Source organism: Eschrichtius robustus, chromosome 19 (genome assembly GCF_028021215.1).
Source record: "Eschrichtius robustus isolate mEscRob2 chromosome 19, mEscRob2.pri, whole genome shotgun sequence".
NCBI lineage: Eukaryota > Metazoa > Chordata > Mammalia > Artiodactyla > Eschrichtiidae > Eschrichtius > Eschrichtius robustus.
Genome location: NC_090842.1, coordinates 68223047 through 68294802, shown reverse-complemented (window position 1 = coordinate 68294802; position 71756 = coordinate 68223047). Strand labels below are relative to the sequence as shown.

Here is a 71756-nt window from a genome sequence, read left to right as displayed (position 1 = left end):
ATCACCTACAAGCAGACCAACGAGAGATGAACCCCAGAAACATTTTGTTGTTTTTACAGATTTTTTTTTTTTTGGATGTGGACCATTTTTTTAAAGTCTTTTTTGAATGAGTTACAATATTGCTTCTGTTTTATGTTTTGGTTTTTCGGCTGCGAGGCATGTGGTATCTTAGCTCCCCGACCAGGGATCGAACCTGCACCCCCTGCATTGGAAGGCAAAGTCTTAACCACTGGACCGCTAGGAAAGTCCCTGGAAACATTTTAGAGTATTTTCACCCATTTTTTTCAATGCAGATATACTCGTGAAAACTACTTTTAATGAAATTGTGAGGTACCATTCATTCACTCATCCAACAGTTTTTAGCTGAGTGCCTATTACGTGCAAAACATCGTTGTAGGTGCCAGGGATACAAAAGCGAAAAAAACAGACGAAATTCCCTGCTTCTGTGGAGTTTACGTTCTGCTTTTTTTTCACCTAAGATTATCTCACAAGCCCTGTCCCTCCTCTCAGTAAACATTTTTTAGAGACATGACTTGTAATGACAGCTTACATCTTCATCCTATGGATATACTAAAATGCATTTGCCATTCAGAAATAATTGGACTTTCCAGCTCATTTCCATTTTTTCATAAATGTAAAAACAAAAAAAGGAATGAAAATCCTTGTACATGCATTGTTTTGTGCCCTGCCACTTCCTTTCTTACAGAGAATCCCCAGGAGTAGAATTATAATATTTGGTCAATGGGAAAATAGTTGAAGATTCTTGACAGAAGTTAAAAAAATTCTCCATCATCAGGCAACACAGAGATAATAATGACTCTTAAGGTTTGGGGATATTTATTCCATTAGTTTTTCTATGCATACCTGTCTATGTCTGTCTGTCTGTCTGTCTATCTGCCTATCTATCTGCCTATTTATCTACCTACGTACGTAGACCTTGCCATCATCGGAAACTGCATGTCTGAAATCTCCATATTAACTCATCTTTGCTCTCATCGCTGGCCTCGGTCCCTTTAGGTCTTCCCTCCTCCCACCCCCCACACAATTCTGTGACTTATGGCACATTCAGTTCACTACAGCCGACTTCAGCCCCTCCTGGTCTAATTTAAATTCCACGGTCCATTCTCACAATAACTGTTAGTGTTTTATTGCTCTGTAACAAACTACCGCAAACCTGGTGGCTGGAGAAGGTGCCCATTTATCACCTAACCATTCTGTAGGTCAGAAATCCAAGCAGTCTCAACTGGGTCTCTGTTTAGGGTCTCACGAGGCTGAAATAAAGCTGTGGGCTGGGCTGAGCTCTCCTCTGGAGGCTCTGGGGAAGAATCCACTTCTACATTCTTCCTTCACCGTTACTGGTCGTGGTAAGCCAGCCTCCACCCTGGAAGTGGCTCTCCACTAGTCAAGCCTTCAGATGACTGAAGCCTTGCCTGACATCTTTTTTTTTTTTCTTTAAAAAATTGGGACTTCCCTGGCGGTCCAGTGGTTAGGATTCTGCACTTTCACTGCTGAAGGCGCGGGTTCAATCCCTAGTCGGGGAACTAAGATCCTGCAAGCCGCGCAGCACAGCCAAAAAAGAAGAAAATTGTAGTAAAATACACATAACGTAAAACTAACCATGTTAATCATTTTTAAGCATACAGTTCAGCGGTATTGAATACACTCCTAACGTTGTGCAACCATCACTACCATCCATCTCCAGAGCTGTTTTCATCTTGCAAAACTGAAACTCTGTCCCCATTAAACACTAACTCCCCATCCTCCTCTCCCCCAGCCCCTGGCAACCACCATTCTACTTTGTCTCCAAGAATTTGACGACTCTAAGGACCTAATGTAAGTGGAATCGTGCAGTATCTGTACCCTCTACAAGGGCTCCAATTTCCCCACATCCTTGTCCATATTTGTTATTGCCTTTTCTTTTTCGGAGCGTAGCCATCCCGATGGTGTGAGGTGCTTGGGGCGGTAGTTTGCCGAGGAAGGGTTTTAAGCTAGGAGAGACACGACTTGTGTTTTCACGTTTGTCTGATGGCTGTTCGGAGAACGGTTGTGCGGGGGTGAGACAGGATGCCATGATAGAAATTTATTGCCCTCGTCGAGGGACAGATGGCAGCCGCTCCAGAGCAGTATGATGGGGATACAGAGAAGTGGAGAGATTTGAGATAGATTCTGATGGTGGGGATAGAAAAAAGACGGCAGTGAGGAGGGAAATTTATGCCTGGAAATCTCACTACAACACTCACACAAGGCCCAGTGTCCAGGTGAAAATTTCAGGCCAACAGCTTTCCATGGAATTTCCCCTGATTCGTGAGCTGAAAGCCCACCTAGAGTCCAAGCTACGAAGTTAGCCTAGGTACCCCACTAACACAATCGGCTCTATAGTACTGTACTATAATAGGTTTATAATACTTTTCACGCAAATAATACATAAAAAACAAACACAGGACTTCCCTGGTGGCACAGTGGTTAAGAATCCACCTGCCAATGCAGGCGACACAGTTTCAAGCCCTGGTCCAGGAAGATCCCACATGCCACGGAGCAACTAAGCCCATGTGCCACAACTACTGAGCCTGCGCTCTAGAGCCTGCAAGCCACAACTACTGAGCCCATGTGCCACAACTCCTGAAGCCCACGCACCTAGAGCCTGTGCTCCACAACAAGAGAAACCACTGCAATGAGAAGCCCGCGCACCGCAACGAAGAGTAGCCCCCGCTCACTGCAACTAGAGAAAGCCCACGCGCAGCAACAAAGACCCAATGCAGCTAAAAATAAATAAATAAATAAATATTTAAAAAACACAAAGAAATAAACATTTTTAATGTACAGTGCCTTGAAAAGTACAGTAGTACAGTACAACGGCTGGCATCCAGGGGCTGGCATCAAGTGAACAGGCAAGAAGAGTTACTGACTGGAGGAGGGAGAGGAGGTGGGAGATGGCAGAGCTGAAGGATCGATAGCAATAGAAGACGGAGGGCAAGCTGCAATTTCACTCACGCCTGACGTTGATGGCACAGGTTCTGGTTCCTTGCTGGGTTCAGTTCTATCTACCCTCTTGAAAAAACGATCCAGTGATGTCTGGGTAGTAGTTCTTTTTTTCTTGTCATAGATGACATGGAAGCACTGGATTGCATTCTGAACAGCCACTGCAACCTTCGTGTACTGTTCTACATTTGGGTCCTGTGCCTCAAAAACTAACATTGCCTCCTCAAATAAAGAAAACCCCCTTGCCATTTCCTGCGTTGTGAATCTCTTCTTAGCAGTACCAGCTACATCACCACTGCTTGCTTCGAACAACCTGGGCTTGAAATAAAGATACTGTACTACTGTACTCTATACAGTACTGTACAGTAAAGTACACAAGACCACAACCACTTGTAGAGGATGCATGCACATGACAATGTACGCCAGACACGTGAACTAACTTACGTGATTGGACACGCGAACGCACGTTCGCATCTTTGAAGGTTCGCAACTTGAAGGTTCGTATGCAGGGGACTTAATGTATATGGAGACTGTGGCCAGGAGAGGCTTGTGTTGACATTCATGCTTCTGCCTGTGATAGGTATTTCCCTTCCCCAAGAGATGTGTCGGTGGGGCTTGGATTCCCAGAGACTTTGGAGGTTACTGACCAGCCAAAGGCCTTGCTCCCTGAGAACGAGAGATCAATTCCTTCCAGGGGAGGAATGCCAGCTTGTCTAGGATAAGTCTGGGAGCAGCACGGGGGGCATTTCTGCTTCTCTCATTCTTCTAAGCTCCCCTCTTGAAAAAGGACTGGGGCCCCAGGAGGCAGATTTGGGCAGAAGATCGGAAAAGGGCAAGAACAAATCTCTCCTGTAAGTGTGGGCTGGGCTGCCACCCCGTTTGCTGGGTCACAGAGAGGCCAGGGTTCCTGCTGCTGCCCTACCCGGGCCTGAAATGCCTGGGAATCCCAGCGTGAATCGTTCATCATGGATTGTTTTGCAATCTAAAAAACATTGTATTAAAATATTGTATATCTTTAAAAAATTTTTTTTAATTTTTATTGGAGTATATAGTTGCTTTACAATGTTGTGTTAGTTTCTGCTGTACAGCAAAGTGAATCAGTTATACGTGTACATATATCCCCTCCTTTTTTAGGTTTCCTTCCCATTTAGGTCACCACAGAGCATTGAGTGGAGTTCCCTGTGCTATACAGCAGGTTCTCATTAGTTATCAATTTTATATATGTCATATTTTATGACATATATATAAAATATATGACATATTTTATATATGTCAAACCCAATCTCCCAGTTTGTCCCATCCACCCCTCCCCTTGGATACTTGGTATCCATAATTTTGTTCTCTACATCTGTGAGTCTATAATATTGCTTATATGTGGAATCTAAAATATTATACATGTTGATTACTGAGGTTTTTTTTGGTGCCTCCTTAAACTCTGGGAGACTCGCCTAACCCCAGCCTGGGCCCTTAACTGGTGCGAAGTGCAGGGTGCTGGTTCCAGCCCTGTGGAATTCGCCGCATGGGTCTTTACTTTCCAACTGGGAGGACAGGACACCTAGGGAGAAGTGACCCCAACCCTCTGGGGCTAATTAACACCTAGAGGCAGAGGCTAGAGTGTGATGGATCCATACCTTCACTATTCTCCACTCTACTTTTGCTCAAGATTAGATTCCCCAAGCTGAAGCTGACCCAGGTGGGAGGGGCAGACAGGCAACCAGTGCGCATTCCAAGAGAGAGAGAGAATTTATGGGAAACGCATTTGGCTCCTATGGAGAACTCATGGCATGCGTCCAAAAACCAGGGATAAGAAGGACTTTGTATCTCCCACTGGAGGAAAGAAACATGTCCCCGGAAAGCACAGAGAGCTTAGAAATGCAGAAATCACCTGTTACCATGTATGTAGTTGTGCGTCTACTCTGTCAAAATACAATGAGACTACTACTCTGTTATGGGCTGAATTCTAATCCCCCCAAATTCATACACTGAAGTTCTAACCCCCATCACCTCAGAATGTAACTGAATTTGGATTTAGGGCCTTTAAAGAGATAGTTAAGGTAAAATGAGGTCATTAGGGTGGGCCCTAATCCGTTGATCAATGTCCTTATAAGAAGAGTGAATAGGGACGCACAGGGGGAAGACCGTGTGAGGACACAGGGAGAAGGCGGCTGTCTACACACCAAGGAGAGAGGCCTCAGGAGAAACCAACCCTGCTGACACCTTGATCTCGGACTTCCAGTCTCCAGAATCATGAGACAATGCACTTCTGTTGTTTAAGCCCCCCTAGTCTGTGCTGCTTTGTTACAGCAGCCCTAGCAGACTAATACGACTTAACATCTGAAATGAAAGGACAGTGCTGAGTTTATTTTTCACCATAATAAGGGAGAGCTGTGATAGTCAGGCAGTCTCTCTGCACAGAATGGGCTGATTTCATGCAGGGTTTGGCTTTCGAAGGTTGCCGGGCCTTTGGAGGCATAAACAGCTTCACGTTGTCTGTAGGACTGTGGTCTCTCAAGTGAGACCCATGTTGATTGGTTGGCACCCAGAGGCGTGTTTATCAGAGTGAGTCCATCCTTGATAGGCTCTTTCCCTGGCTGACTTTCCAGAGCACGGTGGTGACACGTATTGTTTGGCTCGCAAAAGCACGTTCGCTGAGGCAAGTTGCCATGGATCAGTCGAATGGGTTTAAAACGGATTCTGATGGCGGCTTGCTCTTCCCTGGCTGGGGAACCAGTCTGTCTTTTTTTGAAGCTTGTGGGAACTTTCTTACACGCTGCTTGCTTGCTGGATGACGGTGGCCCACAAGGCTGTCAGCTCCCTGAAAACAGGAATGTGATCTGAATTGCTCATCTAAACGCATGCCGGTGACTGGCAAAGAGTAGGCACTCAGTACATGTTGGAAATTATGATCATTCCCTGGTCAGTGTGTCTTCCGGTGTGCATCTAGGCTCCCTGAGTGAGAGCGGCCTGGTGAAGACGTGCACATCTTGGGAATTCCCTGGCGGTCCAGTGGTTCAATCCCCCGTCGGGGAACTAAGATCCCACAAGCCGAGAGGTGTGGCCAAAAAAAAAAAAAAAAAAAGTGCACGTCTTCAGTTTCTATACCTAAAAGCAGAAGAGGAGGAGCTTGAAGGAGAAGGCAGGGCCAGGAAGCCAGGAGAACAGAGGTTCAAAGAAGGCAAGGGAAGAAAGTGTTTTTAAGGAGGAGGAAGAGGCCGACGGTGTTGACGGCTGTGGTGAAGCCACATTACCGAGGACAGACAGTGACAGCTGGATCTGACTACAATGGTGGATTTTGAGCAGAGCAGTTGCAGGGGCGTGGGGGTGGGTGGAAGCCTGTTTAGAAGGAACTGGTGAGAGAGTGTGTCCTAAAATATGGTGTATTAATAGAAAATCTGAGGTATGTGAAGGCCAACGGGTCAGAAGATGACTTGTCATTAATGAGAACCTACTGTAGAGCACAGGGAACTCTACCCGGTGCTCTGTGGTGACCTAAATGGGAAGGAAATCCAAAAAAGAGGGGATACATGTATACATATAGCTGATTCACTTTGCTGTACAGCAGAAACTAACACAAGATTGTAAAGCAACTATACCCCAATAAAAATTAATTAAAAAAAAAAGATAGTTTGTCAGAAACAGACTCACAGAAATAGAAAACAAACTTATGGTTACCAAAGGGGAAAGGGCGGGGGAAGGGATAAATTAGGAGTTTGGGATTAACAGGTACACACTACTATGTATAAAACAGATAAACAACAAAGTCCTACTGTATAGCAAAGGGGACTATATTCAATACCTTGTAATAAACTATAATGGAAAAGAATCTATAAAAGAATATATCTATATGTATATCTGAATCACTTTGCTGTACACCAGAAACTAATACAACATTGTAAATCAACTATACTTCAATTACAAAAAAAAAAAAAGATAGTTTGTGACTCACAGATCCCAAGAGGAGGGGGCACACCGGGCCATGGCAGGCCACACAGGGAAGCACCGAGGTCGCCCAGGAGGCGGAGGGAGCGAGGGGAGACCGTGAGCAAGAGCCTTTGCTGTGGTTTCCGAGGGCGGGCGGATGGTGGGGGGGGTAGTGGGCGACTAGAGGAAGCCAGCTTAGGAGTGGCTAGTTGGAATGACTTCAGCGGGTTCTGAGCCCCAGGGGACGTCCCCAGTCCTCTGGTACCTGGCTCTGGGGTGATGAGAGCAGAGGAAGGTAGCCCAGGGTGTGAGAGGCAGACAAGGGAGCAGTTAGGGGTGTGTGGACCCTGGATTGACCGGATTGTATTTGAAGAGCATGCCCCCAGGGAGAGGACTTCTCCTGGGGAGGGTGAGGGGGTGCAACGAAAGAGGGAGGAGCCCAGCAAGGGGACCCAGGTATATCACTGGGTCGTCCAGAGCAGTGTGTCTCACTGGTTATCCTTGGATCCTACTTTTCACCAGTTTTATTCCTATTTTCAGGGGCTGATAGTCTTTTCCCTTCATGTTCTAATAAAACAGCTCAGTGTCCTGAAGCTCTTTGACCGTGACCAGCACAGAGGAAGGGCCTGGTTATTGCCGTTTGGAACTAAATTCCAAAATATATCCTGAATGTAACCATAAGAGAATGGGAATATTTCCAGTGTTATTGTTTGTCAGCTCACTGTGTCTATACTCTCTCTCTCTCTCTCTCTCTCTGTGTCACACACGCATGCACACACACACCCCAAAACGTAAGTACGTATTGATGAACATTGTCTATTTTTTGGAATGGTAATAAGATGTAGTCATTCATAAGGGGATGCAAGTGTAGCTTCCAGTAGCATTCAGGCACACCCTGTGTTCACCTATTTTTAAGCCAGTTGCCACCCCATGGATCTTCCAAACAGAACTTGGAGTCTCTGCTCCATGCAAGCCTTGGTGAGGAGTTGAGTTTTCAGTTCAAGAACTATAGGAATCTTTTGGAGGATTTTAGGTAGAAGAAAACACAGTCAGATTTTCATTTTAAAAAGGCTATGGAGAACCTAGGCAAAACATTCTCTGACATAAATTGTAACAATATTTTCTTAGATCAGTCTCCCAAGGCAAAAGAAATAAAAGCAAAAATAAGCAAATGGGACCTAATCAAACTTATAAGCTTTTGCACAGCAAAGGAAACCATAAACAAAACAAAAAATAACCTACAAACTGGGAGAAAATATTTGCAAATGATGCCACTGACAAGGGCTTACTTTCCAAAATATACACTATCAAAAAACAAAAAACCCAATCGAAAAATGGGTGGAAGACTTAAATAGACATTTCTCCAAAGAAGACATACAGATTTCTCCAAAGAACACGTAACAAAAAGCACATGAAAAGATGTTCAACATCACTAATTATTAGAGAAATGCAAATCAAAACTACAGTGAGGTATCACCTCACACCAGTCAGAATGGCCATCATCAAAAAGTCTACAAATAATAAATGCTGGCGAGGATGTGGAGAAAAGGGCCCTCTCCTACACTGATGGTGGGAATGTAAATCGGTGTAGCCACTATGGAGAACAGTATGGAGGTTCCTTAAAAAACTAAAAATAGAGTTACCATATGATCCTGCAATCCCACTTCTGGGCATATATCTGGACAAAACTCTAATTCAAAAAGATACATGCACCCCAATGTTCACTGCAGCACTGTTTCCAAGACATGGAAGCAACCTAAATGCCCATCGACAGAGGAGTGGATAAAGAAGATGTGGTACATATATACAATGGAATACTACTCAACCATAAAAAAGAACACAATAATGCCATTTGCAGCAACATGGGTGAACCTAGAGATTACTATACTGAGTGAAGTAAGTCAGAAAAGACAAATATTATATAACTTATATGTGGAATCTAAACAACAATACAAATGAATTTATTTACAAAACAGAAACAGTCTCACAGACATAGAAAACAAACATATGGTTACCAAAGGGGAAAGGGGAGGGGTAAATGAGGAGTATGGGATTAACAGACACACACTACTATATATTAGTATAAAATAGATAAGCAACAAGGACCTACTATATAGCACAGGGAACTATATTCAATATCTTGTAATAACCTATAATGGAAAAGGACCTGAAAAAAATATAACTGAATCACTTTGCTGTATACCTGAAACTAACACAATATTATAAATCAACTATACTTCGATTTGTTTAAAAAGGCTATGGAGAATGGATTCTAGGGGGTAAAATGCCAGGGAGATAGGATGTGATTTCAGGGACCCAAGCTAATGCAGTGGTGGCCTTTACTGTATTGGAAACAATGAGATCAGGTCTGAGGAAAGAGCTATTTCAGGAGGCAGAACTGGCGGGGCTGTCGGGTGATGGTATATGCCAGGTGTGGAGGGGAGACTGACAAGGACATCACCCACATTCCTGCCTTGGCCCCTGAGGAGAACTGCCGTACAGTGTCTGTGGAGGGCGGGTCCCCTGTAGGACCAAGATCGTGTCTAAATGTGCCTTTCTGGGCAGAGAAATTCTAGAAGGAGGTAGAGCCAATTGTGTCCACCCTCTGGGAGGAAAGAGGTTACCTCCTGAAAGCAGGACTGGCTACACAGTTCGTGGGACCCAGTGTAAAATGAAAATTGTCCGAAAAGCATGAAAAAATATGCATTGAGGGTATTAAAATATAATGTTTCCTTCCTTCCTTTCATGATCTCGCTCATGACCCGTTCTGCTATTTTCCCTTTGCTAATTGATGCCCTGCCCCCTTGGGTACAGGGATAGTTGTGGGGTGAGTGCAGACCCTCCCAGGCAGCTGGGAGCCCTCTCCGTGATTCAGATGTGTGTGCAGAGCCCACCAGCTGCTACGTTCCTCTTCCCATCTGAGCCAGAGTGAAGCATCGTGCCCTGGTCAGGGCAGGGAAGCCAACCAAGTATTTCCCCTTCTCATCCATAACTGGATGGATGGACCATTTCCAAAGGTCTGAATCAGGGGAGGGTAAGAGTCTTGCCCCCATCCGATTGCCCACTGAGGGCACCCTTCCTCCTCCTCCCCATTGCTTCCCCTTCTGTCTATCTCATCTCTCTCTGTCTCACTCTCATAAGGACCTTTGCCTTTGGATTTAGGGTCCACTCAGGCAATCCAGAATGACCTCGTGTCAACATCTTTAACTTAATTACATCAGCAATGACCCTTTTTCCAAAAAAGGTTAACATTCACAAGTTCCAGGGATTTGGACAAGGATGTACCTTTGGGGGGTAACCACTGGACTCTCTACACTGGCCATGCCTGAGAGAGAAAGTGTTGGGGGTACGTGGGGGCCATATCCTCCCCTATTCCTCTGCGCCCCCCTCTCAAAGGAGAACTGGGCCCTTGAGAAGGAAGAGTGAGGGGAGGAGAAAGGAGACATGTAAGAATAAGACTCCAGCAGGCTCCTTTTTATAAAGTTGCTACATTTTATAAAGTTCATTCTTGCCCAGGTTGGGGAATGAATGAAAGGAAGGGAGACCAGCAGAGGGGCTGGTACATTGGCTGTTATGGGTTGAATTATGTCCCCCCCACTGCCAATTCCTATGTTGAAGTCCTAACCCCCAGCACCTCAGAATAGGACCTTATTGAAAATAGGGTTGTTGCAGATGTAATAAGTTAAGATGAGTCACACTGGAGGAGAGCGGGCCCCTAATCCAATATGACTGATGTCCTTATAAAAAGGAGAAATTTGGACACAGAGACACCCGCACACAGAGAGAATGCCTTGTGAACATGAAGACAGAGATCTGGGTGACGCATGTACAAGCATGCATTGGTGTTCTACAGGGGATGCCAAGAATTTCCAGCAAAGAACCAGAAGTTAGGAGACTGGCACGAACAGTCTCCTTCACAGCCCTCAGAGGAAACCAAATGCCAACATCCTGGTCTCAGACTCCTGGCCTCCAGAACGGAGAGAGAATAAATTTCTATTGTTTAAGCCACTCAGTTTAGGACACATTTTTTTAATGGCAGCCCTGGAGAACTAAGACACTTGCCTATGCAAGAGAAATGAGGAATCGACCAGGGAAGTGGGAGTGGATGAAACAGAAGTGGCAGGAATCAAGGGTGATTTAGGAAGGAGGAGGGGAAGCTGAAGATGCATGTTGGAGACAGGACGGATGGATTTGATGCTGGAGTTGAGGAAGAGAGGAGAGTCAAGGATACCATCCAGATTCCTGGTCTTTACAGCTGGTGGCACCATTTTGTGAGCTTGAGAAAATTGGAAAAAGTGGATTTGGGGAGGGGTGCAGTAGGCGGGATGGGCTTGATGAGATCAATTTTGAATTTTTCTTGAGTCTGAGATATCAGATCCACCTGGGAAGAATGCCCAGGTCATAAGTGGATATACAGTTTAGGAGCCCAGAAGAGAGTTTGTGGTTGAGGATAGAGATGTGAAAGGCAGGTGGCCCTTGAAGCCATATGGGTACGTAAGATTTCCCAGGGAACTAGTGTGGATGGAGAAGAGCCGGTCCAGGATGGAGCTGTGATGAACTCAACATTAAGGTTTTTACCATCTAGTTGGGAGGAGGAATCTCAATGAACAAGACATTATAGAAACCACAGAAGTTATCTAACATCCTGAGACAAAGGTCCTTCTTGAATCATTCATTATTTCATTGTTTTCTCCTTCACTCTTGCCCAGTAATAGTACTTTTTTTTTTTTTATTCTGCACCACGTGGCATGCGGGATCTTAGTTCCCCGACCAGGGATCTAACCCGTGCCCCCTGCAGTGGGAGCACAGAGTCATAACCACTGGACCACCAGAGAATTCCCTAACAGTACATTCTTCAGGTCATGAATTTCTCAGGCTGGTGATGCAGACATTCAGCAAGGGGGCACATCCAGAAGGCAGAAACCAACCCAGTAAGACATAAGACTGTGTGTGCTCAAAACTGAGTATTTATAATACTCAGTTTATACACAATGTCTGTCCATCCGTCCATTTATCCCTCCATACAGGAAATACCAGATACTTCATGAAGGGAGTGGTGAACCCAGAAAGGCAAGAGAAATTTGCAACAACGTAATTAATTGATGATTTATTTGTCTGTTAACTGTGTTTCCCATGAGGCCAGCAGGTAGCAAACTAATGGCCTATGGGTCAAATCCAGCCCACTGCCTGTTTTTGTATGGCCCATGAGTGATGAATGGTTTTAATATTTTTAAATGGTTGAGAACAAATCAAAAGAAGAATATTTTGTGACATGGGAAAATCACGTGGAATTGAAATTTCAGTGTCCCTAATAAAATGGAAAACAGTCACGTTCATTTACATACACATTGTCTGTGGTAGATTTTGCACAAAATGTCAGAGTTGTATAGTTAAAACAGAGACTGTATGGTCCACAAAGCCTAAAATATTTATCTGGGTTTTTTGTATTTGTATTTTTTTTCACTGAAAGTTTGCTGACCACTAGATTATAGGTTCCAATAAGAAAAAGACATCAAGTTAGTTCAAAACAAAATCTCCAGCACCTAGCACAATGCCCGGCATATTACATATGGTAAAAAATATTTCTTATGTAAATAAATGTGCAGATGGGGCTTGCCCCATCTTCCTCCAGCCTTATAAATGGAGGCTGTTGTAGAAGCTCAGAGGACCTGCATTGTTACTGGTTCTTGCCTTCTCTGCTACCCTATTCAGTGTAAAATCTTTAATGGCTGGGATCAAGTCTTATGTATCTTTTCTTCTGTAGAATCTTATCCAGGGAAGACGTCTGCTATGGATTGAATGTTTGTCTCCCACAAAATTCGTATGTTGAAACCCTAACCCCCAAGGTGATGGTATTAGAAGGGACCTTTTGGAGGTGATAGGTCATGAGAGTCAGAGCCCTCATAAATGGGATTAGTGCCCTTACAAAAGAGGCCCCACAGAGATCCCTTAACCCTTTGGCCATGTGAGGAAACAGCTAAAAGATGGGCCCTCAGTAGACACCAAATCTGCTTGCACCGTGATCTTAGACTTCCCAGCCTCCAGAACTGTGAGAAATAAGCGTTTGTTGTTTATAAGCCATCCAGTTTGCGGTATTTTTGTTATAGCAGCCTTGATGGACTAAGACAGTATCAGTCAAAGTTTGAATGGGTTGGTCCAAGCATTTTGCTTCCAGGCACCTGTGCTCTGCAGTGAATCCTGGATGGCTCATAAAACCTCGTCATGGCCTGGAGGAAATATTCCTCTGTACAGTACCTCTACATTTGTTTCATTCTATGCTCTCCAAGAAACCTCCTGATTTACTTTATTTTGAGGTGGTCAGCAAACCCACAATCTTCCAGTCCCTACAAAGAATTTCTTCTCATGCTCCCTTTGTAACTCACTCACAACACTGGCTGACATTTATTGAGAGCTTACTTTGCACTAAGTCCATTACAGACATTATCTCCTCTAAGCATCAGAAGAGAGAGTTGGGGGGGGAACCCTAACTCTCTTGCTTTTTTCCCTAATAGGCAGACAAGACCAGTTTAGCACCCCAGCAAAGAGAATGTCATTCATTATAGCCCTCAGGGAAAAGTTCCAGGTGAGTCTCTGAATGGCTCACCTGGAGTCATGTGCTCATCCCTGAGCCAATCACAGTGGTCACAGCAATAGAATAGAGTGACCAGGCCTGGGTGAAACAATAACGAGTTCTCCGTAGAAACAGAGAGCTTCTGCGGCAAGAAGCTGGGGGAGGGAGTATTGGGCAAAAAAAGCATAGAATCTGCAATGATATAGATTATGTTTCTAAATAGATGACACCACCTATACCTCTGGCATTTTCATTTAATTAGGCCAATAAATTCTCCTTTTTATTTAAGTCAATTTGAGTTGAATATCCTGTATGTTGTAACTGAAAGAAAAAGAACACCACTTGATTCATTTACCTACATTTCCCTCTTCCTACCATAATGTAAACTCCATGAGAACAGATACCAAGTCTATTTTGTTCATTGCTATAGTCACTTTGCCTAAAACAGTGCCTGGCACCATAGTAGGTACTTAGTAAATATTTGCCATGTTTGTGATTATCTGTTTAATACCTGACCTCAATCCTACCAGGTTTGTTTCCATGCAGCACAGCATCTTGTTTTGCTTTTTAAATTCACTCTGTATCCCCCAGACTCTAATATGTCTCACACATAATGGGCTCTCAGAATATAGTGATGAATGAACAAATAATAAAATAACAAAAGAAACAAATAAATAACAAAAGAACACAAATAACAAAGGTTGGCAAGGATATGGGAAAAAGGGAACCCTGTATACTGTTGGTGGAAATGTAAATTGGTACAGCTACTGTGGAAAACAGTACAGAGGTTTCTCAAAAAACTAAAAGTAGAACTACCATTTGACCCAGGAATTCCACTCCTCAGGTGTACATATCTGAAAAAAATGAAAACACTAATTTGAAAAGATACATGTATCCCAATGTCCACAGCAGCACTATTTAGAATAACCAAGATATGGACAACCTAAGTGTCCATCAACAAATGAATGGATAAAGAAGATACGGTACATACATACAATAGGATACTCTCAGCCATAAAAAAGAATGAAATTTTGCCATTTGCAACAACATGGATGGAATTGCAGGGTATTATGCTAAGTGAAATAAATCAGACAGAGAAAGACAAATACTGTATAATATCACTTATATGTGGTATCTAAAAAATATAACAAACTAGTGAATAGAGCAAATAAGAAGCAGACTCATAGACAACAAACTAGTGGTTACCAGAGGGGACAGGGAAGGGGGAAGGGGCAAATATAGGGGTAGAGGATTAAGAGGTACAGACTATTACACATAAACTAAGCTACCAGGATATACTGTACAACACAGGGAATAAAGCCAATGCTTTATAATAACTATAAATGGAGTATAACCTTTTAAAATTGTGAATAACTATATTGTACACTGGTAACATATAATATTGTACATCAACTATACTTCAATTTTTTTTTTTTTTATCACAAGGGCCAAAATTACTATGTGGCCTTATGCTTTTTTTTTTTTTTTAATTTTATTTTTTTTGGCTGCATTGTGTCTTCGTTGCTGCGCGCGGGCTTTCTCTAGTTGCAGTGTGAGGGCTTCTCATTGCGGTGGCTTCTCTTGTTGTGGAGCTCGGGCTCTAGACACGTGGGTTTCAGTAGCTGTGGCGTGTGGGCTCAGTAGTCGTGGCACACAGGCTTAGCTGCTCTGCGGCATGTGGGATCTTCCCGGACCAGGGCTCGAACCCGCGTCCCCTGCATTGGCAGGCAGATTCTCAACCACTGCGCCACCAGGGAAGCCCGTAAGTGTTTTGATAGCAATTGTATCTTCAGGATCTAGCACTGTTTGACACATAGAAAACCAGGTCCCTTCTGATCATTATTGGTTGATCAGACTAAATGATCAACCAATAGACTAAATGAACTAATAAGTGTTAAACACGCGAAATGTTAATCTCTCTGTTGCTTGCAGCAGCTTCTGAACTGAAAACCTATGACTCTGTGGAGTCTGCAGAGGTTCGCATAGCCAACTTTTTGTTTTTCTGCAGAGACCCCATCCAAGGACAGATTTTAACACATACATACATATTTCATAAACCACTGAAGGAGGCGGCTTTAGGGCTTCAGGAAGTCCTCCGCAACCCCCAGCCAGGTTAGGTTGACGTCAGTGGTTCCGGCTTGTTCCCCTTCAAGAGCTCTCATCTCCAGTTAGCTATAGAGGCAGGTTCAGTCTGTTACCATGGAAACTGCAGCTGGAGTGGGGAAGCGGGGGAGCCTAAGGAGTGAGCAGAGACTGAAATTTTCAAAGACTGTGTGTGGAATAAAAATACCAGACCAGCACACAAAAATATTCTCAATAACTATTTTTGGGGTGACTGAATGAAAATGTGGGAACTTGGACAAGCAACCTCTTTCTTCATTTGTAAAATAAAAATAATAATTATCCTACTGCATGGGACATTTCAATTAAGATAATGTAAATACAATCTTTAGCACAGGGCTAGGCACTTTTATATCAAAGTTTCTCAAGCACGGTCTTCAGTCGTGCTTCATAATTGCAGGCATTTGTTTATAAATTCCAGATGCGCCTTTTTCCCCCTTCTCCAGTTCTCTAAGAGGAATGAAATCATCTTCTCTCCCCACCTTAACACGTTGCCTTCTCGCTAGGGTGCCAGATAAAATATAGGAAATCCAGTATGGGACATACTAAGGCTAAAAAATTATATGTTGTTTATCTGAAATTCAAATTTAACTGGGTTATCCTGTACTTTTATTTGCTAAGTCAAGCAACCCTACTTCTCACACTAGGCTACTTTGTGACGAATGAAAACGTGGTTTTATCAGCCAATCTAGCGGATGGTTCACTTACCCGGAACTCTAACTTTTGGTGCAGCACGCCCTTTTAAAGACTTGTGTGATCTGAGAACTATTCACTGAGCATCCATTCTGTCCCAGGCACCGTTTAGGTGCAGTGGATACTCGTACTTACAAGTGCCTGCCCTCTCAGTTTTCATTCTATCATGCAATTTCTCTTTTCCCCAGAACATAATGAAACTATTCAAAATATGATCTCATGGAATTCTAAAATTGAAATTTATTTTTAAAAGATTAATCCACTGCCTAGATCAAGATATGAAAGTAACGTGTCTGAAAACACATCTCACCAAGCTCTATAACAGACGCTTGAGTATAGCTAACGGATACCCTACATTCGCCCGTTGCTTTTTATCTGCTTCCGCTTCCTCCGTGAGCTCCTTGAGGGCAAGACTCGTCTCGTTTTACTGACGGTTTCCCAGGCGCCCTTGCGTAGGGGGCCCGAACGGCGCGTCTGCGCACAAAGTTCGTACTCATTGACCAAGAAAATGCCCGTTCCTGGGTCCTAGCCCGGTCCTCATCCGTGAGCAGGGCTCGACTTAGAGACCTGCGACTCTAAGACAGTAGCGGCTGGCGGTCATAGTTCTACTGACCGTTCTCTACCGAGGGACCGGGCAACTAGTCCACAGCCATAGGAGAACCCCGGAAACTCCGACGGTCTGGCGTGGGCCCAACAGCAAGGCCGGCCCAGGGCGCAGGCGCAGAGGGCCTCGGGCCCTCGGCACCATCTCGAGCCGCCGTGGGAAGTGATAGGGCCCCGTCCTGGGCGTTCGGGCCTGCGAAGTCGGTGAGTTCGCGTCGTGGGGCCTCTCGGGACGTGGGCTTCCCCTCTTTTGCGGCAACTTTCCTGGCGTCCCCGTCAGGCCTCGTGCTGGACTCAGGCCGTCGGAAATGCGCTCCCCGGTGACCGCACGACCTCGGTTCCGTCACCCTCTCCGTTCTGCGGGGCTGCTTCTCGGCTGGGCCCAACGAAGACCTGCAGCCTCGCCCCCGGGTCTTTTAAACAGCGAGAAACCGTCCGCGAGCAGCTGCTGAAGTCCGGGGCCCGCCTCCCTAAGTCTGTTACACCGCAGTATTTTCTCTGAATTTGGGATTTCCAGTGATTACCATTGACTTGAATAAGAGGAAGCTTGTGAGACGCGTAGCACTGAGTCTAGGAAATGGCCTTCGATAAGACTCGGTTGTTACATAATATTGAGCATAGTTTCATGTGGTATACAGTAGGTCCTTGTTGGTTATCCATTTTAAATACAGTAGTGTGTATATGTTAATCCCAAACTCCGTAACAATTCTTCCCTCCCCACCGTAAATTCGTTCTCTAAGTCGGTGAGTCTGTTTCTGTTTTGTAGATAAGTTTGTATCTTTTTTTTTTTAAGATTCCATTATACATATTTGTCTTTCTCTGACTTACTTCACTCAGTATGACAATCTCTAGGTCCATCCATGTTGCTGCAAATGGCATTTTATTTTTTAATGGCTGAGTAATATTCTATTGTATATATGTACCACATCTTCTTTATCCATTCCTCTGTTGATGGACACTCAGGTTGCTTCCATGTCCTGGCTATTGTAAGTAGTGCTGCAGTGAACATTGGGGAGCATGTATACTTTCGGGCCATGTTTTTCTCCTGATATATGCCCAGAAGTGGGGTTGTAGGATCATACGGTAGCTCTATTTTTAGTTTTTTAAGGAACCTCCATACGTTCTCCACAGCGGCTGTACCAATTTACATTCCCACCAACAGTGTAAGAGGGCTCCCTTCTCTCCACACCCTCAGATCAATTTGTGGCACATAATTATTTGCTCCCTGGGAGTTGGTAGGAAGTTTATATATACCCCCCCAATGGTATTTTGATAGTTTTGGTACTTTATATTTTCTCAGGAAATTGTGCATTTCCTCAATATTTGCAGATTTATTAGGTTAAAATTAAGTGGTGTCTTGTTAAGAGTGTAGTCTCTGAAGGCAGAAGCCAGGGTTAGAGGCCTGAGCTCTTATCAGCTTTAGTTCCTTGGGCAATGTGCTTAACCTCCTGAGGCTCCAGTTCATCCACAGAATTGGATAACAATGGCACCCTACCTTCCCTGGTTGTTGGAGGATTAAATGGAAATCTTTTATTTAGTACAGCACCTGGAATCGTAGGGATAGTTCTATAACTATCAGCTGTTGTTATTTTCATTATGCAAAGTTCTTTCCAATTAAAACAGCTTAGGGATTGTAAACCTCTGTGAACCAGTTAATTCAAAGGAACTGGGAAGCCCTCCACTGTTTTTTAGGCCTTGGAACACGTTATGGAACAGAGAAATTTGTTCCTTGAAAGTTGGAAGTTTCCAATCCTACTCCAGTCACCCTTTAAAGCCATGCTTTTTCTTCCTTTTGGGGAGTACTTTTTACATACTCCCCCTCCATTTCACTAAGAGTTTTAAATTTAATACTAAAGAATGGGTGTCCGTAAACCTTTTCTGTAAAGGGCCAAACAGTAAATACTTAGGCTTTGTGAGATATGTGGTATTTTTCAGAATTACTTAGCGGAGCCACTGTAGCGTGAAAGCAGCCGTAGACAGTATATAAACACGGATGTGGCTGTGTCCAATAAAACTGTATTTATGGACGTTGAAATTTGGATTTCATATAATTTTCATGTGTCACAAAGTATTATTTTGATTTTTTTCCCATCACTTAACCACTTTTTAATTCAACTATTTTGTGTGTGGACTGTACAGAAACAGCGGGGCCAGATCTGGCCTGAAGGCTGTAGTCTGCTGGCCCCACAGAATTTCATGACACAGTGACTAGTGGTATGATACGGAGTGAGAAAGACTTGGTTCTGATATGTATTAATTGGTTGTGTTTGGGCAAGTTAACCGGCATTCTAAGCCTCGTGTTCCTCATCTTGCAGGCAGGTATTATGCTAACATACCTACCTCCTCAGGTTGTTAAGTTGATACAATACATGTGAAAGGCCTTGCATAATGTTGGGTGTCTAGTGAATCAAATATTAGCTATCTCACATTCGTTTTTGAGAATCAGTCAAATAGAATAAGTGCTAGAGGGTGGAGCTAGATGACTTGGGTTTAAATCCTGGCCATTTATTAGCCATGTGACTTTGGGCTGGTCACCCAACCTCTATGCCTCCCTTAACTCATCCCTAAAATAGGGATTATAATAGTACCTACTTCACACAATTGTCTTGAAGATTAAGTAAGCTAACACTTCATAAACTGCTTAGAAAAATTTCTGGCACATATAAATTTTCAATTAATATTAGCTGTCACTATTTCACAATAAGACATATTTGGGGTTAAAACTCCTGTGCTATGTTGTTAAAATGAAAGACTTTTGCCTCTCTTCCCTGGAGTGGTACAATTTATAAAGCATAGGATTTGTTTCTTGGAAATGAAAAGAAAGTTGCCGGTAAATGGCAAGGGCTTAGAGCACTTTTTAAAGAAAGCACTCCCTTGATATTTGCCAAGTTTTTATTATCTGCCTTTCTCTCAAGAATGATCCATTTCATTATGGCTTTCAAATTTAATAGCCTAGAAATGTATCCAGTGGTAGTGAGAGCTCAGGCGTCTAACAGATTTGGGTTTGATTCCTGACTCTACCAACTACTAGCATGTAACCTGGGACAAGATACTAACCTCCCAATGCTCACTTCTGATCTATGAGACTTGGATAATAATAGTATCTACCTCATAGAGTTGTTACAAAGATTAAACATACTAACGCACATAAAGTGCCTGGTGCCAGGCCTTGCCCATTGTAAAAGTTTAATAAATGATAGCTATTACTTTTACTGTCCTCCAGGGCACTCTTAAAGTAAAATCCATTTGAGATGGAAAACCATTTGCCAGGTTTTTAAATGGGCAGCCTTCTCTCTTACTGTAGGTTTGGAATGCTTAATAATATAGGAATTTTTTTTGTTCTTAGGAGATTGCCCTTGTGAACCTGTTAGCCATCAGTTTATGTCTTCACAAAAAAGGGGGCCATTTTTTGAAGATTTTCACTGTATTTGCATTAGGATTGTGTTGGGAATAGTAGGCATTGTAGACAGAAAGACCTAGGTGTGAATCTTGGCTTTCTCAACCAGTTAGATTACGACCTTGAGTAAATGACATCCTCTCCGAGATGCAGATTTCTCATCCATAAAACAAGTATATTAGTTCTAGTTTCATTAAGATTATTGGGAGAATTTACCCAGATGCATAATTTTAAATAACAATTTTATCTAGGTGTAATTAATTCACATACCATACAATTCACCCTTTTGAAGTATATAATTCAGTGGTGTTTAATATATTCACAGAGTTGTGCAACCATAACCACAATCAATTTTTAAACATTTTCATTACCCTAAAAAGAAACCCTCACTCTCCATGCCCTTCTGCCCCAATCCTAGGCAACTATTAATCTACTTTGTCATTGCCTATTCTGGACATTTCACATAAATGGAATCACACAATATTGTGGGCTTTTATTACTGGCTCCTTTCACTTAGCGTAATGTTTTCAAAGTTCATCAGTGCTGTAGCATGTATCAGTACTTCATTCTTTTTTATTGCCAAATTATCTGTTGTATGGATATACTACATTTTATTTATCCATTTATCAAACAATGGGTCCATCAAATGATGGGCATTTGAGTTGTTTCCACTTTTTGGCTCTTATGATAATGCTGCTGTGAACATTCACGTACAAGTTGTTATGTGGACATACGTTTTCATTTCACCCAGAAAAGGAATTTCTGGGTCTTGTGGTAACTGTTTAACCTTTTAAGGAACCGCCAGACTGTTTTCCAGGCAGCACCTGGATCATTTTTAAAGAACTTAACCCAAAGCCTGACATAGAGCAAATGCCTCATACAAGAGAGCTATTTCATTGTAAGAACTTTGTTCTTGAAGGCCACTCCTAATTTAGTTGAATAAACTGGCAAGCCTTCTGTCTTTTTAAATGCTCTGGAACAATCTGTACAGACTAAGAATAATTTGCTCCTTGGGCATCTGAAGGACATTTCCAGTCAAACTGAGATTTCAAGTAATTTCTGCTTCCCTAGAAAGTGATACGTTTCTTTAAGGTTTTTCCAATTTGTTGGCATAAAATTATGTTAGCACAGTGGTTGAAGAGCCTGACTCTGGAGTCGTTTGCTAGGTATGCAGGTTTGAGTGAGACTCCAGGACCTTCAGTTTCCTTACATGTAAAACAGGTCATGAGGTCACGTATCTCAGAGGTATTTCATGAGGAGCTGCAAATACATATAATGCTTGATGCTGTATCTTGCATACAGGAAGTGCTCAGTAAATATTAGTTTTTACTCTCATAGAGCCTGTGGGGTTGAAAATCCCTGTGCTAGGCTATTAAAATGTTCTAGAGAGTCTTAGTACATAGGAATTCTTTGTAAGGTTTTTCCTACTTTTTTTTTTCCTATTCCTTTGCTAGTCGGTTTTGGTAATTTTTATTTTCCTTGACAGTGTTCATTTTCATTAAAATCTTCATATGCGTTAGTCTAGAACCTTGACTAATATTAATCAAGTTAATATTAATGTGTTTGCTTTAACTTTTAATAGGTAATTTATTTGTGTGGCTCAAAATTCAAAAAGGAGAAAAGGGTATACACTGAAAATTTGCTTCCCATATCCCTTCTCTCAGCCACCAGTTTCCCTCCCTGCAGATAACCAGCATCACTAATTTTGTGAATTATCTTTCCAAAGGTATTTCACGCATATGGAAGCAAATATGTATATATTGCGTTTGCCTTTTTGTTTAACAAATGAAGCATACTGTGTTCAAGGTTCAGCACCTTGGCTTTCACTTAACAATGTATCTTGGAAATCATTCCATAAGATATTTCTCATTCTTTTTTATGGCTATTGAATATATATGTATTCTACATATATGTATATATATGTATAATTTATAAAATATGTATCTCTTATCTCCAGCTCTTTTTCTGCTTTCTGATTCATGTTTTACTTTAATCTCAATGATTGTCTTTTTTTCTTGTTCTCTTTAGATTTATATTTGAGGGGCCTTTGGCAAAACGAACCAGATAAGAGTTCATGTTCTCTCCTGGCCTGATGATCTGCATTGTGGAAGCCAGATCACCTCTCCATAACATTCTAATCACGTTCTGAGGTGTTGACATGTGAGTATGTGTGGAAATCATGCCACTTTTCAGGAGACATGTGTGAGATTTGAGTGCTGGCTGGTCACCCCTGCGGGGAATTCCTGTGGCATGCCAAAGGTTGTGATTGTCAGGGATCTCCAGTCCTTAAATGGCCTACAGGGCTTTGCAAGGTCTGACTTCTTGCTCCATCCTTTGTCTTAAGCCAGTCTGTATTCTAGCTGCATGGTTCTCCATACTCCTCTCTGCCTCCTAACCTTTGTACGTACTGTTAATTAGGCGTGGAATGTCCTTCTTCAGCACCTGGTCCAGATCAGATTCCCTCATTACACATGCTTATAGCACAGTGTATCTTCATCACATTTACTGCTTGTCACTCATTTGTGTGGCTATTTATAATTGTTTGGTGTCATCCATGAACCATATACCCCATGAAAGCAGCGACTGCATCTCCTTTATCATTTTATCCCTAGTGTCTGGATGTATTTGATAATACCTGTTTATGGAATGGTTGAATAAATGAGTGTCTGCCATTTTGCCAGTTCAGGATTAGAGCTTTCTGGTTGGCAAACCAATGTGAGAAAAAAGTGTGTGAATAACCCTGTATTTTTTAAATAAGTATTTTGATTAGCATGTGATAACTTGACTTCTGAGTGATTTTGCTTCCTGTGAGAGAAGGTGCCTAGTGTCCTCTTGGACAGGGACATGTGAGCAGAATTTTGTGTAGATGAGCCTTCCTGGCATACAGGAACTCTTGTAGTTCTGCACCTTAACCCCATCTGCCAGACTTGACATAGCATTTTTCTTTTCTAACATCAGACTTGTGACAGGGTTCTCCTTTGCCTATCTTTAGTCTTATGTGTAATTAACTGTTTGTTTAATATTTGAATTTAGAAGCAGTTTTTGTGAAATAGTTGGTTGCCTTTAATGTGAATGTTTGGTTTTCTGTTATCTTGAAATTCCTTGAGAGGGTTAACAAATAAAAGTAAGTTTACTCTTAAAAAAATTGGTTAGATGTGCATTACTGAGGAACTGTACAAATTTGTATACTAAGATAATTACCTATCCAGCACTGAATGTGTACGCGAGAGTACTAAATACTGAAGAACTGATTTTTTAATTTATTTTGTAAAGTAGTGTTTATCTTAACCTGACTATTCATGCAACAAAGCAGCTCTGTGCGGAAAACTTCCAGAGTTAGAGCTCTAGCAGACCTCTCCCGAATACCCACTCAACATCTTCACTTGCTTGAACACAAGCATTTCAAATATAACATATCCAAAAGAGAGCTCTGGGTTTTCTGCTCTTCCCCTGCCCAAACCTGAGACTCAGAGACTCACTAAATAACACTTGCATCTACCCAGTCACTCAACCAGAAATGTAGGAATCATTTGCGATACTTTTTTCCTTTGCCACACATACACAAGTTATCGGCAGTTTTTGTCTCTCTTGTGTCTTGTATTTGTTCACTTCTCCTTGTCTCCACTGCCACCGTGCTAGCTCAGAGCACTGCCATCCTGCCTGGACAGCTGCCTCCTGACTGGTCCTCCTGCTTCCTCTCTTTCCTATCTCTAGTCCTCTAGTTTTCCACACAGCTACGTGAATCATCTCTCAGTGGATTATGTCAGACCTTATTTAAAAGTCTTTAATGGCTCCTTATCACATTTAGGATTAAATTCAAGATCTTTATCTTGGCCTACAGTTCCTAAAGAACTGGTTTTTGCATACCTGTAAAACCTCATTTTATGCCCTTCTACCCCATTCTTGCTATCCTCCAGCCATTCTGGTGTCTTTTCCATTTTTTTCCTTTATGGTCTTTGTATATTGCTATTTTATCTGTCTAGAATGTTCTTCCCCTTGCTCTTCCCAGGGCTGGCTCTTTCTCACAATTTAGTTTTAGCTTCTTGTCCTCAGAGAAGCCTTCCCTGACTGCTCTATCTAACCACCATATATCACCCTCCCCCTCCCCACCTCATTTCAGCATCCTGGTTTTTTCTTCAAAGTCCACACCGCAATTTTTAAAGGTGTATTTTGTCAACTTAATGTATGTATCTTCCCAGCTAGACTGAAGCTCAAAGACATATATATCAAATAAATGAATTAGGGCAAGGGCTATTTCAATTTTATTTGCAATGAGCCAAGAACCTGGCCTAGCACTGGTCCTTATATGTAGTAGGTAGTCAAATATTTGTTGAAAGAATGGATGAATAAGCATTCACTGAGAGACTTACATGTATTAAGCTCTGTGCTAATCCATGGGATCATACTACCCAGATAGTAGCCCAATCTATTACAGATTTATTGTAGACCAGAGGTTCTCAAACTTTTTTGTCTCAAGACCCATTTACACTCTTGAAAATGATTGAGGACTCCAAAGAACTTTTGTTTATGTGGATTATACCTATCAATATACATAGTTTTAGAAATTAAAACAGAATTTAAAATGTATATTAATTAATTTAAAAGTAGGTAGTCCATTACATGTTAATAGAAGCAACATTTTTTAAATTAAAAAAAGACATAATTCCCCAAACAAAAGATTACTGAGAAGAGTGGCATAGTTTTACATCTTTGCAAATCTCTTTAACATCTGGCTTAAATGAAAACAGCTAGATTCTCAACTGCTTCAGCATTCACTCTGTCATGATACCACATGTCATATAGCCCCAGGAAAAATCCATTGTACACTTGGGAAAGAAGTGAGAACTACTGCTATAGACAATTTAGAAGATAATATTTTTGATTGAGATGGTGCTGTGAGTTCTGCATTCACACTTCAAACCACCCTCTTTTAAATATAAACTTGTAATGATCTAGATATATCCAACATCTGTATGGATCAAAAACTGAACAGAAAAACAAGGATTTGTGGGGTTAAAGACATGAACCTGCTGGACTTCTGATCTTTAAATAGGCAGAGGTAGTTAACAGTTTGACTGCTGTGGATTAATGAGGTCCAGAAGCACCCTGTGCATATTGAGGTCCCAGGCTCATTGTGTCAAACGGGCTGGGGTGATATTCTCCTGACATGAAATGAGACTGCAAAAAGCCAGTAATAGTTACTCAGGGCTCCAGCTTATATTATGAGCAGTGGCAGGAGATAAAAACATGGCCATGCAGAGTGGACCCAGTCTAAGCTTAAATTTTGCTCAGTGACTAATATTACCCCTTTATCACATGGCACAGAGCCCCCAGTTGATGATATAAGACTTGTCTCACGACTAAGTTTCTCAGGGGCAAAGCAGACACTACCAAAAAAAAAAAAAAAAAAAAAAGGCTAGATATGGAGGGAAGAGATGGGTGGGGTGGGGGGGGGAGATATCCCATAGGAGAAACACTTAGAAATTAAAATTGCAAAGCACTCAGTTAAACATAGGAAAACTTATAATAAATAAGACAACAAAGTCAGTCAGGATATGAATTCATTCCTGACAAAATGCCATTCTAACAGTTTTAGTTTGACTTTAAGATTCTTGAAAGATAAAGAACAGTATTCATAAAATGTTCATCCATTTGAGAAAGGTGGATATAAAAAAGTACTGATTAAAAATCTTAGACATGAAAAAAAAAATAGCCATTGTAAAACACATCAAGGGAAACAGTACATTGGATGCAGTTAGAAAGAGGAGTTACTCAGAAAACAACCCAGAAAAGAATATGAAAAATAGAGAAGATAAATGGAGGATAGATTAAGAAGGGCCAATATACTCTAATAGGTTGAGAAGAATAGAATGGAGTTGGAATGACAGAATATATTGGCCAAGAATTCTCCAGAATGGAAGAAAGACCTTCATTGGTCACACAACTCCTGAGCAGGATAAACAAAAATAAATCCATATGTAACACCTTTTGAAAAGCTACAGAGGGAATAACCAATGTTAGGAACATTTAGATTATAGCACACCTCATCAGCAATGTTAAATGTTGAAGACAATAGAATAATATCTTCAAAATAAGGAGAGAAGATAAGGGTCACTTTAGAATTCCATACCTAGGTAAACCGTCATTCAAAAAATATCTTTTAAAGCCATCGTTAGAAATACAAATAGACTGCCTGAAAGGCTTATTTAAGGATTTATTACAATGAGAAAAAAAAGAACCTAGAGGGAAGGAGTAAAATTCAAGAAACAAGAATAAATTATCAAAATATCAATAAATATAATTAATCATTGACTGTAAAAATTGTGCTTTTAGTTGTTTTAAAAATGTATAGCTAAAATTCTAGACAATAACCAGGAAAGTGGGAATAGGAAATTCAATGAATTGCTAAGATATGCCAGGATCCTTTATTATTTTATACTCTGTTAAAAAATATGTACTTGTATATACATTAGGAATTTAAAGATAGACAATAAAACAACTGAAATATAATTCAAAGCTTGCAAATTAGCTAAGGGAAAAAAGAGAAGTAAAGAAAACTTGATCAACTTAGTAGAAGGCAGGAAAGGAGAAAATAAGAAGCAAAGGAAAAGGTACATTTAACAAGCAAATATATCAGAAATTTTAAATGTGATCGATTAACTCCCCTATTAAAGGCAGACTTCTAGATTAATTTCTTTGATATCTGATTTAGAGGAAATCATGGACTTGTTCCTACCTAAAAACATGGCCTTGAAATATATAAAGCAAAAGCTAAAAGAATTACCAGGAGCAATGGATGAAACCATAGGCATAAAGGGAGATTTTATTGTAATTATTTAGAACTGATACATCAAGTAGACAGAAGATTAATAAGAATACTGAAAATGTAAACACAAAGAAAGCGTGCTCCTATGAACATAAATAGAAATTGGTACCTGATAGTTAGAGAATGCTTATTCTTTTCTAATACACTGAATAATTAAAAATTGATTACATCCTAAGATCACAAAGGAAATTTAACAAATATCCAGTAATAACATATAGGCCATATCATTTGGCTATAATGCAGTTAAGTTAGAAATCTATAATCAAAAGATTTTTAAAGAACTTGAAAACCTAAACATATTCCTTAATGTGACTAAGAGGAGATCTAATTGAAACAATGGAATATAGTACCAAACAACAATGAAATACATGGAATGCAGTTCAAGTGGTACTTGAAGGGAATGTTACAGCCTTAAATGTACCTGTTAAAAATTAAGAAAGGTTAAAGGTAAATGAGTTAAATATGCAACTTAAGTTGCTAGGAAAAGAAACTCAGATAGGTAGAAGGAAGGAAATAATAAAATAACAGAAATTAATTAAATGGAAAAGAAGAAAGAATATGGTCAAAAGACCAAAAGCACTTTAAAAGACATAAAATTGTCAAATCTTTAGTGAAACTGATGATAAAAACAAGAATAGATTAAATGATATTAGTAACAGAAAAGAGGACAAATTATTAATTACCAATGAGGACTAGATTAAAAATCAAAAGAATACTGTGAATAATTATGTGCTAGTAAGTTTAAGTGAGGTGGACAATTTTCTTGGAAAATATAAATGACTAAAATTGACTCAAGACAAAGCAGAAATATAAGTACAAAGCTAAGGAAACTAAGTCAAAAACATTCCATGCAAAAAGACATCAGATTTAGACAACTTTATAGTGAGTTATATTAAACTTTCAAAAATCAGAGAATCTCTATTTTTTATGAACTGTTGTAGAGAATATAAGCAGCAAGGTAATAACCAAATAATTTTATAAGGCTAGTGTAACCTTGATACCAAAACGAAACAAGTATAATAAAGTAAGAACTTAGGTGCAAAAACAAAAGTAAAATATAACCCAGTAGTATCCTCCTGTATGTGTATATAAATCAGACCCTCATAATCATGATTAAGTAGGGATTAGGAACGCAACGTTTCAACATCAGAAAATTTACCTTAATTCTCCACATTAACAGATTATATAAAATAAAGTATAATCTTCCCAATAGATAACAAAGTCATTCTATAAAAATTAAACTTATTTGTGATAAAATTTTTAGAAAACTAGAACTAAAGGGAATTTCCTTAACCCCCAACAAAGAGGCTCTACAAAAAAGCTTATTGTGAACATTTTTACTTGATACTGAAAGAAAAGTATCCCCTTTCAAGTCTAGAACAAGACTTATTCCATATCACCCCAGAACGCATTATGATAGAAATGAGATATAATTGTCAATAAAAATTAAAAATTGTCATTAATAAACAGTTTAACATTTAAAAAAATCCAGGAAAATCTGAGAGAAACTATTAGAACTAACAAGGAGAGGTCAGCAAATTCACTGGATTAAAAAAATCAGCATATAAAAGGCAAGAGCAGATAATTCTTCTCAGAAACTCATAACCCAAGACAAATCATGAGAAAATATTAGACAAACTCAAATTGAGAGATTTCGTACAAAAACCTGACTAGTACTCCTCAAAACTGCTAAAGTTATGAAAAACAAGGAAATACTGAGGAGCTGTCACAGCCTGGAGTTGTCTAAGGAGACATAACAACTAAATGTAATGTGGCGTTCTAGATGGGATCCTGGGACAGAAGGAAGACATTTATGGAAAGTTTGTAGTTTAATTACTAGCTTTGTACTAATGGTAATTTCTTCATTTTGACAATGTACCAAAGTTAGGTAAGATGTTAACATCAGGAGAAACTGGGTAAGGAATGTTTACACTCTCTTTGCACCTTTTCTGTAAATAAGTTATTTTTAAAAAGCTATACTACTGTTGTAACCCCAAAATAACCAGTTAGGTAAGTAATAGGAAGAAAGACCTCCTAAAGTCAAATAAGATCTTAAAGGGAAAAAAATTACAATGTACTGTTGATGGCTGTAGATGACATGAATAAATGGGTAGCACAGACCATAGGCAAAGATGGGAGGTCTTGATAAAACGTTTTCGGTTCTCTTTAAATTTCTCTATGGATTTAGTAAAATGTCAGTCGAGGGCTAAGAATAGCCAAAGACACTTTTGAAAAACAAGCTAGGGCAATTGTCCTTCCAGATATCAAGATACTGTAAAGCGCCAATAATTAATATGATGTGTAAATGCATACAGATAAACAGATGGGCCAGTGGGACAGACTGGAGAGTTTAGGAACAGGTCCACTTACACAGAAACATGACATTATGTCAGGAGAAAAATTAGATCCATACCACAGAACATACATAAAACTAAACCTAAAAACTAAAACTTAAGGCTATTATAATATCTTTATGACTTCAGTGTGGAGAGGGATTTCTTAAGGTATAAAAAGCAGAAATCTAAAGGAAAAGATTATTAAATTTTACAGCACAAATATTTAACATTCTTCCATGACAAAAGATATTGACGCCTTTTAACCTTATATGGATTTTAGACTTATATTGAAGTGTGACTGGGGTAGGGAACAGGAGGTAATTCAAGCTGCAACACGATGTCTTATTCTCAGTTAAATAAGATCACCCTGGATGCTGTCTAGAGAATATTGGAGGGAAGGGTTTGGAATGGAAGCAGGTAGTCAAATGAGTGGGCTAATATCTAGGGGAAATCATGGTAATTAGGACTATGATGCAGAGGAAAAACAGGACAAATTTGGGATGTATCTTGGATGTAGAGTCAGCAGGACTTGCTGACGAATTGGATGTTGATGGTAAGGGAAAAGGGAATCGAGAACAATTGCGAGATTTTTGGCTACTGCAACTGGTGGTGTTTATGGAAACGGGGAAAAGGGAAATTACTATTTGTTTTCAGTGTTTTGAGTTGCCTATTAGGCATCCTGGTAGAACAGTCGGCTGTAAAGCAGATAGTTGGATATATGAGACTGGGCTTCTGTGGAGAGTTCCGGGGCAGAGGGAGCTGTTGGCATGCAGGTGCTATTTAAACCATACGGCTAGGTGAGACTGCTACCTAGGGAGTAGACGTTGATGGAGAAGGCTAGTGACTGAGTTCTGAGCCTTGGGAGGTTGAACAAAGCAGAAGCCAGCTAAGAGGACATGGGGGGAAAACCAGGGCAGTATAGTGTCTCTGAAAATAAGATAGTTTTTGTTATCATTGTTTGTTTTAATGAGGATGTTGAGTGTTACTGAAAGATCAAGTGAGATTAAGAACAAGTTTCCTAGCCACATGGAGAACTGCTGAAATTGCCAAGCAGTTTCAGGGGTGTGGAAAGGATGGAAGCCCGTGTGGCATGCCAGGGGGAGAGAATGTGCGGTAAGGCTGTTGAGTCGGTGACAGAAGACGACTCTGTCAAGAGGGCTTTTTTGGTGGGCAGAGGGAGGGAGTGCTGAGAAAAGGGGTAGTAGCTGGAGAAGCTCTGAGAGCATGTGGTATCTGATGGGAATGAACGACCTGGGATCCAGAGAAAAATCTGTGTTGCAGATAGAGGTCTTTGAGAAGGAGAGAGGGGATGGGGTCCCTAGATTGCATTAAAATCACCTCCTAAACCATAACCAGACTTTAGGATCCGCTGAGGAGCTCCAAAACAAACACGTCTCTGGGACCCTGGGCACCTGCAATGTTTGACAGCTCCCCCAGGGGATCCTAATGTGTGGCCAGATTTGAAAACCTCTGACCTAAGGGTAGTACCACATTCACTTCTAGTGGTGCCTCTAGAATTTCTATAGAAGCTCCTGGGGAATACTTTTCAAAGGTACAGAGCAAACACAATGTTTTCATTCAGATTTTATGTTTATGTGGCACTGCTGGGTGAGAAGAGGCTGCTGAAGACTTGGGGAGTTTCAAACATCCCCCACCCCAAAAGCCAGTAGTTCTTAATGTACCCAGCAACCACTGATTTATAAATATTTATACTTATTAAGTATAAAATTTTAATTTGGGTATCATGTTCTTTGTGCTTAGGTAACCTGCTTTTTGTAAATAACTGTATCTTATGAATCTTTTCCTTTAAAATTAAAATCTTATATTTTAATTGGCCACATAAAATTGCAGTGTATGGCTTTGCCAGAATACAATTTAATTCTTCCACAGAGTACATTTTTCTAATAAAAAATGATGCTACGTGAATATGCCTGCATATAATCTTTCGTACCTCTTAGCTTAGTTCGTTTCCCTTAGCTCCTGGAGAGTGGAATGGTTGGATCAAAGGGTGCATCAGTGAGCTTTTTGTAATTCATTGATTCTACTACTGGGAAAGAAATGCATATTTCTGGCCAGGAGATTCCAACAGCATGGACTGGAGACGGGAAAAATCCCTCCTCCATCTTCCTTCCCCTCATCCCTTTTCCCTAGAGGTAACCGGCTAACAGTTTCTTGTACGCTTTCCCAGAGGTTTTACCTGCGTGTGTGTTCATCCTTAACGAACAAATGAAAACACTTACCGGGTCGTGTCTACAAACTTCGGCCACTTGAGTGCTTGACTAACTCTGTTGAGTCCTCGGCCCTCGTTCGTCCCGAGCGGCGCTACCTCGTCGTTTCCCGCCGCACACGGGTTTCCTCACGCGTCTGTGTGCCCCGCACGGCCGACGGTCTGGGTGGACCACGGGGGGAACTGACCCAGCCTGTCCCAGGCGGCGGCGCGCGAGGCCGCCTCAGGAGAGCGTCCGCTAAACGGTGCTGGTCCGGGCTCTCGCTTTTACGTTTCTTTGGGAGTCAGGTCGTGAGTTTTGTCCCGTAGGTCTGTCAGCCATTTGTATTTTCCTGTGAATTGCCAGTTTCCTCCCTTTTTGCCCATTTTTCTGGCTTGGTTTGGTCTTTACCGTATTGGTTTCCAAGAGGTCTTCGTTTATTAGGGAGTTAGCCCCGTGTCTTTCATGTGTCCCAGGTGGAAAAGTCTCGTCTCCCACTTTCTCGTTTGTCTTTAACTTCAACATACATATTTTTGTCCGCCGGATTTTCATTTTCTTAGACAAATGTATGGGTTTTTTTTTTTTTCTTTTTCTTCAGAGGTTTTGCGTTTGGGAGTCGTTAGCGGGCCTTTCTCCGCGTCACCCCCCTTCTTTGTTTGGGGGTCGCACACCCACTCCCCCTCCCCCTTTTCCAGACCCTTCCTCAGGGCCCCTAGCGTTGGCTCGGTTGACGTCAGCCTCCTGCCTTCGCGCCAAGCCGTCGCCACGGCAACCGAGGCCTGATTGGCAGGGCTTGGGGGCGTGGCGAGGGGGGCCCAGGGCGCGTAGCGCTGCCTCTGATTTGCCCGCGCCGGGGCCCCGCCTCTGCGGAGAGCCTGACAAGGAGTCGCGGGTCGGGGCTCGGTGCAGACGCCGGGAGCCACGGGAGGACGAGGCCGGAGCGGAGGAGTGGACATGTCCACCGTGGGCTGGTGGCGCCGCCGGGTGCCCGGGGCCGTGTGGGGGCACTAGACTGTGCGCGGGCTGCGCCGTGGCCGACCTGTTGGCCTGGGGCGGGGCGGTGCCTTGAGGTGCGGTGTGGCGAGGTGAGTCCGGCCGCCTCGGCCCGCACCTCCGCATCTGGACGGTGCGCGGGGATGGGACGCCGCAGGTTCGGGACCCTGATCAGCGGGCGGGGGCTGCCGCGCTTGCCGCAGCAGCGCCATTTTGCGCTGCCGGCCGGAGTCTGCGGTGGGGGCTCCCGTGCCACCTTTCCTGGGCGTAGTGGGGGACAGGAATGGCTGGCCGTCCTGGGCAGGGGGCGGGAAGGCCGCGGGCTCCTGTCAGCAGTCCGCTGGGGTGGGTGCCGGAGAAGTGGCAGGCCATCCCTAACGAGTGAGGGAAGGCTCAGCGCGCCGCCCCCCCCGCGCCCCGCCTCCCGTCCCGCTCCGGACCCCCATCCTACGGGGTCCCAGATTGGCCAGGTCCCCATCCCGGGCCCATTGCCATCCCCTCCGGCCGCCCTTGCATCCTTGCCGGTCTTTGGGGGCGGGGCTTGCTTGCCGCAGTGGCGGTGGGAGGAGCTGAGGGGCGGGGCCGAGGGCCGTCGTGCCTGCGGGATGTTTTTCTCTGGGCGGTGACAGACTGCGGGCCCGCCCACCCTGGCGTCACTTTTGATTGTCGGATAAGAGTGGCTGCGCAGGCGTTGTCCTGATTGGTTGGTGCGGGCTGGGGTGGGGCCAAGGGCTGTCTTGACTGCAGGTCTCAGAAGAGATCGACTGGTCGAGCCCCGCCTACCTCGGCGCCATCTTTGATGGGGGCGGCTGAGGCTCGCTGCGCATGCGCGGCCTGGTCTCGGGTGGCTGGCCGCAGGGGCGGGGCTGAGGGCAGCGGTGCCTCTGTTCTTTGCCGTGATTGAAGGCTGCGAGGGTCAAGCTACCTCACACTTTCTTTGCTGGTCACGGGCCTGGCTGCCGACGCTTGCTGCGGATGCTTGCCGCGGACGCTTGCCGCGACGTGCCACCCTGACTAGCGTAGGTTTTGAGGTCTGACGAGATTGGGCGACGGCTGGTGACTGGGGGGCTGTTTCATCGGCTGGGTCCATGTGGCCCAGAGTTTGCCGACACTGTTGTTGCTGGAGAGCTGTCTGTCCTGAGGGACAGGGCTACGGGCTGTCATTGTGCCCGCTGTGTCTCTTTGGTTGGTTTGGGGGTTGCAGAGCATCACCCCTTCCCCTGTCGTTGCCTTCCTGGAGTGCTTTCACCTTGGGATGTTTCTGGCTGCATCTTTTGGCTGGGGGGGTGGGCTGGAGCGGGGGGTGCCGCGCAGCCGTGTTTCGCAGGTGCCCTGTCAACTGGGCTGAGGGGGTGGGGCCGCGGGCCGTCTTTGGGGACTGACAGCGCTGCAGAGCCCTGCCCACTCTGATCCTGTGCTTGTTGGCCGACAGGTGGCGCCGAGGCTTATTGTGCAGGCGCTGTAATGAATGAGGGCGGAGCTGCAGGGGGCGGGCCGGTGGAGGGACTGCAGAGCCCTGCCCACTCTAGCGCTGTTTGTTGGCCGTCAGGTGGCACCAAGGCTTACTGCGCAGGCGCCATCTTGAACGACTGTGGGGCTGCGGGGGGCGGGCCGAGGGTGGGCTGCAGAGCCCTGTCTGCTCTAGTGCTGTTTGTTGACTGACAGGTGGCGAGTGAGGCTTACTGTGGAGGCGCCGTCTTGAATGACAGAGGGGCTGTCTGCTGGGGTGGGCCCAAGGGAGGGGCTTTTATGCTTTGTGTGACTAATGGGGGACTGCAGACCATTTCCCATGTAGCGCTGTGTACTTTGGCCTAGGGGTGGTAGCTGAAGCTTACTGTGCAGGCGCCGTCTTGAATGACGGTGGTACTGCAGGGGCAGCCCGAGGGAGGGGCTGCAGACCCTTGCCCACCTAGTGCTCTGCCTGCCGACAGGTGGTGGCCGAGGCCTACTGCGCAGGCGCCATCTTGACTGACACTGGGCCGGCTACAGGGGCCTGAGGCCGGGGCTGCGGAGCCCTGCGTCCTTTGCTTGCTGCGCATGCACCCTATTGAGTGCCAGTAGGACTGCGGGGCAGGCTGCGTATGGCGTCCTGGGAGACGGAACCCACCCCGCCGTCTCTGCTGCACAGGCTCCAGGTGGACCGCTGCTTGCCGCTGCGGCACATCTTGGCGGCCGCGCGACGGCACCGTGTTCCTTGGAGGGCGTGCAGAGCCTTGTCCCTGGAACTGTGGGATGGGTTTTAACTGCGCATGGCCGGGGGTCACATAGGAAAGTGGGAATTTTAATAGATTTGGGGAAGGGGGGGATCTAAGTGAGAAGGCAGAGGAGAGGGTGGCAGGCTGTGAGGGCGGTGGGAGGTGACGTGAAGGAAAAGGCCCCAAGCCCGTAGACAGCCTGGAGAATGCGGAGCGCAGATGGTTATGAGGGAGGCGTGGCGTGAGAAATGATGGGACGGAGGAGGGTCTGGCAGGTGGGACGGGGCTGGGAGGGGTGGCCCCAACGGGGAGGGGCGGGGCGAGAGGGAGCAGCCCTGGATTCCTTGTTTGTGGGCGGGACCTAGTTATATATCCGCTCATGACTGATAGCGTTAACATAAACCAGAGCCATAGTCTTGAAGGTGCGTCCCCTAGGGGCCTCTGATTGATTGAACGTATGCTTTGAGGCACAGTGGGACTTGAAACATGTAGTGTCGTCCACGGGGATCATGTTGACAACCTCAACTATTGTGTAAGGTTAAATAATGATACCATTATCTACTGGTAATGTTGATGATAATAGCATTAAGATTGTAATATAAGCTAGTCTTTCATGCTACTTAGGGGTACAGCACAGTAAAATTTCTGGCATTTCATCACTGGCTATCGCATGGCAGAACTGGAGTTTTACTCACCTTTCTAAGGGGTGCCTATATCATTATTCCACAAGGTTTCCATGAAAAATGTCTGTAGATGTACTGTTTTCCAAAATGACGTTAGTTGATCTGTAATTGCCATGAGTTCTGAGGTTGAGTTCTCTGAGCCTCTGCTTTTTTGTGTGTGAAATAAGTAGAAAATAATGTTGTGGTGGGAATTAACAGAGATGCTAAAAGTAAGGTGCTAATAAGCACTGTATGAGGCACGTAATTAGCAGTAAATAATACTACCTTCTTAGCCATTTTTTCCCTCCAATTTGTACTTGCAGTGTGTGTCCCTTGCCTTTAGAGGGATGGCCAGTGCAGCATAGCTAATAAGTGGGAGACTGGGGTCTTAAATAGGATTTCTCAATCCCAAGTCTTTACTGTTTTGCTCTGCTTATTAGAGAAGTTTCTAAGACACTCAGAGATTGGCTTGCACACGACTGACATAACCTCACTGGAAAACAGCTATGATTATAGCCAGGGTACAACATACACCCCAGTGAGCAATGCCAATGGTCCTTCCACCCTGGGAGGAAAAGCTGTTCTTCTTGGTCTCATTTTACCTCTACCACTGTAGGAGGTAAAGATGCAGCTGTGTGGGGTCATTTCCAGCCTGGGAAATTCAGTAATTGGGAAGTAAGTTCGGTGTCTCACATTTTCTTTTCCTTCCCCAGCTTTACCCTCCTCTGAGACGACTTGCAAGAGGAAGAGGGACTAGATCCAAACGCTAGGTGGCGGTGTCCAGGTGAGCTGAATTCCCTCCTCACAGTGCCACACCCATCCTTGGAGTGAGCGCATCCTTCCTCAACCTGGCACTTTCCTACTGTACACGTGTTCCGTATGGCCACACGAGCACCCTGTGTGCTCTGAGAATGCACAGGCTCTTCTGGTAGATCACGTGTTCACCAAATTCTCCTTGGTCTTCGCAACATTCAGCTACTCCTTCAGGCGTGCCCTTTCTTTCTTATTGGGTGAATAAAGAAACATGAGAAATTCATTGATTCATCTATCAAACATGGCCCCAAGTGGAAAAGGAAGTGTTTTCCTGGAGCTCATAGTCTTTTGGGTAATGAAAGACATTGAAAAAATAATTGTGTGATTCATGCCTTTGAAAGAGAACGTTCACTTCAGGCAGTTAACTAAATCTGGGAGAGGCCATGTAGGGTCTCCCTGAGAAAGCGAGGGACATTAAGGCTGAGCCCTGAAGCGTGGTGGATGGTAGTATGTCGTGAGAAGAGCAGTCTTAAGGGAGCTAGGAGTCCAGGATCTAGTCTAGGCTAGAAGCCTAGAACAAAGGAAAGAAAAGAGTGGTGTTTGAGGTGAGAAAAAGGTAAAGTGGGGCTGCACTGTGAAAGGCTTTGCAATCCATGGTAGGTAATTGGGCTTGATCTGAAGCACCATGGGAAGCCACGGAGGTACCTAACCATGGCAGCACCATGATAATCAGATTTGTGTTTTAAAAATATCATCTGGTTGCAGGGTTCAGAAGGGGAGGGTAGAAACAGTGGGTCCAGGAAGACCACCTCGGATCTGGGTGAGAGATGGTGGCTTGGGTTAGGGTCACAGAAGAGGGATAAATGAATTGGATGGATCTGAGAGAGGTACTGAAGAAAGGGACTCAGTAGGGCTTGTACTCTTTGTTCACGGTTTGCCGACTGATTCAGACCATACTCAGTGAATCATATCATGGGGGGAAGTGAGCAAAATAGCCAAATATTGCTCATTCCGTCAGCAAGCATTGATACTGTGCCTGATCTGGGACATGATCATGCTGGACTTCGGGTCTCCGAAAGTGAGTGACATAATCCCTGGTCTCAGTGTCTATTGAATGAGAACTCCAATTAAGTGGAGAGTAGGAAAACATGCTTACCAAGATTGGTGGCCATGCTAATGGCATATTACCACCCAGGGAAAGACTAACATGCTGTCCCAATGAGCCCCCGGGGGTGGGTTGGTTTTTTCTGGCCTTGGTGAATGCTCCAGACAGCGGTCCAGTGTCTGGCGCTCAAGCCTTTGGAGACTCAGAGGCCCTACTTCATCTGAGGACTCATCTTACATCAGTAGATCAACGTTAACGAAGCTAAGCCATAATGAATTATTGGTTTATGTCGGAAAATAGTGTGACCAAATACAACGTTCCTGTTTTCTCAGTTTTGGTAATAGATTTATGGTGGGAGAGCACTGCCTCCGGAACCCAGATATTCAAAAGTACGCATGACCAGCACATTCTCTCCCTGTAGGCAGACCTACATGGGAAAGGAAGCCATAGTGAGAGCTCACTTGGTGAGTATAGAATCAGAATGAGAGGATGTGGAAAAGCTCTGGGAGCCCTGGCCTGTGAGGTCGCCTGGGGATACCATCTGGTTGCAGTGAAGCTCTTGCTAGGGTCACCAGGACACCAGAAGCCCCTTTTCTGCAGCCCCCGCCCTCCCCAGTCTCCATTCACATTAGGTCTGACCAGAGTAGCATGCGCTCTCCTATAGATGGTTAAATGAACCATGCTTTGTGGTCTGCCTTTTCATGCCCTCACCCCTTTAAAAAAAAAAATCTGATCAGCCAGTTACTGATGTAAATATTGGTCGGATATGTCCTACTGGCACAGAAGAGGTTTTATCTCTTTAAAGTAACTCTTTTTCTTGAATCATTTGGGGGCTGACCATAAAACTAAACTCTTAGTTACTGTTTCCTCTTCTTTGAAATTTTTGGGGAAATTCCTCCAGAATGGACAGCAATAAGGAAGTTTTGCTGCAGAGTGGTAAGTGCTCAGTTTATATAATGGAGGCAAGCCCAGGGCGGCGTGGCGATTGTCTGCGAGGAGCCACCTGGGAGTCCCGAGGGTGGAGTCACGGCTGGTATGTAGGGGTAGTGGTGGTTTACTTCATGCTCACATCCCCCTGTGAAATTGTTACCCAAACAGCCTCTGTTGTCCACATGTACCTGTTCATGGTTGACTGGACCAGATTGGACGCATCAGCCTAGAGCAGTGGTTCTCAAAGTACGGCTCCTGGCGTGCTTCCTGGATGGCTGTTTCCTGGGGAGCCACAGACCTCCTAAATACCCACCCCGGAAAGGCTGGTGCATTTCTCCCAGGCACCCCAGGCTTGAGAACCACACCCTAGAAGGCATCGAGCTGTAGTGTGCACTCGTAATGTCGGCGTGGGGGGTGAGCAGAGGCACGGGCTGGCCCAGCTGCCAGTGTTGGGTACCTGAGCCGGGAGGTGAGGCGGGCCCAGGCTGGGACAGCACTTTCCTCCACATGGTGCTGAAGGAGAGAATGTCGGTCTGCAGAAAGAGGCAGGAGAAAGGAGCAAACAAGAGCAGAGAAGAGACCGCACACCCTGCTGTCCCTGAGAAGCGAAGAAAGTAACTTCCTCAGTTCGTGACTTTAAAGTTCTCAATTCCAGCCCCCTTTAATGAGGTAGGTAGAATGAGAGAGGGGCTGAATCTAGGTGCACTGTGATGAGGCAGCAAATTAAGTAAGTAGAAACGGGCTTGGAGAAGAGACCATGAGCTTCTCTCACTCTTGGTGGGATCTGGGGAACCTGAGGTCACACAGGGGGCCACAGAGTTTCTTTACCTCTCCACACACATCCAGCCACATTTCCAGCCACCACTAGTTGAGTTCCTCCCAGTTCAGTTGAACACTTGACCCACTGATCCTTCGATTGAGGCCAAAGACCCCCCCCCACTTGTGGCAGGGGTGCCTGATGACTTCCATCTTTGTTTCAGATGAATTAATTGTGAGACCGTGCTTTTGTTTTCTATGCATTTTTATGAAATAGAAGTAAAGGGCTGTAAAATACTCAGAATGGCATGAACACCTCCACACGGACCACAGTGGCAGCACTCGTCCAGCAGGCGGGACCACTGCCCTGTGGTTGGAGGCCAGCTCTTGCCCGAAACTAGCTGCATGCAGTGCTTACGACGCACACGTTTCATGCTTAGACGTCCCGTGTATTTAAGAACAGGTCTTTGGAGGTTGAAGAACAGCTGGAACCCCGTAAGCCCCTCTGCCGGGTGTGGAGGGTGAGACCTTTTTCTGACCAGCTGTCCTTGTTTGTCTCCTCTCCTTCCCTCTCCTTGGAGTTGGTGGCCTCCCTTGGCCCCTATGACCAGAGTCAGGCTGGGTCCCTGTGCGTCCCCATCCTCTGAACGTGGTCAGACCTTTGGCTTTTAAAATCCTGCCCTTGGCTACTACTTGACTCACGCTGGGACTCGTGCTGCAGAGACAGTGTGGAGGGAGATGTGGGAGCTTCAGTAACTAGGGTGTGTGAGAGCCCACCTCCAGGCCCGGACACAAAGCTGATGGGTTTGCCACGTGGCCAGAATTGCGTGTGAACAGTGAGACCGAGAGGACAGCTGGCAGTGAGGTCGGGATCTAGGTGTGGCACCCCTGCAGTGGTGCTCTGGCCCAAAGGGTGTGTGGGGAGTGGAGGACTCCACGGGAGCACTGTGAGTGGTCGGAGACGGGGAGCCACGCAGGGGCGGGGGTGCAGATGCGCGGTGACTGGCGCAGAGAAGAGGACGGACAGACAGCAGCTGAACTTCCAAATTTATATTCAGTTTTTTTTTTTCTGATGGTGAACTTAAAATGACATTCTAAGTTGAAATGCAAAATGAAGTATCTTTTATTAATCATTTATTTTTTCGGTTTTCCCCGCTTTATGCATGGTCTTCATACAAGTTTTTATGGAAGTTTTCTTCCAGTTTGGTTTTGTATGTACTTCCATACGTTTAAGTACCTATGTAGTTTTTTGTTTTTTGTGTGGTTTTTTTTTACGTAAATGAGATCATGCCCAATTCACTCATACTTCAAACTCAGGCTACCAGAGTGAAGTATGTGGGGTGTTAGGCAGTAATATTTGGTTGTGGGGGAGTGCATGGTGTGCCATCTGGCGAGCTCATATCACGTGCCCATCACGTTTACAGTCTCCATTATATGCGTGTTTCTGTGTGTGTGAACGTAATACTGTGCAGCTATTTAACATCATCTACAATAACTTCTGTATAAATACATCTCCATCTGCAGCTTTGCTTTCTAAAACTTCATTTTATTCCGTTGTGTGGGCTTCCTCATTGTTTTCTGTGTATATATAAATGAGTATATTTGCAGTAAGAATGCCACATATGCTGTATAATTTTATGCCCTTGTATTTTCATTTAATGCTTTAAACATTTTTTACATTGGTCATTTCCATCAAGTGTAAATAAACTGGTATATCCGTAGAATGGAAGACTGGCCTTTAGAAAGAATGATATAAATCTATATGTACTGGTTGGAAAGATGTCTATCAAAAATTACTGGGTTTAAAAATACACACAGAACTCCTGGTATGATCTCATTTTGGTAAAAAGATGTTATATGTACAGACGTTAAAAGGTTTAGTATAGGAACAAACGTGATCAATGGATGTGGCTTGCAGTTTCTACGTTGGATAATCTGTAATGTTTGAATGTTGTACTGTCTTGTATGTTTGTAATCAGAAAATAAAGCTACAAAGTTTCTTGGCAACATGACTTAATGTTACATGACATTTTCTTAAAGATTTTATCTGTTTTCATTTCTTCTTGCATGATGAAATTTTGGAGGAATGCTGTCTTTTGAGGGCAATGATTTATTTTTCTGAGAACAAAGTATGTTTGTCATTGGCCTTAGTGGCCTTTGCCTTCTAGAGATGAAATACCGAATTTCTTGGAGGAGAGGCCAGACACTGGCACTGATGTTATTGGTCTTTCCTAATGTCAGACAGAGGCCTGCTCCAACCTTCTTAGAAATCCGTACTCGAATAGCTGGTCAGAAATGGAAGTGTTGGCTGTCTTTTCTTGCCACTTTCCTTAAAATGACCCTTTATCATTTACTCCTAAGGAAGTTCCTAGTTAGTATTTAAACAGTTAATAACTTTTCTTGATTTAAAAGTCTTCCTTTACTATAAACTAAATTCCCACATGTGTATATACTTTCACACGAGTCAGATTCTGGAGTGTATTATGTTCCATCAGTGTATTTGTCATTGCACCCCCATCCTTGTGTTGGAAAGAATGCTTTATGTTCTCATATGTTTGGGTCACTTTACAGACAATCCCCCACCCTTGCTGCACACATACCTTCTTGTTCAGAATTGTCTTGATATTTCTGTACATTTAGTCTTCTGGCGAAACTGGATTCTCAGTTTGTCAAAGCTCCCACATTTTGTTGGATTTTAACTTATACTCAAGGGAGAATTGACAACAATTTTCATGGTCCTGTGCAAAAACATATGTCTTCATTTATTTAGGACCTGCTCTGTGTCCTTCTGTACATTAAAAAAATTTTATTTGGAGTTGCAAATACTTCACTGAATTTATTAATGAGAATTGGTTTATTTATTTCGCTATTCCTGGAATTTTTTTTCTTGCTGTATTAACTGACAAGGTTTTGAATTCAAAATAATGCTTTTTCCACATCTATACCTTTCACTTCTTTTTTAATCAGTTGCATTAGCTAGGACTTCCAAAATAGTACTGAATGGTGGGTATGGTGGAGGGCTTCCCTACCTTTAGTGTTTAATGCTTGCTTGCACTTGAGGTAAGTCTTTATTGTGTTTGGATGGTGTCCTAGTCTTACTCTTTGCGAGGGACATACAAGGAAAGGTTGAGGTTTGCAGATGCTTTGTAACGTGCAACAGTGCTCGAGGAATCCCCTCCCCCTCTAATCCCTTATATAACAGCCTACCCTATTGGGATATCATCCTTGTATTCCTGGAATAGCCTTTCATGGTCAAGGGCTACTATTTAGACTTTTCTAGATTGGATTTAAATGTTTTTGCATCTAAGTAGAAAAAAACCCAAACACACAGTTTATTGGAACACCCTCTACGTGCCAGTCCTGTGAAGGTAACAATACAGTGATGAGAAAGGCGACGTAGTCCTTGCCTCAGGGACTTTGCGGCCTGGCGTAAGTACAGGTGCTCCCTTTCTCTGTTGGGCTGTGCGTCCCCCAGCACATCTTGATTCTGTGATGGCCTTTCTGGGCCATCCTTGGACAGGCGTCCCCCCTCAGCCTCAACACTGCCTTTGGTCGTGCCAGGCAAGCCCGTGGATGACTCTTCCCTGATGCTTTCTTCCTCTCGGCCACCCCCGACACATATCTTCTGTCCTCTTCAGTGGTAGGCATGGCTGTTGCCATGGAGGCAGAAGCTGGACTGGGGAAGTGGGGGCGAAGTGGGCAGAGCAGTTATGCTCTCGATTGGCCAGAGTCGCTGTCACAGGAGTTCCCCTGGGTCTTCCCAAGGGTGAGGTGAGTATGGGGCCCTGGCAGGTGCTAACTCAGCACCTGGCCTCACTCCTGGGTGCCCTTTGGGCTGCCAGCGGAGGACAGGGTGAGTCGGGGCTGAGGGCTGGGTCACTCGGCTCCTCCTGAGGGGCCACCTGCAGTCAGGTAACCCTGTAGGAGAACGTTGACCAGTGTTTCCTTTCCCTGCTTTGCCTCTGGATGCTGTGCAGGGATCTGCCCTGTGTTAGGACCGCCATTGCATAATAGCACGTTCCCAGATGTGCTCCTTGGGTGACGTGATGTCACCTGCCATCACTCCTGCAACATATTTGAGAGTAGATGTACGTACAAGGACTTAGTGGTAGTGGGCAGCTGACTTTGTAGCTTTTTTTTTTTTTTATATTTTTATCTACTTGACTGTCTTTGTCCTTAAGTGGAGACTTGCTGTTTCAAAAGGAATAGGCATTGTTAATGTTTTTTAGATATATGCCAAAATGATATCCAGAAATAGGATTCACACTTGTACCAGCCGGCTTCCCACCAACACTGATCTTTATTTTGAAATAGTTTCCCATTTGGTAAGCGTAAAAAGTGTTCACTATGATATTTTACGTTTCTTTGATTTCTGATGTAGATATTGGCTCTTATCACTAATTTTATGAACTGTGTATTAATGTTCTTTATTTTCATGTTGAGCCACTTACTTTTTTCTCACTGCTTTCTAAGACCTATTAACTGTCATCTATGTTGCAAAATATTTTTCCCCCTCCTTTTCTGGTTTGCTTTTATTTTGATTGGTTTTTATAGTGTGGGAAATGTGTACCGGTTTTATTTTCGCCTCTGTTGCGTAGCAGTCAGTGGTCTCTGCCATTGAATCTGCTCGAGCATTCTGCCTGTCCCTGTTCTTTACTGTTGTAAGCAGTGCTTCTCTGAACACCCTTGTGAACTGTGTCTCTCTGCTCATGGGCACATAGGTCTGTCAGTTCGAGTTCAGAAGTGGAATCGCCAGGATAGGGAATGGCATTGCATTTATGTACTAATAGTTGCTAGAGTTGTGAGGGCTATTTCAGCTTGGAGCTGCAGTTTCCCTAAGTACTTCTTGGGTCTGAGGAGTTTCAAAGTTGATTCTTTGGGGTTTTCTAAATTGCCTATCATATCGTCTGCAAACGGCCAGTTTAGGGTGTGACCTTGGACTCAGACCAGGGTGGGGGTGGGGTGGGGCGGGGTGGTGGGCAGGGAGCGAGGGAGACCCCTCAGCGTTAAGGTGGTCGTGCTGCCAGCACCCACTCAGTGGGCAGCACAGTCTCGAAAGGCCTCCACTAGTGCTTTTGTTTATTGTTTTGTTTTAACTGTGAATTTATTTTTTTGACTAGGTAATACATGTCATGATAAAAATAAATAAATAAAAACAAAAAACAAAAGGGGAATATACAATGAAAAAGTTAAGTCGCCCTTCCTTCCCTGGCCCCCAGTTCCCTTCCCCAGGGGCAATCACTATTAATCACTATTAATAGTCTCTTCTGTGTCCTTCCAGAAATCGTCTAAGTAAATGACATCTGTTTTTATAGTTCCTTAGAATGCTATGCACATTGGTGTGTCCCATTTTGCACTTAACTACCTTAGAGGTCGTCTCATACCCATTTATTTACAATTGCCTCATTATTTTAAAAGGTTTCATAATCATAATATAAACATACCATATTTTGTCCATTGTCATAACAGTACTTCAATGAATATATTCTTGCACATATGTCATTACATATCTCTGGGATAGATTCATAGAAGTAGAATTAATAGGACAGGATATTACATTTTTTAATTTTGATAAGTAACCGATTTGCCCTTTATAAAATTTGCAGGATATGTATATGCCAGTTTTTTCTTCACACGACATATATGTTATCTATCTTTATGATTATTCTGTTCCCAAGGCCCTTTCTTACTCTCAAATGAATTTCCTCTGCCATTGTGGGAAGGAGTAGGTAAGGTCCAACTGTTTTTCAGGTTTTTCTATTAAAAATCTTTTCTTTTTCAACGCCCTTGATGACCAAGGGCTGTTTCGTTGGCCTGGTCAGAAAATCTTGAGCACGTTTAACAAAGATCACATTTGTTGACTCTAGTCCTGAATTTCTTGAGAAAAGGAATAGGTGAATTTTCGGCATAGAAGTTGGCATCTACCTTGTGACAGGATATTTATGGGTGTTCACATGGTCGTATTATCAATGAGCAGGAAGTCCTCCATCTCTTTTCTGTGCTCTGAAAGGGTTTTTATAACATGGTAAACACTTCGCTCATGGAAATTTTATGGGAAGTTGCTCCTTTGATCATTTCATCTTTTTAAATTTCTTCCCTAGATTTTCCTCTGCTTCCTGAGTCAGGTTTGCCAAATATTTATATTTTCTTAGCAAAATTGTTGCTTCCTTATCAAACTTTTTAAGCCTACAGTTCTTAAGTATAGTTTTTACCTACTGGTGCTTTATGCTTCAAACACATGCCTAGTGGGAAGAAAAATTAATGTGATTAGAGAAGTATGTATACAAAGTCAAAGTTGTCCCTGTTTTCCAATTTTATTGTCAGGTTAGAAGATCCCGTCCCTGCTACAGAATTATAAAAATTAATCTTTTATTTATTTTATTTTGATTTTAGTTTTAGCATTTTCATATATGTTATGACTTTTTTCCGCAAGTGAATGATTGGCTAGATCTCCTATTACCGTTATTATTTATTGAAGTAATCTATATACATTCCTTACTATTTTTTAGTGCCACTTTCATAGAGTTCTACATACTCAGTTGTGTACATACAGTAAACTTATATTACAATTCTTAAGTGAATCCGTCTTTTTGTCTTTTTTGGTGTTTTATTAGGTGGTTAAATTATTGCTTTGGCTTTGGTGGTATAGACAGGAACATCATTTGTTACTTTTATGTCGTCTTTCTGCCTTTAGGCATCATACTAGAAAAGAACTTTCTTAACCCTGAGATTATATTAAGATACTTCTGTTTTGTGTGTGGTTTATTGGCCTTTTGATGTATGAACTTTCAAAATATCGATCCAAGTGAAATTCTTCCAGGTCAACTTTAGAACCATTGTCAAGTTCCCCAACATTTATATTCTTTGCAATTCCACTAGGTAGTATAGGTTAATTTGGGGGGGTATTTAGAGCTTTCATATGCTAGATCCATGTATCTCCCATGATTATCCTGTGTCTCTCTGGTTATTGCCTTTTCTATTGCTATATCATGTATAAGTTTGTTCCTATGGGTGCTGTCTTCTTCTATTAAATCTTTTGTACTTTTACAATGGAGTTCTTCCCATTTTCTCCAATTGGTTATTGTCGGTACATATTTAGGGAGTCTGGTATAAATGGGTTTCTTACTAAATTATTATTCCTATTATAAGGTCTGTTTCCACTGATTTGCAGTATTTGAGTTGGACGGTCTTACATAACAGAGTGATAATTTTATATCTTTGTTCATGCCTCAGATTTTCTTGTAATTGGCTGAAACTCTGTAGAATGATGTTCGTTAGTCATAGTGTTGAGACTGTTATGTCTGCTTTTGTAAGTGAGTTTGGTCTGCAGTTTGCTAGTGCTCTCTGTGTCTTAGATGTTTTAATTATTCTGGTTTCATAAAGAAAATTTGAAAGCTTTCTGCTTCCTGTCTCTGGTTGTTTTATATGACATGGGAATGGGCCTTTTCTTGAATATGGTATATAAGGCCTCACCCCCAATGCTCTCTCAGTCCACAGCCGTTTGGAGAGTGAATTCTCTGACACTCTTTACATTTCTTCCACGTTTATTTGTCCATGTATTTCTTTAAAATGTCTGCAGGTTCCTGGCATTTTGACTCTGTTCCTGTGGATAAGGACACTTGTTCTGAAGTTCCAGAAAGGATCCTATTCCCAAACAGGTGATTTACATACCCAAGGGTGTCGTGTGGCCTCTGAGAGGTGGGGCTGCTGTCACCTAGGGGACCGGAGTTCTCTCTGGAAGTGGATGCCACAGAGCAGGCTTGGGCTCCCTGCCCGCCCCTATGTCCCGCACAGGCCTGCTGGCTTTTGAGGGCCCTGCTCTTGTCACGGCAGTCCCTCTTCGCCAGTTGCTGGGTGAACTCGACTGTGTTCTCTCGTCCCAGCTGTCTCACCAGCTCTCCAGAGCCCGGACGCTTGCCCTTTCTTTCCCCTGCACAGCAGGGTGTTATCTAGTGTCCTGTCTGTCATCGAGGAGGGCAGGGCAGGCAGGGCGGGAGTGGCAGGGTCTCCAGGGTCTCCGAATGGAGGTGCATCTGTGTGGTTGGTTCTGAAGCTCCAGAGGACGCTGCAGAGAGAGTGGGAGGGCAGTTTCCACGGGGCGGAGCGGAGCCCACCATTGCCTGGAGAGAGTCCCCTGCATTGAATCATGCCCAAATGATGAAGGCTACTTTGAGACTGAATAATTGAAACAACTTTTGTTTTCTCTTTAGACATTAAAAAAAAAATTTTTTTTAACTTATTGGTTTTTCCTTTTAAAACAAAAAAGAATTTTTGCTGCATGTGGTTTTGTTCTTCTCTGGAAGTAAAGCCAGAAGTACAAAACTGTCAGGTAAGTTAATTCACCCAAACCTAAATTTCCTTCCTGTATTGCCTACTTTCTTGCTCCAGTTGTGGCTGACCACTAATAACAAGGCTACCTAATAGGAACCACATGCAGCTAAAACGGTTCAGGTGAAGGGAAACGTATAGCCTTAGTTGGTCACGTGAGAACAAAAGGAAGATGGAAAATCAGCTTTTATACTTGGTCTAAAAAGTTTTCTTAAGAAGGGAGGGGGCAGATACTAAAATACAGACAAGTAAGGAAATAAATGATACAGAGGATTATCAGAGTAGAAAGCTGGTTCTGTGGAGGCAAGCTAGATACTTGACAAGATTGATCAAAGCAGGAGGGTGTGCAGGGGTGTGAAGAAGCCTGATGGTCGCTTGATCACATTCTCGCCATTGGTGTGAATCCTAGGTGTTCATCACCTGTGTAGGGTTTCTGTGGACTCACGGGTACTTCATTTAACCATCCCCCTCTGTGCTAGGCAGCCCTGTAAGAGAGCTCCGCAGATACCTCCCAGCGCTCCCCATGCCTGTTTGTCGGGAATACCGGGAAGGGGCTGGTAGAAGAGTGGGCAGGTGAGGGTAAGTGACATGCCAGGGTGTTCTTTTGGAAACAGTGCCGCAGAGCTTAACCCAGAAACTGCACTGTGCGTCTGTAGGCCTGTAATAAGAATGCATGCCTGTGTCTAAAACCAGTTTTAAAATGGGTTTGCGTACATTATCTTCAACCTGCTCTATCAGTGTCGATACCTGACTTTTCCAGTGATGGAAAAGTTCGTCTCTCATCCCTTTACCAGAGTTTACAGTGGGGGCATAGGCAAGTGAGCTCAAATATTTAAGACTAAATGCAGCAAGCGCTTGGAACACTAGTAGAGGAAGTGAGTCTCGGGAAGGCTCCCAGAGGCAGTGGTGTTAGCACGAGCCCAGGGCTGGGCTGTGGGGCAGACACTCCTCAGAAGGGTGGGCACTGCTGCCGCAGGAGTCCTGAGCTTTCCTGCAAACTCAGACGCTGTCCAGCCACTCTGGCCAATAGAACTTTCCCCCACGAGGGAGATGTTCCGTGTTGTGCCGTAGGGTAGCCACTGGCGCTTGGAATGTAGCTGGTGTGACAGAGGAGCTGAACTTTTAATTTCATTGAATTTTAACTTAACAGCAGCGCGGGTTCAGAGAAATTATTAAGAGCACTTGCATTCGCATTACCCAGAGCTGAGCACTTTTAACATTTTTATGTGGTCTTCTACCTTTCACGTGTTGTATGCTGTTTTAACAGCCGTGTTAGGGGAAGAAATGCTCAGAAATGGCAGGATTGAGCCCCTCACGACCCCCTTTCCGTTTTTGCTAAGAAAAAATATCGACCTCCCTTTTTAGTAATGGCCAGCACCTTGGGCATCCCCATGTGCCGTGTGCTGGGTGCTTAGGCCTTTTAGGGGTATTGGCTTCTTAAAGCCTCACAGTTGTAGAAGGGGTGTAGGTCTGTTGGTCCCATTTCGGAGATAAGGGGACAGACTGCAGGACAGGGACCGAGTGGCCTGGGGTCAGAGCCGTTTAGTAGCAGAGCTCACGCCTCACACGGGTGTGCGTGGTGCTTGGAACGCCTGCCTGTGCATGTGTCTGTGTGTTGGGGTTTGGTGCCTCTCTTCTGCCCTTGGCCTGTTCACAAAGCATTGTTGGTGCCCTTGTCGGGCAGCCCCACACTGCTGCCTGGTCCTCGACTTCTGGGACATGTGTATGTCTCCTTACGATCCGCAGGTCCCTGAGTACTGACTGTCCCAGGCTGCCGCGTCTTTCCTGTTGACTCATGTTGGGTTCCTCCAGTGAAAATTTTCCTTAGAGAGATGCTGCCTCCAAAGTACTTGTCTGCCACCAAACCCAAGAGGTCTTGGGCCCCAAATCTGTGTGAGCTAGACAGTGACTTGTCTCAGGAGCCGGATGCCGCCATAGGAGAAGCCGCCACTGACTCTGAATTCTTTCATCAGAGGTTTCGGAACTTCCTCTACGTGGAATTTGTCGGGCCTCGGAAGACCCTGCTCAAACTCCGAAACCTCTGCCTCGATTGGTTGCAGCCGGAGACTCGCACCAAGGAGGAGATTATTGAGCTCTTGGTCCTCGAGCAGTACCTGACCATCCTTCCAGAAAAGATCAAGCCTTGGGTGCGTGCAAAAAAGCCGGAGAACTGCGAGAAGCTCGTTACTCTGCTGGAAGATTACAAGGAGATGTACGAACCGGAAGGTGAGCGGAAGAGGAAGGCGGAGCTCCCTGGGGTGCCCCGCGCAGCGCCCCTGATGTTCCAGGCCGATCATCCTCCTCGCGGGGGGTGGGGGACTGCCCTGCCATAGGACGTAGGTGGCCTCCCGGCCTTGCTGCCCACGACGTGCCAGTTGGACCTCCCTCCCCAGCTGTGACAGCCTAATGAGGGCCGGTGCCCCGTGTCCCCGGGGAGCAGACTCCCTCCTGGTTAGGATGCGAGAGGGAAGGAGACCGTGGGCCTCCGATAGGAAGGGAGCCTGCACACACCGCAACCCGGCCCAGGCTCCCCTCTGTGGAACCGGGGCGGGGGCAGGGGGCACCCCAGCAGGTTGTACTTGGCGCTGCCATCGGGAGGGTCACAGCCTCGTTCCTGCCCAGCAGGGGCGGAAAGGAGGGGCGAGAGGGTCTGACCGCTGCAGCAAGGGGCGGGGGCCACCTGGGGGGGCTACTTAGAGGGGACCGGCAAGCACGGCTGAGACCTTAAGTCATGTGTGGTGCCCTCTCAGACGACAGCAGCAGTGACGCCCACAGCGAAGGCAGCATGAGCCGGAAGGCAGCAGAGTCCCCGCCGCCCCACGCCGCCTGCTGCGGTGAGTAGCCCGGTCGCCGCGCCGTCCAGGCCGCGCAGGACTGCCCTGGGGCAGGGCTGCTGCTCAGAGGTCAGAGGGGGAAGGAACTCAAGTGAGGATGGAAGGAGTCGTTCTTACGTCAAAGCAGACACGTGCGTGGAGTGAAATACAACTGTTTCTCTTAATGATGAGAGAAAACGTTTAAAGCTGTGTGAAATTTGCAGTAGGCTGTTTCAGGTTGTGTCCACAGCCTCCCAGGAGGGGCAGAGTTCATCACCCCTTTGCCTCCAAAGCTGTTTTACTTGTTAAAGGTTCTTCGGTGAACTTTTTGAAGGAGCGTTGCTTTTGGGGCAGGTGGGTGTTTCGTTTCTTTGGGGTAAAGTTACGTGCACGTTAAGACTGACCGGGGTAAGCGAGGCGGTGGAGGGCCTGCAGTCCGTTCTCCCGAACGTGGACCTGACCACGTGGGAGCTGGGAGACCAGGAGAGCCTGAAGGGGAGCCAGCCCCTCAGCTCAGCGTTGGCCCTGACTGAGACCAGGCCCACCTAGGCGAGGCCCCCAGAAACAGTGGTCCGGGGCCCGGGTGTCGGGTTGCACTTGGGACCCCGGTTTGGGATCCGTCTCCTAGCATCCCTTCCAAAGGCGTGTGAGCGCACACGTGTCCGGGCACGTGGTCAGCTCCTGAAATGTCTGCTTCCTCAGGTGGCCGGGACTGGGCCCAGGACTGGGACGGAGACTGGGAGCGAGCCCGGGAGCGGGAGCAGCGCAGGGGCAGAAGCAGGGACCTGGAGTCCCGCGCCCGCTGGCCGTACGCCCGGAGCCCCAGGAGCAGTAGGTCCTCCTCCGACTGCTCCCCCGTGCGCGTGGCGGGTTGACGGTGCCTTGTTCCGGCATGACGCCTCTTGCCTTGCAGGGTTTCAGCAGCGGGATCTTTCCCTTCCTCTGATGGAGAAAGTGGCTTTTGCAAAGGAAAGAGAGCACAAACGTCGGGGCTCTGTGATGGATTACGAGACGAGATCGCAGGTAGGCTGAGGTCTCCTCTCATTCTGGGAAGACTGTCTTCATTTCATGGCAGAGAGGCCTTTCTTTCCCGAGAGGCTGAGTTATCTGCCCACTAGAATCCTGCCTGGGTTGGGGAGAGCCCCAGCGACTCCCCAGGAGCCTGGCCTGTTCCCAGGGGTGACTGGTGGCTGGGGAACTGCTGCCTGTTTTCTCGTTCATCCACGGGGTCAGAGGAGCGCTTCTCCGCGCAGCGTTGGTGCCATGTGGTGGGCCGGCCGCAGCGGCTGCTCCTCCTGGGCCAGGGAAGCCCATCGACCCGGCAGGGGTTTCTGGTCCTCAGTAGGGAGCCAGGAAGGTTGCACCTCCACGGAGCAGACTAGTGGGGAGAGCACAGGGCCCCGGGGCCGGGAAGAGCTGGGTCTGGAGCCCGGCTCTGTCACCTGCTAGCTGTGCAGCCTCAGACCATTAGCGAAGCCAAGCCTTGGTTTCCTCGTCTGTGAAGTGGGCGGGCTGTTGTGAGGAATGGGTGAGAGTCACACGTAGGTACAGAGTGTGCAGTGCAATGCCTGGCACGAGGGAGGCGCTGTGGGCATCAGAGGCTGTGGGTGCAGGGAAGACAGGCCTTGAGAGAGAGGGTCACGTGTGACATGGCAGCGTGGAGGAGGGTGCGGGGCCCGCGGCCCTGGGCGCGCGGTGGTGACCAGGCGGGGCCCGTCCTGGGAGCCTCCTGTCTCGTAACAGGAGGGTGTTCAGCAAGCATGCGGGGAGTCTCTGTAGAGAGAGGTGCTGTGCCTGACGCTGGCATCCAGCTCGCTCTTAAGGAGGAGCCAGGGTAGCGGACTGTCACAGGGACAGGAGCAGCTGGCCAGGTGCCGCCTGGGGCGGGGGATCCCAGGTGTTCAGGAGAGCCCGGCGCAAGCCCCGAAGCGGCACCGGATGAAAGCCAGAGTGTGTGGAATGCAAGGGCAGAGGTGCAGTCTCTCCCCAGTGCCCCGAGATGCGGTAACGGTGCTCCCTGTGGTGGGGTTTGAAAGGTGGGGTCAGGTGACAGAGGGCTCTGAATTCTACCCCGAAAACCCTTGTCATTTGTCCTGTGTCCTGGAGGCAAGCCAGAATGCGCAGGTGTGTGAGAAGGAGAGGGATGGCATCCTGTTACTGAAAGCAGAGCTTCTGCGGCAGCAGTACCGACGGGGGAGGGGATGTGGAGGGTGGGCAGGGTCGGAGGTGACCCCGGTGCTCCAGATGTGCCTTATGACCTTGTCCCAGGGAGAGGCCCCTGTGTGTGGGACACACTTAGTTTGTCACTAATTTTGGTTTCTTACTTGGAGAAACCAAATTGACCGAATTTTAGGAATCCAGATAAAAACATTAAATTGTGGAAACTTTGAAGAAGAAACCTTTTTAGCGTGCATTTGCCCCCACGAAGTGATGAACGTCAGTGGTTTCCAGTTAACTGCTCTGTGAGCCTGGGACCAAGTGTTCACTCATCTTCAGGGAAAACAGGAACTGTGGGTGTCCTTATTTGGGGGTGTTAAAGTACTCTTATGAAATGAAGGTGATAGCAGATTGGCAGTGGGATTGTCTTATTTTGCTTTTCAAATGCCCGTCCTCACTACTGGAAAGCGTTGGTCCCCTGTGTGTGGTCCAGAGGTCTGGGAGCCACTGGTTCCTCCTACCTTGGTGTCATAGAAATAACAAACAACGTTCTCATCTTCCTTCAGCATGCATTGTTCGTGTGTGTAGGTCATGTGAGGATGCAGCAGTGTGGGTGCTGTTCTCCGGACAGCATCTGTCACGGGGAGCGTGGCGGCGGCTTGTGCCACCTTAGATCCGTGGTTGATCACAGATGCAAAGAAAACAAGTGCTTAGGGCTACCCACTTGAATAGGTCAACTTAATTTAAGTCAAAGCAGCATTTTTCTTTCCTAGCGACAACGTAGTCCAAAATTTAACATACGTTACATTTATGTTACTCAGATTAGGCACACGGAGAGAAAGATATGAAAAATGCCCCTTCCCTTTTGCCATTGCCCTTTGGGGTCTGTTAGCACCAGGGATGGTGTCCTTCTGGCACCCACAGTCCCCCGGGTTCTTGACCTCATCTGCTCTCTGGCAGCCCCCAAGTTAGGAGTTCTGGTTCCCTCCCTCTCCCACCGCAAATACATCTGTGCTCCCAGCGGGCTTTTCCTGCGTTGCAATAATCCAGGGCTGAGGCCTTAGGATGGAGGCACTGTCGCCCCCGAGCACAGCGGGGTGCCCACTCTGGGGAGCCGCCCTCTGACGGGAGGAGACTGACGGGAGGAGATGGGCTCCCACCAGAAAGGGTGCAGTCTAGCTTTCTGGCCAGTGGTGGGACCAGGCGGTTTTGCAGTGAGTGCTTCCTGATCTTTTGTAGTGTGTTGTCCTAAAAATCCTCAGCCCTGGCCTTGTAAGAGTTTTCATTTTTGAAGTTCTGCTTAGTTTTGGTGGTGGTTTTTTGCTTTTTAATCACTGCACATTGGCAGTTGTATTACAAATGAGGCTTTCCTCTTAAACCCCAGTGCCTGTGCCTGTTTATCTTTTTCAGTAGGCGATGCACCTGATTGTCTTTTTTTTTTTTTTTTTTTTTTTGCTGCATTTGCGCATGGCTGTGATATCTGTGCCACTTCCCAGAACTGTAGCAAATTTAATATCAAAATATCTTTACATAATAGTTCAGTAGTGACAACAATTTACATTTCCTTTACACCATTTTTCTCCATGCTTAAACAACAAATCACATCGCAGGACATCCACTCCCACAGTGCTACAGGGCAGGCTGATGCCCTTCTCTCCGTTTCATAGATGAAGGACCTGAGGTTTGGAAAGACGTCTGCTCCCAGGGTTGCTCGGTCGTAAACGGTGCATGAGCTCCTTTGACCCTGGAATCTTCTCTGGCCCCACAGCCTGAGGGCTTCCCACGGCTCCACCTTGCTCCTTGAGTCTGTCTCCAGGCTCCCTGGGACCACGACTCCCCGAAACTAGTGACGTTCTAGTGCGGCAGTGAGAAGAGGTCCTGTGAGGTCCTGTGCGGGAGGCTCTCCCGCGTGATGTGGGGACTCCTAAGATGCTTTGCAGGGGAGTGTGCATCGAAGCAGAGGAGGCAGCTGGGAGAGGAAGGTGCTCTGTGCTTAAGGTCACCCCCGGGTTCTTCGGAACTTGTCCATACCTAGAAGGGCCCACGGAGTAGCCACAGTGTACGGCGGAGGTGGACACAGGACACAGCGGGCCTGGGGATGGAGGCTGGTCACTCTGCTGACCAGGTGTCTGGAAACGCTGTGTGCGGTTGACACTGAGCCTGTTGAAGCTTCCCACCCCACCCCCGCCCCCATCCGGGCCGGAGTCCCACCACCACTTAGCACCCCACCCATGGCCTCTGCGGTCTTTGCCCACCGTCCCAGCCCACCCTGAGCTGTCCCCCTGCCAAAGCCGCTTAGCACTGACTCTCTGCACCCCACTTTATTGTTTACTGTTCTCTGACTGTTTCTCTCCAAACAAATGATAAGCTGCACGAGGGCAAGGAATATGTGTCCTCCGTCTTTGGGAGCTTCCTCAGAGTGTAGCACCAAGGTAGGTGCCAAGTGGGTCCCTGGTAGAACCTGACTTGGGTCATTCGGAACCCCGAGTGGCGTGGGCACTTGCTGCACACCGTGTGCGCGTGCGTGTGTGGCTGCCATGCTGCCAGCGTCGTCCTGTCCTTGTCGCCCACGGGGGTGAGCTCCCCTGAGGAGAGGTGTGCATTTGCTGTTGCAGGATGCAGTGTCGTACCAGGATGTGGTGGCCCTCACTGAGGACCGGAAGCCCCAGAACCCGGTTCAGGACAACATGGAGAACTACCGGAAGCTGCTCTCGCTGGGTGAGCGCTACGCCCCCGGCCCGGCCCCGCAGGCTGCCGCAGGGAGTCGGGGTCCGCAGCGTGTGTGGACTCGGGGGGTCGGAGGCCCTTGAGCGGCTCCCAGCAGAGGCGTAAACGATGAGGCTGTGTTTTACCAATCCTCTGGCTTTGGGGGAAGAGTGTATGGTGTGGGGTCAGGGAGCCCAGGAGACGACTCTTGCCCCCAAGGGTGCTGACCCTGGAAACTTAAATATTTCGAATGGGGTCCCAAGTTCCAGTTTGGATTCCCCTGGAAGACATCTGGCTCAGGTCCTAGTAGGCGGTTGGCTCTGCAGGAGTGTTGTGTGGGCAGTGGAGCCTTGAGGAGCTCCCGTGTTTGGAGAACAGGTGGGGAAAACAGGCACGAGTAGGAGGAGAGCCAGGAAGCCCAGTGAAAGGATGTCAGGACTGAGGAGGTGGTTACGAGAAGGGGAAGACTGAAAAGAACGCACTGAATTTAGAAGGCACTCGGAGGTCTTTGTACAAACTTCTAGGTGGAGTCAGGAGAATTAACTAAAATTCAGACCAGCAGAGGCTAAGGAATGAATACTAAGGAAATGAGACTGCAAGTAGAAGACATGATAGGGCTTGGATATGGGCCCCTTCACACTTCGTGGCTGAGAGAAAGACAGACATCATTGATAGTGATGAGTCTTGGTCCCCAACTCGAGTGTGAGATGTTGTGTTCTTCCTCTGGACAGGGGTTCAGCTTGCCGAGGACGACGGCCACTCGCACATGACCCAGGGCCACTCGTCAAGGTCCAAGAGAAGTGCCTACCCGAGCACCAGTCGAGGTGAGCGCGCGAGGCCCTGCGGAGTGGCGCTTGCACCAGTGAGATGGGAGCCGTCCGTACACACTGTTACATGATGATACACAATTGATGCACAGAAATACAAGCATTTTACAGTTTATCTTCACACCACCATCACGGAGGTCCCAGTGTTACTTTGCACAAGTACAGGGACGAGGGAGCACTTACATTTGGGATTTCTTTTCAGGTCTGAAAACTATGCCTGAAACCAAAAAGTCAGCCCATCGGCGGGGGATCTGTGAAGATGAATCTTCCCACGGGGTGATAATGGAAAAGTTCATCAAGGACGTTTCGCGCAACTCCAAATCGGGAAGGGCAAGGGAACCTAGCGATCGGCTGCAGAGGTTCCCCAGGAGGCCAGACAGTGCCTGGAAGGAAGTTCCATTCAACAAGAGGGAGTCGGTGATTCAGGAGAGGGGCCACGAAGGGAATGCCTTTGGGGGAGGAGGCTTTAATCTGAACTCAAACCTTGTTTCCAGAAAGAGAGTTCTTGAGAGAAAAAGGCGCTATCATTTTGACACAGACGGGAAGGGCTCCGCGCACGGTCGGAGAGGTGGTGCAAGGAAGCGGCCCTTTGAGCGCGGCGAGGTGAGGAAGGCCGCGAGTGGGAGCAGCCTTAGTGCGCCGCCCGTCCCCCAGTCGCAGCCCTTCGACTTTGGGGCGACGCCCTATGTGTGTGATGAGTGCGGGAGGTCCTTCAGCGTGATTTCAGGGTTTGTGGAGCATCAGATCACGCACACCAGGGAGAACCTGTACGAGTACGGCGAGTCCTTTCTTCATAGTGTGGCCGTCAGTGAGGTTCAGAAAAGGCAGACCGGAGGGAAACGCTTTGAATGTAAGGAGTGTGGGGAACCCTTCAGTAAGAGCGCCGCCCTGGCCGAGCATCGGAAAGCTCACGCTAGAGATTGCCTTGCGAGGTGTAAGGACGAGGAGTGCGAGGAGCCCTTCATGCCCAGCCCAACCTTCAGTGAGCTCCAGAAGATATACGGGAAAGATAAATTCTACGAGTGCAAGGTGTGCAAGGAGACCTTCCTTCATAGTTCCGCTCTGATTGAGCACCAGAAAACCCATGGCCGAGATGACAAAGATAACGAGCGTGGGGAAGCCTTCAGACCCAGCCCAACGCTTAACGACTTTCAGAAGATGTATGGGAAAGAGAAAATGTACGAGTGCAAGGTGTGCGGGGAGACCTTCCATCACAGCGCATCCCTGAAAGAGCACCACAAGGTCCACACCCGAGGAAACCCATTTGAACACAAGGGCAAAGTGTGTGAGGAAACCTTCATTCCTGGTCAGTCCCTTAAAAGACGCCAGAAAACCTACCCAGCAGAGAAGCCCTACGACTTCAAAGATGGTGGGGATGCCTTTAGGCAAAACTCAGACCTCATCGAGCATCAGAAAATTCATTCTCGGAAGAACCTCTTTGAAGGCCGGGGGTACGAGAAGTCTGTCATTCACAGTGTGTCCTTCCCCGAATCTCAGAAGAGTCACACTATAACAAGGCCACCGGAGGACGAGGAGGACGAGAAGGCATTCACTGTCAGCTCCAATCCTGATGACAGCCGGGAAGCCCTGTCCTGCGAGAGGAACCCCTATGAGAGGCCTTTCATTCACAGCTCAGCCTTCCCTGGGGCTCAGAAAAGTCACAGCAAACCGAGAGTGATCGCAGAGGCGACCGTACAGAGCTCGGGTGCCACCGAACATCGGAAAGTCCACGCTGGGGAGAGTAGCTCTGAAAGAAAGGGGTATGAGAGGTCTGTCATCCACAGCCTAGCCGCTTTCAAGCCTCCCCGTGGTCGCGGTGGAAGTGAGCTCCTTGGCTGTGACGAGCAGCGGGAGTGCTCCGCTTACCGCTCAGACCCTCGTGGCCAGCCGCAGAAGACCCCCGCCCGAGAGAGCCCCTGCGCAGGGGGCAAGAACAACGCCTTCAAGGGCTCTGTTGTCCACAGCGCGCCCCCCACCGTGCCTCAGGACAGTCTCGCTGGGGAGGGCCCCAGTGGATGGAAGAAGGGTGGTGAACCGTGTGTGCCCAAGTCCGATGTGCGCGAGCATCAGAAGGCCCGTGCTAAGAAGAAGAACATCGAGCGCGGGGTTTACGAGACCTCTGTGATCCACGCCCTGCGTTTTGGGGAACCTCAAACGTTTCGCCCGAGAGAGAAGTTTTACAAATGTCTGGAGTGTGGAGAGTCCTTTGTTCATAGCTCCGACCTCACTGAGCATCAGAAGATTCACGATAGAAAGACGCCCTCTGGAAGTGAAAGCTACATGCGATCTGTCATTCGCAGCTTAGCCTCCGCGGATCCTCAGACCAGTTACGCGGGCCAGTCCGCACAGATGAGTCGCGCTGAAGAGCCAGCTCAGAGCAGTTACGCGGACCAGTCAGTGCAGACAGCTTATGCAGGACCACCAGCTGAGACCAGTTACCCTGAACCACCAGCTCAGACCAGTTACGCTGAACCACCAGCTCAGACCAGTTACTCTGAAGCACCAGCTCAGACCAGTTACGCTGAACCACCAGCTCAGACCAGTAACCCTGAAGCACCAGCTCAGACCAGTTACGCTGAAGCACCAGCTCAGACCAGTTGCCCTGAAGCACCAGCTCAGACCAGTTACGCTGAAGCACCAGCTCAGACCAGTTACCCTGAAGCACCAGCTCAGACCAGTTACGCTGAAGCACCAGCTCAGACCAATTACGCTGAACCACCAGCTCAGACCAGTTACCCTGAAGCACCAGCTCAGACCAGTTACGCTGAAGCACCAGCTCAGACCAGTTACGCTGAACCACCAGCTCAGACCAGTTACGCTGAAGCACCAGCTCAGACCAGTTACGCTGAAGCACCAGCTCAGACCAGTTACCCTGAAGCACCAGCTCAGACCAGTTACGCTGAAGCACCAGCTCAGACCAGTTATGCTGAGCAGCCAATCCGCAATGAATGTAAGGAGTGTGGGGAGTGTTTTGCCACTGTTGAAGGCCTTGGCATACATCAGAAAATCTATGCCCGAGAGAAATTCCATGGTGGGGAGCTGTTTGGAGACTCTGTGATTCAGGGTGTGGGCCTTGATGGACCTCGACAGGAAGAGCCTCGGCAGGAAGGGCTAGACGAGCCGGATGAGCCTGAAGACACCATCTATGGGTGTAAGGACTGCGGGCTGGGCTTCGTGGATCGCGCAGACCTCAAGGACCACCAGAAGGTTCACGGCAGAGAGTACCTCATCGACAGCCGCGAGTACGCGCATTCTGTGATGCACACCCGTTCTGTCAGTGAGTATCAGAAAGATTACATTGGAGAGCAGCTTTATGAGTGCCCGGCGTGTGGGGAATCTTTCGTTCATAGCTCGTTCCTTTTCGAGCATCAGAAAATCCATGAGCAAGACCAGTTTTACGGCCACAGGAGGTACGATGAGCCCTTTATGCAGCCCTTGGTCATTAGCCCACAGCGGCCTCGGGCCCCACAGAAGAGTCCTCCTGCTGGGACGGCCCTGCAATGCCAAGTGTGCGGACGAGACTTCATCCACGGCTCTGTCCTTAACGAACACATGAGAGTCCACGCTGGAGACGACCTGCTAGAGCAGGGCCAGGGAAGCACAGATGCGGTCAGCCCAGGCTCGGCCCCCACAGACCTTCAGAGAGACCAGGCCAAGGACAAGCACTACGAGTGTAAGACCTGTGGAGAATCCTTCCTCAGCCAGGCAGACCTTCGGGAGCACGTGAGAATTCACGAGAAGGATGAGCCCTATGACTATGGGGCCACCTTCGTGCACACCTCCTTCCTCACTGAGCCCCCCAAGAGGGATTCACCCTTCTATGAGTGCAAGGACTGTGGGAAGTCCTTCATCCACAACACAGTCCTCACGAAGCATCAGAAGCTGCACCTCGAGGAAGAGGAAGCAGCAGCAGCCGCCCAGGAAGTTGAAGCCAACGTCCTCGTTCCGCGGGAAGTTCTGCGGATCCAGGGATCAAACGTGGAGGCCGCCGAGCCAGAGGTGGAGGCCGCCGAGCCAGAGGTGGAGGCCGCCGAGCCCAACGTGGAGGCCGCCGAGCCCAGCGGGGAGGCCGAGGGGCCGGAGGGGGAGGCGGCCGAGCCCACCGGGGAAGCCGAGCAGCCCAGCGGGGAGGCCGATGAACCGGATGGGGCGGGGATCGAAGACCCAGAGGAAAGAGCCGAAGAGCCAGAGGGAGACGCGGATGAGCCGGACGGGGCGGGGGTCGAGGACCCAGAAGAGGAAGGTGACGACCAGGAGATCCAAGTGGAAGAGCCCTACTACGACTGCAGGGAGTGCGGAGAGACCTTCACCTCCAACTCGGCCTACGGTGAGCACCTGAAAACGCACGCCAGGGTGATAATATTCGAGGCCGGAAGCGTCTACGGGGAGAGCTCCCGCTACACCGAGCACGCCAGCACCAGCAGCAGTGACAGCGGCAGGGCTGATGACAAGTACTTCAAGTGTGACGTCTGTGGGCAGGTCTTCACCGACCGCCTGTCCCTGGCCAGGCACCAGAACACCCACACCGGCTGAGGACTCGGGTGTCAAGGTTGGAAAACCTTCACTAGGACTGGACCCTTACTAAACCACAGAGGATTGGAACCAACCCACGATGATGTCGGAAGGAGGCTTCCCTTGGCGTGTACACACCTGACTTTGAACATCAGACAGCTCAGCCTGGAAAGAAACTGAAGGTGGAGACTCCTTCGGACGTAGCTCTTCCCCATCAGACATCGGCGTATGCATGTGGGAAAGCCATAGCGCACATCTTACCTTCCACCCGAGTAATTGCGTTGACGGAAAACTGGAGGGGCTTTCAAGGCTACAGAAGTCGCCTCCATCTGTAAATGACACTCCTGGAACCTATATATAATGAGTGTTTCCTGAGATGTATGTAAAATAGCGAATCATAGCAAACAGTGTTCATATTTGGACTTAATACGGTATCCAGTTACAGTACACTTGCAGCGGTACCTTCCTGACCTGGTACTCTTTGATTCTTTTTCTTTTTTTTTTTGGAGGAGGAAGAGAGCAACAAATTAGAATATATTTGTAAGCATCTTAGATCCTTAGAAAGATTTATTGTGCGTTATTTGAATCCCAAACATATTTTTTTGAGTAATTGACTGTGTTGTTCCTTACTCTTAAATATTCCTGTAAAGGTGTAGGCATGAAAGATAAAATGTCTTTTCCGCTTTGCTGTTTGAAAGGGGAAGTACTTGGAGCTTCCTTTTCAGCCATTTCGTCTACACTAACACTTTGGAACCTAATGCTGTGTAAGCCTTTACGATACGTGGATTGGCCTTTTGTAACCCCAAATTGATTGGTTGCCACCTTGTACTTTGCAGTGGTTCTCATGCAAAAAGTAGTTACAAGTTTTGTTATTTGTTCGTAAACCAACTTGATGTCTGTTGGATAGCGAATTCACAAACAAAAGCTGAGGCTTCTCCCTGTGCATCTTGCGTCTTTGCCTTTCAAGAGTGGTTGCAGCCATGCCTAGATCGCGCGCGTGCCTGATGAGGTTGAGAACCGCGGGGGCTCTCATGTAAGTTAGGACAGGGCTGCCTCCTCATCACTCCCTTTGCGCGCTCCCTGCCTTAAGCGACAAGTAGCAACGGGGCTTCGTCCGTGTGTGCCGCTACAACTCAGTTTTTGCACCCTGGGCGCCCAGGGGCGAGTATCCTTAGAGCTTTCTAGCGTGAAACTTAATTCTCGTCTTTACCTGTCTGACCCTCAACCCCGTGTCTAACTTGCATTTTAAAAAAAAAGCTTTCTTTACAGTCAACTCAAGCTTAACATGGACTCAGGTTCCCCAGCAGCCTTAATTTGTTTCGTTGCCATCTGTCCCTTCCTCTTAAAGAGTGGCCCCCTAAATAAGCAGTTGTCACCTATCCTTCAGAGTGTCATGTCTGTCTAGTCGCCTCGGTTTCCCGTGTGATCACAAGTCGACCTCACAGCTCGAGGTTTCCTGTGTCCTGTGCTGTGGACCACCTGTGCTCCCTTTGCTTCCCTGCCCCTCGCATAATGACTATTAAGAAATCTTTCTGGCTTTGAGTTGGCTGGGAAAAAAAAAAAATTTTTAATTTAAAAAAAATGTTTAAAAGAGGATCTGGTAGATTAAGGGAGCAGAAGATAAGAGCTAGATTATTTGGGCGAGCAAAGTTAAAGTACCTGCTGGGGAAATGTGTCTAAATCTCCCTCTCCTAGGTCCGCACGGTTAGGGCTCGGGGAGAGCGTATCGCAGCTGGAAGGAATTCCAAAGTCGAAGGAGGTTGGTAGGGTGAGAGCAGGAAGCAGAAAGGAGTAAGCCAAAGAAGGGAGTCCTGATACCGTCACCAGACCTAGGAGGGTGAGGAAGCAGACGGAAGCAACGTCAGGAGCAGGGATGGGAAGGCCAGGATGGGCAGAATGAATGAGCAGGATATCCTGGGCCTCTGAGAAGAAGGGGCCGTTTCGACGGCATGGTGTAGGCGAGGGCCAGCTGCATAAGAAGGCCCGAGGTTGGACACCTGGGAGAGCTGAGGGACAGTGGGGCACGGCCTCAGAGGAGGACCCCTGAGGTGGGGGCCGGCGTCAGCGTGGGTGGGGTGAACCCGCGTTCATCACTGTTGGCAGTATTAACTGGTAGAAGCCTTCAGAAAGCGACTTGCCAAATGTCAGGGTGTCCGTTCTGGCCTTTGGTTAGTAAAACATTAGGAACAACTTAATGCCAAAAATAGGAGGACAATTAAGGGAACTTGTCGGTGGACTCCTAATGCAGCTGTTTAAAGATGATAATCATGGAGAGTTATGTAGCAACATGGAAATATATTTACGGGATACTAAGTGGAAAAAACAGGACACAGAATTATATTTATACTACAGTTATAACTGTTTAAAAATGTATGCTTATAGTCAAAAGCTGTCGTGGTGGTGGTGGTGTAGGCTTATAGTCGAGCATTATTTTCTTAAATTCCTTGAATGTTCTTCATCGTAGTGTTACTAAAAAGTTTATAATCACGTTTCCATTGTGAACATAATTTGAACTCATTATCAGGCACTTGGAAAATACAGAAAAGTGGAGGAAAAAAAAATCCATATGCCCCCCATCCAAAGACAGATATACTCCTCACTATATAGTTTATCCTTGTTTCTGTGCACAGGTTTATGATTATAACTGTGTCAAAATGTGTACTCAGAATAACTGTTACCTTTGTGGAATTATGGTTAAACACTTTCATCTTAATGTTTTCAGATGTTCCCTATAGTAGTGTCCTGATAACAAAGTTTATTATGTTTGTTTCCATTACAAGCATAATACGTACCCAGAGGAATAATTGGAAAATACAAAATAAATTAGAAAAGTCGCCCATATCCCCATATCTATTTTCTCCATCTCATGTCAGTGCACAAGCTTGTGATCATGACAGTGTTGAGTATGTGTGCATAAAGTCTAAAATGAAAAAAATATGGAAAATAATTAAGAGTGTTGTCGTTGTGGGATTATGGTTAAACATTTTGTCTCAAATTCCTTTGAATGATCTTTGGTGTTTTGGTACTAAATCTTACGTATGTATTTTTCCATTACATATATAGTACATACTCATGGCAGACTTCGGGGAGATTCAGCAAAGCAAAAGAAAAGAAATTCACCCATATTCCCGACACCCAACAACCATTGCTGTTGACACCTTGACCTGTGCACAGTCTGATGACTGCGGTGTTTGTGATGAGTATGCAGAGGGTCAAAGATGGGAAGAGACACACAAAGCAGTGAGGAAATGGTGTGTGGTCATTGTGGGAATACAGTTAAGTATTTTGTCTCGGTTTCCTGGGACAGGCTTTCTCACAGTGTTTTGGGAACCTACCTTTATTACGTGTATGTCCATTATAAACACGGTGTGTGTTCATTACAGAGACTTGGAAGTTACAGAAGTGTAGAAGAGAAACTCGCCCATATTATCATCATCCAAAGACTGTGGTTAACATCTTCATAGATTTTCTTCATCTTGTTTCTGTGCACAGGTTTTTGGTTTGTTAATATGGTTGTGGTCGTTCTATCTATCTGTAATAGTGTCAACAATAAAAATAAAAGTTAAAAATAAGATACTTCTCAGTCTCTTCTTTTGTCCATTTTGAGTGTTTGGGGTGGTTAAAAATCCAAAAACTTAGCGTCTCCTTAGGCCTTTAGGGTTAGTTTACAAATCTTATTCCAGTTTTAATTATTGCATATTTCAAGAGTTACTTCTAAGGGATCTTTTAGTACTACACGATCCCACATTTTTAACTGCACGAATAAAATTAAAACGTATATTCCAATAGTGTTTTAAACTTGATAATAACCGCAACAAGTATGTTTCAGTTACTTGAGTCTGCATTTAAAATGTTAATCTCATTTAAATATAATATTCTCTCAAACACAAACAAGAATGATCCCGTAACATAGAAAACATGTTGCTGTTACGGTTTGGAGTCTCTTTAAAGTGTCCGTCCCTCACTCTTCCGTGAGGTTAGATGGTTACCCCTGGTGGTGCCTGACTGACTCAAGGGTGGTCAGTGTCGGTGATCCTTCTACGGTAAGGGGCACCAGCGTCGGTCAGGGTGCGAGGGTCAATTCTCTTTTAAGACTACGAAAGGAAGTCTAGGAAGGGAAGGAAGTGAGGGTCGTTGGGGTTGCTTGACGGGCACTTAGGGAATTCTTTTCTCCACCCGCACCTCACTTTGCAGGGGTAACTATGCCCCTGCCATGTTTATTCCCTGAGGTTTGACCCTTCCCTGGCCTCAGCTGATTGGTGCCCATGGGTTCCCCGTGTCCAGTCAGACTTGGACTGAGGGCCACCTGGGTGGTCACACAGGCTGGGGCTGGGTGTGCTGGTGAACAAGGCCACGTGCCAGAGGGAAGCTTGGTTCCTGGTGCTTCACCCACCCCAGTGCCTTGGGGATCCTGGCTGAACTGCCTACCTTTGGGTTCCCTAAGAACTCCTGCCTCATTACAATAATCCTCCTTGCGCTTGAGCTGGCTTTGTTATTGGTGTAGTGTTCTGTTTTCAGCAGCCCCAAATCCTTTCCCCTTTCTGGGAACCACCGAGTCTTGTGGGAATGCCACAGTGCCCTGCCCCTTCCCTGTTCAAAGGCGGAGCCCTGTGCCAATCAGTCTCTCTGAGCAGAAGTGCACACACAAGTCATCCCAATGGCAGCCCTGACCATGCATGAGTTCCTCCTACAGAGATAGCCAAGAGCTGTTCTGGTAACTGTCCTTCCTGAGGCCTGATTGTTTAGTTCTTCCTTTGATTCTCTGAGTACCCATTATCCTTCCAGGCTATTCCTTACTTGCTTTACTTGGCCATAGTTAGTTATTTATAACCCAAAAGAGTCCTAACTGATACAGAAATGGATACAGAGAATGGGTTGGAGATAATAAACCCTGAGGGAAATTGGGATACTTGGAAACATTCAGTATTGGGCCTTGGAATGGGAAACTCAAAGACTAAGGCACGTGGCAGTAAAATATTTAAGTACTGCCCATGGTCGGTCATCTGGAGTCATCTGCTTCCTGGGGTGAAGGGCTTGATAGCAGCTGTCACAGACAAATCCAAAGACTATGAAGGATGTCGTCAGGGAGCTCAGCTCTGTGCTCTGTGGTGACCTAGAGAGGTGGGATTGGGGGGGGGGCGGTTAGGGTGGTGGGAGGCTCAAGACAGAGGGGATATATGTATACATATAGCTGATTCACTTTGTTCTACAGCAGAAACTAACAATACTGTAAAGCAATTTTACTCCAATTAAAAAAAAAGAAGACTATGAAGAGTGTCGAGATCAGAGGTACAGGTGGGTTTCTACAAACACCTTTAACTTGCAGGGCTCTGACTTTGGTCAGTTAAACCCATAGCCTTGCCCTATTCCCAATGTGAAAAGGTGGGGCAGCCCTAGGGAAACACGATCCTGGCAATCGGAATGGTGGGTCTAGGAGACTCGGAAACAGTGAGACCACCCTGAAGCTCCAAACCCTTGAAAACGCTCCTCATTCACCACTTCCATCCCACACAGAGGAAGTCGAGGGGGCTGCCCGAGGGAGGGGCAGCCGTTGAAATGCTCTCTGATGTTCTTGGCAATGGGAAGAACCTGAGTATTGAAAAGGGGGCCACTTCTCAGAGGAAGCCTGGCTGGTGTAATCAGATCTTGGGGGGGATGGGAGTCCTGACACAGATTCATGGATGTGATGCCCCTGCAAAGGATTTATATAGCAAAATAAGCCAAAGTCTAAGTCCAAAAGAGGCTGACTAGGGCCACCATACTGGAGTCACAACGTCCTTGAATCTGTTTATAGACAATGTCACTAGAGTCCAGGGACCCTTGAGGAAGGACTCTGTTAAACATAACACCTGTGCCTTACAGAGATAATCCATTTGTTGATAAACAAACCTTCCAAGGACCAGTGGATGTTGCATCTAAACAAACACTCATCCTTAGGGTTGGGAGCATTGCAAGGTGAACAGCAATTAAGATGTAACGTGCTGTCTGCAGGCAAGCCAGCTCCTGAGAACTGGGCTCTGCATCTCCTAGTTGTGCCTTCCTAATTCTTCACTTGGTTTAACTCACTCCTCCCCTGGGAAGGCACGAGTGAGGATGAAGCCAGGACTGGTACTATGTCCACCCTCCAAACAGCCAGACATCTTGGGGGTAGGTTGACCACACCAAGCCCCTTTCATCGCAGAGAGGGCAATGTTTCATCCTCAATGGAACAGTGATGTGTTCTGGATTTAGATTTTCCTTTCCCTCCCCACCAGCCTCTTCTCAACATCTGTGGGCTTACTGTGTGTTTCATACACCACTGAGGTACCATATGTAGCAGTCATCCATCAGAATGATGCTCAGAACAAGCAACCACAAAACCTCGATGACACACAATAAATGTTTATTTCTCACACACCTAGGATCAGCTCAGGATCGGTGAGACGGCTCTGCTTACCTTGGCTGGGCTTGTTCACGTGCCTGGGGATTGGCTGGCTGTCAGCTGACGTCGGCTAGTTACAGCTGGGGTTGGGAGACTCAAACAACTCCCATCCTCCTGAGACTAGTGGACCACCTCCTTATGGTGGTGGCAAAATGCAAGAGAACAGGTGAAAATACCCAAGGCCTCTTGAAGCCTAGACTTGGAACTAGTATACTGTCACTTTCACCTCATTCTGTTGACCAAAGCAAGTCACTTGGGGTGGGGAATATACTCCACCTTTAGGAAAGGAATTAAAGCCACATGACAGAGAGGAGTGAAGAATCGGAGACATTAATGGAACCTCAATACCTTGCTGTTAACCAAGGAATTCTCTTCCCATGATTTATATCCCACACACCTGTATAATCCCTAAAAAACATCCTAGGTATATCCTAAGGAAAACTAAGCCATGGTCTTCGGTGAGAGAAACCACCATCTGACTTTGGAAAGCTGTTTTGCCAAATGTGATATATGCCCCAAACCTACTGTCCGTAGTTGGAAGACAAAAGTCCAGGAACAGAGAATTGAAAACAGAGGTGTACTTCCTTCCATTGAATCTCATTACCCACTCTCCAAATTCTTGTTTCAGGGAGTCTGTTGATTTAGAACTCTTACTACCCAAGGGAACTTGTACAGCTGGAGACACAGTAGTTCCATATAACTGGAGCTAGACTGTCCCCTAGCCTTCTGGGGTTCCCTCTCTGACCACTAGACAAATAGGCAAAAAGAAGATTATGATGATAACTGAGGTTGGCCCTAATTAACAAGTAGAAATATGGTCGGTCACTGCTTATTTTGATTATCTCTTGTCATGTAACAATTCCAAAACTTAGTGACTTAAAATAACAACCAACAATCATACATTTGCTCACAGTTATGCAGACTGGATTGGACCCAGCTAGGATCTTCTGCTGTCTTGTCTACAGTCACTCATGCATTATAGTCATATATCTGGAGACTCAACTAGGGCTCCCTGAAGGGTTGGCTTCTCTCTTGCCTCAAGTTGAGAATTGCTAGCTAGTGAAGATCTCTCTAAGTCAAATCCAGCCCATAAAGACTGGGACAGGTAGCTGCTTGTTCAAATGTACAGAACAAAGCAAACCTACAAGGAACATGAATAATCAAGAAAACACAGCACAATCAAAGTAAGAAAACAAATCTCCAGTAGCCAACATGGTAGAAATGGAAATCTGTGAACTGTTTTACAAAGAATTAAAAATAATCATCTTTAAAAAGCTCAGTGAGTTACCAGAGAACATGGGTAGACAACCAAATGAAACCAAGGAAATTATATGTGAACATAATGAGAATATCAACAAAGAGAAACAAACGAGCAAAAGAACCAAGTAGAAACACTGGAGCTGAAGAATACAATAACTGAACTGAAAAATTAATTAGTGGGGTTCAAAAGCAGACTTAATCAAGGAGAAGAAAGAATTAGCATACTTAGGGGCAAGTGATTCAAAATTTTCAGTAAACAAAGCTACAGTAATCAAAACAGCATGGTACTGGCACAGAAACAGACACAGAGATCAATGGAACAGAACAGAGAATCCAGAAATAAACCCACACACTATGGTCAATTAAACCATGATAAAGGAGGCAAGAATATACAATGGAGCATCAATAAATGCTGCTGGGAAAACGGACAGCTACATGTAAAAGAATGAAATTAGAACATTCTCTAACACCATATACAAAAATCAACTCAAAGTGGATTAAAGACCTAAATGTAAAACTGGAAACCATAAAAACTCCTAGAAGAAAACATAAGAAGAACACTCTTTGACATAAATCATGGCAATATTTTTTTGGATCTGTCTCCGAAGGCAAAGGAAACAAAAGCAAAAATAAACAAATGAGACCTAATTAAACTTCAAATACTTTGCACAGCAAAGAAAACCATTGACAAAATGAAAAGACAACCTACTGAATGGGAGAAAATATTTGCAAACAATATGACTGATAAGAGGTTAATATCCAACGTATATAAACAGCTCATACAACTCAACATCAAACAAAAACAAAAACAAAAAACAAAGAACCCAATTTAAGAATGGGCAAAATACCTGAATAGACATTTTTCCAAAGAAGACATACATACAGATGGCCAACAGGCACATGAAAAAATCCTTAACGTCACTAATCATCAAAGAAATGCAAATCAAAGCCTCAAAGAGATATCACCTCACAATTGTCAAAATGGCTATCATCACAAATGTTGGTGAGGATGTGAAGAAAAGGAAACCCTAGTACACTGTTGGTGGGATTGTAAATTGGTGCAGCCACTATGGAAAACAGTATGGAGACTCCTCAAAAAATCAAAAATAGAACAACCATATGATCCAGCAATTCCACTCCTGGGTATACATCTGGAAAAACACGAAGACTCTAATTCAAAAAGAAACATGCACCCCAATGTTCATAGCAGCATTATTTACAATAACCAAGATATGGAAGTGACCTGAGTACCCATCAACGGATGAATGGACAAAGAAGATGTGATATATATATATACAGTGGAATACCACTCAACCATAAAAAAAGAATGAAATTCTGCCATGTGCAACAATGTGGATGAACCTAGAGAGTATTATGTTTAGTGAAATAAGTCAGACAGAAAAAGACAGATACTCTATGTTATCACTTACATGTGGAATCTTAAAAATAAAACAAATGAACGTATATAACAAAAGAAACAGATTCACAGATATAGAGAACAAACTAGTGGTTACCAGTGGGGAGGGGGAGGGGGGAGGGGGTGAGATGTGGGTATGGGATTAAGAGATAAAAACTACTATGTATAAAATAAGCAATAAGGACATATTGTACAACACGGGGAAATATAGCCATTATTTTCTTTTTTATATATATAAATTTATTTATTTATTTATTTATAAATTTATTTATTTATTTATTTATTTATTTGTTTGTTTGTTTATTTATTTATTTATTTTTGGCTGTGTTGGGTCTTCGTTACTGAGTTTGGACTTTCTCTAATTGTGGCGAGCCGGGGCTACTCTTCATTGTGGTGCATGGACTTCTCATTGTGGTGGCTTCTCTAGTTGTGGAGCACGGGCCCTAGGCTATTGGTAGGTATTGTGCGGGCTTCAGTAGTTGTGGCACATGAGCTCATTAGTTGTGGCTCATGGGCTTAGTTGCTCCACAGCATGTGGGATCTTCTGGGACCAGCATTGGAGCCAGTGTCCCCTACATTAGCAGGCGGATTCTTAACCACTGCAACACCAGGGAAGTCCCAGCCATTATTTTCTAATATCTTTAAGTGGAGTATAATCTATAAAAACATTGAATAACTATGTTGTACACCTGAAGCTAATATAATACTGTAAATCAACTATACTTCAGTTTTTAAAAATTATCCAGTCAGAGAAGCAGAAAGAATGAAAAAGAATGAAGAAATCGTAAAGGACTTATAGGACTTCATAAAGCAAAGAAATATACACATTATGGGAGTCTCAGAAGGAGAAGAGAGAGAGAGAGAGAGAGAGAGAGAAGAAAGCCTATTTAAAGAAATAATGGCTGAAAATTTCCCAATTCTGGCGAAACAAATGAACATCCAGATTCATGGAGTCAAAGAATCCCAAATAGGTTGATTTTTAAAAGTTCTACATCAAGACACAAAATAATCAAATTCTCAAAAGTCAAAGGCAAAGAGAATTTTGAAAGCAGCAAGACTGACCACAAACAAGATAGCCCTGGTAAGACTTTCAGCAGCTTTCTTTGCAGGCCAGGAGATAATGGGATGATATATTCAAAAGTGCTGAAAGAGGAAAACTGCCAACCAAGAATACTATACCTGGCAAAGTTTTCCTTCAGAAATGAAGGAAGATAAAGGCTTTCCCAGACAAACAAGAGCTGAGAGTTCATCACCACTAGACCTACCTTACAAAAAATGCCAAAAAGAGCTCTTCACGCTGAAATGAAAAGACACTAATTAGCAGCATGAAAGCATATGAAAATAAAACTCACTGGTAAAGGTGAGTATATAGTTAAATACAGAATACTCTAATACTGTTATGATGGTGCACAAATAACTTTCAATTCTTGTATAAAAGTTTAAAGACAAAGCATTAAAAATAGCTATAACTACAATAAATTATTAATGGATACACAATATAAAAAGATGTAAATGGTGATATCAATAACAAAGTGTGTGGGGGTGGTGGAGGAAGTGTAAGTATAAAGTTTTTGTGTTCAATTGAAGTTATCCGTTTAAAATAGATTGTCAAAGCTATAGCATTTCTATGTGAGCCTCAGGATAAACACAAATAAAATTAGTAGATACACAAAATATAAAGAAAAAGGAAATCAAAACAGACCATTCCATAAAATCATCAAATCACAAAGGAAGACAGCAAGAGAAAAACAAAGAAACTACTGAAAAAGTCAAAAAACATTTACCAAAATGGCAATAATATGTCCTAATTTATCAATAATTACTTTAAATGTAAATGGATTAAATTCCTCATTCAAAAGACATAGAGTGACTGAATGGGTAGAAAACAAAACAAAACATGATCCAAATACATATTGCCTACAGGAGACTCATTTTAGCTTTAAGGACACATATATGCTGAGAGTGAAGGATTGGAAAATGATATTTCATGTAAATGAAATGGTAACCAAAAGAGAACAGCGGTGGCTATTCCTATATCAGACAAAGTAGACTTTAAGTCAAAAACTGTCACAAGAAAGTCATTATATAATGATAAAGGGGTCAAATCATACAGAGGATATAATAATTATATACGTACCCAACATCAGAGTCCCTAAATACACAAAACAAATATTAACAGAGCTGAAGGGAGAAATGGGTAGCAATACAATAATAGTAGGGGACTTCAATACCCCATTTTCAATAATGGATAGATCATACAGATAGAA

The 71756-nt window shown here is 45.3% G+C and overlaps 1 protein-coding gene across 12 annotated transcripts; it reads left to right on the top strand.

The window, feature by feature from the left end:
* The first annotated feature begins 32544 nt into the window (after positions 1-32544).
* On the top strand, positions 32545-63933 carry PEG3 (paternally expressed 3). 12 transcript variants are annotated; one of them, XM_068529259.1, is made up of 12 exons: positions 32545-32739; positions 36218-36288; positions 46628-46706; positions 47315-47377; positions 47860-47955; positions 49123-49602; positions 50127-50210; positions 50892-51020; positions 51103-51212; positions 54962-55064; positions 55784-55876; positions 56082-63933. In XM_068529259.1, the coding sequence occupies exons 6-12, from the start codon at positions 49209-49211 to the stop codon at positions 60410-60412; spliced, it is 5244 nt and encodes a 1747-aa protein (XP_068385360.1). In that variant the 5' UTR covers positions 32545-32739; positions 36218-36288; positions 46628-46706; positions 47315-47377; positions 47860-47955; positions 49123-49208; the 3' UTR covers positions 60413-63933. The 12 variants fall into 12 exon arrangements, with proteins under 12 accessions (XP_068385360.1, XP_068385359.1, XP_068385361.1 ...); XM_068529258.1 differs by having other exon boundaries at positions 47856-47955; XM_068529262.1 differs by lacking the exon at positions 32545-32739 and adding an exon at positions 33594-33666 and having other exon boundaries at positions 47856-47955.
* Positions 63934-71756: the final 7823 nt, after the last annotated feature.

Bases quoted from the DNA above. Each gene is read 5' to 3' on its own strand.
- PEG3 (XM_068529264.1), top strand. From the start codon at position 49,209: ATGCTGCCTCCAAAGTACTTGTCTGCCACCAAACCCAAGAGGTCTTGG. The intron at 51,021-51,102 runs GTAGGTCCTCCT...CTTGCCTTGCAG, and splicing joins CGCCCGGAGCCCCAGGAGCA to GGTTTCAGCAGCGGGATCTT. The intron at 55,877-56,081 runs GTGAGCGCGCGA...ATTTCTTTTCAG, and splicing joins CTACCCGAGCACCAGTCGAG to GTCTGAAAACTATGCCTGAA.